A 68,689-nucleotide genomic window follows, 5' to 3' on the forward strand; every position below is an offset into this window, starting at 1 on the left:
GCTCAAAAGTAGAAGCTCAAACAAACAGACCTTAGTGTATTTTGGTAGCAACATGGAAATGGTTGTCACCATTTCTTAGGGTTTTCAAGGCTTTTGTTCTTGGTCAGAATTTTGGTATAAAGAAAGCACTTTTGCAGTTGCAGACATATTCAATTGCTCAAGTGCTTACAATAGGAATTGGTATTGTCTCTTCACTTATCTTAATGTGGTCTTAAGCTACAGTGAGCCACCGGCTATGAGATTTTTCTCTCGTGCAACGATTGCTCATAATACAATTTTTAGTTTTTCGTTGCAATACATGGACACACACGTAGTCAAATACAATACCTGCTGTGTTGTGCGCCTTGAGCTGGATGGAGGCGTTTGGGCTTTTACATGCTCTGTTCCGCCGCGACCTGCCCGATTAGGATTTGGAGACCAGACCGGCCCGGCCCAATACACGAAGAAGGAAAAAGATCCCTGTGGCTGTGGTCTTGTGGTGAAGCTGCAGCTCCGCCGGCCCCGGAGGAGAGAGAGAGAGAGACCAAGAGGAGCCGCCACCGCCACCGCCACCACCAGCCACCGATGCCGCCGCCACCGGGCCTGACGCTCTGCCGCCTTCCCGTGGCCACCATGGGCCTCCCCCTCCCGTGTTCGCTGTCTCATCCCCATCTCTCCCTCGCCGCACGTCGCGCCAGGGCCGTCGCCGCCAGGGCCTCCTCCTCCTCTTCTTCGCAGGACTCGTCCTTCGGCTCGCGGATGGAGGAGTCCGTCAAGAGGACGGTGGCCGACAACCCCGTCGTCATCTACTCCAAGTCGTGGTGCTCGTAAGACCCACCCCCAATTAACCCAACCAAACTGCAGGACCCTTGATTCATTCCCCTCCTCAATCTCGTACTCATCTGATGCCACGCTGCTGTTTGCTGCTCAACCGCAGGTATTCCATGGAGGTTAAAGCTCTCTTCAAGCGGATCGGCGTGCAGCCACACGTCATCGAGCTCGACCATCTCGGTCCGTCCCTCTCCTGTCTTTCCCACTCTCCTATTCTTCCTTCCGATAAAAATATACAATACTCCCTCGATGCAACTGATGCTGCTCTTCAAAGAAACTTAAAACACTACATGAATGTAATACGATACATGCATGTAATTGTGAGAGTATTACTGCTATTGATGGTCCGACCGTGAGATAATGCCATACTGTACCCCGTGTCTGTGGCCAATGTTACCGAATCGTTTGGGGATTTGAGATGGAGATGCATCTTCTGCTGTTCAAACCTCTCGACTTTCTTATGCTGCGCTCCTGGACAATTAGATCGGCTCAAGGCCGTAATACATGTCTGTTTAATTACGCTTATGCAGACATGAGCAGCTGCGCTTGCACACCCAAACCCTCAACAACTAAGAACCAATCAAAGCTCTTGCATTTATTGTCATACATTATATCCAGGTTAAGCCATATATAGCCTTGAGAGTACTAAGTTCCCTTCCATGTTCCTCCACCATACCATATAATCCCATTTTGTGAGCAGCATGCCACTAGGGCAATCCATTCCATCTTCCTCCTCCTAAGCAATACTAGTGGGCAAGGATATATGTTTGGTTCCCTTGCCCATCTAATAGTGAGCAAGTATTTCATTGCCCATTTGCTTCAAGGTAACGCCAAGTAACAGAACCAAAAGTGCCCTAGCATGAGAGTTCACCTAAACCCTAAGATAACTGAGTCCTCAACAGGTGCAACCTACAAGTCATGGAGTTATGTTGTGACTTCGTCTGTATTTTCTCTACATGTCCACACGTTGAACACTACAGGTCAATTGCTTTGACATGTGAAGAGATGCTGGCTGACAGAGCAGGCGAGAAGCCTCATAGCTTCTTAATATTGGCTTGCGTCAAAACATGAACGATGCAACTCGTGCAGTTGTTTACAAGCAAGCAATCATGTACATGTGTATGATGTTCAACAGCAGAACAACGGCAGAAGCATGCCTTAAGAGTTCCTTGAGTTTCTAATCATGTACATGCGTATGATGTTCAAATTTAGAGTTATGAATTACAGGTCCATAGATATGCAAATACGCCACTAATTGAGCAATCGCTTGAACAACTGCATATACTTTGCCAGACATAATGAATGCCCATAGACACAAGGGCTTTAAGTACGTCTTAGTTCTTTCACGGTTTGGGTGTGCAGTGCAGTTGGTCATGTCAACATATCACATCTAAATAAACATGTGTCCTTGCTCATGCTTGTGTTTTTGTACTTCTACGAAGTTCTCGGCTGTGATTTTCTTTTTTGTAGTAACTGTTAGGAAAAATACTGTAGATGGTAGGATGCAATGGTTCTGGAGACCAATTTGCTTGTGGTTGTTCTTATGCAACTGACAACACATCCCTTTCAGGTGCTCAAGGACCGCAATTGCAAAAGGTGTTAGAGAGGTTGACTGGACAGTCTACTGTTCCTAATGTTTTCATTGGTATGCCAAGTTTTGTGCCCCCACCTTTTGATTTCCGCCTTGCTTGTTTTTTTTCTCTTTTGTGTCATGACTTTATTAGCACAATTACTTTATCATTTTTATATTAAATAGGGATATTTGCAGTTGATGCCCCTAAGCGCAAATACACATACATATATCTATCGCTATCCTGTTGCAATTTGTCACTGTGCGGAAATGGATCCACATGCATGTATCTTTTATTTTTGTTTACATTGTATGGCTTTCAGATTTCTAAATAATTGTTTTGCTTTCTTCCAGGTGGAAAGCATGTTGGTGGCTGTACAGGTACTTCTACATGTGCTCTTTTCTCTAATGTTGATTAATTTTTTGCAGTTATACTACATATCAAGTGGCTAACGATGTCTGTTCACCTGCATCAATAGTAACGGAGGGACAATTTCGTTTCCTCCCTGTTGCTGTAATTTGGCTCAGCCCAAAATGCATATTATTATAACATATAACATTTAGAATTACAAAAATAATGAAAGCAATGCCATCTTGAATTTGTGCTCTGTAACTAGCTCTGTCAGACTTTATGATTAATTGACTATGTTATGTCTTTTGCTGTCATCTGCGTTACAAGGTGTATCACCTTGACAATTGTCTTTTCAAGTAGTTGCCATCTTCCATGCACACTTTTATCGTCAATATTATGGTGCAAGAAACTGTAAATGCCTGGACATACTTGTTTCCTTAGTTACCAATATATTGCACTTCGATTTTTGTATCATAGAAAAAAAAACACTCCTTGGTTGCTAATATCGGCGCTCTCCTTATGTTGTAGATACTGTGAAGCTGTATCGCAAAGGGGAACTAGCTACCATGCTGTCGGAACTGGATATCAATATTAAAAACTCATGACGACATTGAGCATGGTTTGCTGAATTACTGGATCTATTTGAGGTTTTAATGATTTGAGGAGTCTTGTATTGAGATTTCTTTGCAGATCTATTTTCGCATGTCAAAATTGGTGTTGCTTGAACATTCATGTAACCCCTCCCCTGGAGTAGCCACGGAATTTTGATCAGTGTATGTCCAATTGTCCGTTGCTGAGTTTGGGAAAGGACAAAAAAAAAAAAAGAATGAACCCGCAAATCTTCTGTTTCTTTGGCAATTGTTTCTATTCCCTGGCATTGCAATGTCTGTGTTATCATGTTAACTCTTGGGGAAAATTGTACAAATCTTCTGTTGTTGGCGATGCATAATCTGCAGTATTTAAATTAAGAAACCATGATGGATTGGAGTAAACAAGATATTTTTTAGCGTTGTGATTTCTGAGTGCGCCTACAACGGAACCGCCACAATTTACTCCCATAGAAGAGGAGAAGAATTCTAAGAGATGAATGCTACTGCGGTACTGCTATATAGGAGTATATGTTTGTGCAGTTACAGAGATTTGAATTGCCTGAAAATGCGGTGTAGGTTTGTTATGCAAGGACGGTACTGCAGCTTGGTGTGGAAATTATAATTGTCAGAAAGGGAGGCTAGCAGTTGTTATAAAATACCCCAGCCATGCAGTGCAGCTCTATGATCTTGTCACAGCAGAGAGCAAACCGATCGATCCAAGTGCATTGCTGCTAGAAAGAAAAAAAAATGGCGCTACCAGTACTGCAGCTGGTAGCAGCAGGATCTACTCGGTATTGGGCGCCGTTGCGTGCCTGCTCATTGTGCCCATCTGCGAGGGCGAGGCGCGCCTTCTTCCCTGGTGGACAGCGGCAACAACAACTACCCTTGTGCCCGACATCATCAGCGAGGAGCTGGGCGCAGAGCTCGACGTACGGTATGGCCACAAGTTGTTGGTCGGCGTCCGCCGGAGTTGGGATCCTCAACGACACAGGCATCCAGTTTGCCAACATCATCCGGATCCAGAAGCAGCTGCGTTACTTGGAGCAGTACCAGAGCCGCGTGCGTCGGCGACGCGGCGCGCTGGTGCTCATCACCCTAGGCGGCAACTAGTACCTACCTGGTCCCTTTCTCGGCGCGGTCCCGCGAGATGGCGCTGCCGGACTACGTGCGCTACCTGGTGTCGGAGTACGCCAAGATCCTGCCGCAGCTGCACGGCCTGAGTGCTGGTGACGGGGTCAGGGCCGCTGCGGGGGAGCTGCAGCGCGCGGCGGCGCTGTACAACCCACAGCTGGTGGAGATGATCAACGCCGAGCTCGGCAGCGACGTGTTGGTGCACATGGACTTCATCTCGGACCCGGCAGCGTACGGCTTCGTCACCGGACCTCCAAGGTGGCGTGGGGCTGTGCACTGTTGCCTCCAGCGTCTGCCCGGACCGCAGCCGCTACCACCTTCTGGTTCTGGGACAACTTCCATCCCTCGGAGAGGGCCAACCGCATCATCGTCACCCAGTTGATGGACGGCGCCGCCGAGTACATGCACCCGCTCAACCTCACCACCATCCTCGCCGTCGACATGCGCGCCGCCTCCGCCTTCACCCAACAAGAAGAGAATCGATCGATCACCGATCGCCAGCACGTCGTTGATTTTGCTGCCAGTTTTGTGTGCTTGCCTCCATGCCTTGTGCTCCACTACCTAGCTAGCTAGCTAGTACTCCAGTTCCAGTACCAGCTGAAAATCTGAAATAAAGTGAATGCTTCCACCTAGCTGTTCACAATGCATTTACAGTGCAAACATCTTATACATGACCACCAAGCTGCAGTTCATCATTCAGAGTAATATACACTTGCTACACATAGCAAGCAATCTCAAATTTTATTGCCAACTGAAAACATCTCTAAGTTGTTACACTTGCGAATACCGTACCACTCCACTCTATTAGTTGCAATGCCAGGAACCACTCCGGAAATTAGAAGAAATGGTCCCAAATGGAAAGACGTCGAGTGTAAATCAATGAAACATTGATCATACAAAGCCATTGCACAGCACAAGGTATTCATTCATACAGAAGAGAGAATTGACATGTGGCTTTCATAAAATGACCACATTGGGGATTCACGTATCATGTGCATGAACTGGTAAAGGTCTTGCATCTCAAGGAACAATGGAGAAAAGATCAGCATCAATCAGCTGAAATCATTTCCCAGAATAAAAGCATGTATCTCTGACCAGCTAGAAACCGTATAAAGAACTCCAGCCCGTGCCTTGAACACGTATGCTTCTTGCTCTGTTAATTGCCTCTGCTTGTCTACCAAACCAGGGAACAACGGGACAAAGGAAACACCAAACTGTTTGCCCACTCTCCGCAAGGTTGTGCTTGATCCAACAACAATACCAATATCTGCCTCCAATAAGCAAAGCAAATCGCCAACCGAGTCTCCAATATAAACAGTCAGTAATGGCGTTGTATTGTCTGTGTCACGTTTAATGCTCTTGAACTTTTCAACTTTGTCTAGTGGAGACTGCATTTTTCTTTCAATCTGACCAGTTGAAACAGATCCCTCAAAGGCAAACTCGTTGGAATGTATGTTCAGCCCATCTAGACAACCAACTGCAGTAAAGCATGATGATACAAAAACAAATCATTACCAGTTAGGGCCTTAAGCGTACAAGATGTGTGTTGACAACAAAACATTGTTACAGCCATGTCAGAAACACCAACTACTTCCAACAGAAAAAGGTGAAAAGAAAAAGGATCACCCAGACTCCATATAGGCTTGTAGAGCATGCTTAATTGTTAGAATTAAATAATAGGTAAATTTGTCTCTAGGACACTAAAAGAGTGTGGCTTTGTCTCCAGGACACCGTTATATTCGATTTTGGCTGTATGACACTGCAAATTTGTGGTTTTGTCAGTAAGACACTAGTGAAGGGGCAAAAGACCATTATGCCCTTAGCTTCATTCTGCAAAATTTCCGTGGTAAATCTGAAAAAAAAAATCGCACAGATGGGGAATATATCATTGCATCATTCTGCAGAATTTCAGGATGAAATATAATCTATGCATGGAGAAAATATTTTCAGGAGGTGCGAAGATAAGGACATAATGGTCTTTTGCCCATCTAGTGTCCTACAAACAGAACTACAAATTTGCAGTATCCTACAGCCAAAATCAAACATAACGGTGTCCTAGAAACAAAGCCACACTTTTTTAGTGTCCTAGAGACAAATTTGCCTAAATAATAAGATTATGTCAAGTTGGCAGGTGAAGGTAATTGTTCTACAACAACAAATGAACCCCCATGCTTTCATAAATATGTGCAGATCATCCTTCTTGTGGCAGTCGCACATAAATCACCATAAGAATGTAAAAATACACACAAAGAAAAGAATCAACTAGGACCCTGATCAAATTATCATGGTAAACAGCACTGATCAAGCTATTACCTAAGGTCCAAAAGATAGATAGTATGTGACCAATCATATAATCACCACATAACCAAAACAGCAAAAGAAACTTAAGAAGCGTCCAGCAGAAGGGAAAAAAAACTGAGATGCTGATCTAAAGCTTATAAGAGAATCAAGGATTTGCAAACATAGCTTCATTTGGTGGCCGTCGTCATCAAAAGAGTTAAACAAATACTGGCCAAGGGTTTCCGCCTTACCTGATGAAAAGGCTGACCTTATAAGTTCTGCACACCAGCAATAGGAAAGAATATGAATATCTAAATTGAGGCTCTCCCTTGTTTTTCCAATCTTCTGAAAGAAATCTCTACAGCCATCTTGAAGAATAAGCCGCTCCCCAGCTTTTCTGATGTCTTCCAAATTCATTCCCCTTAGGACACCAGAGTCGACAACCCTAGAATTTGCAAGTTTCTCAAACTCTGCTAGCACCTCCAGACCTTTGTACAATTGATCATAATCTAGTGACCTTGCTGGAATTAAACAGAAAATCACATAAATCATAAGCAGGTCAATGCAAGCACGGCTTATGATAAGCAGGTCAATGCAAGCACGGCTTATGATAAGCAGGTCAATGCAAGCACGGCTTATGTACTACTGGTAAATCACAGACCAGCAGAAACTAATGAAACAAAGAGGCCTTGATGCGTGTACCTTCTTCTGAAGGAAGTAGTCTTTCCATGCATTCCTCATACTCTTCCATGTATTGCTTAGAGAGGATGTTCCACGAATTTCTCAAGTCTGCTGACTTCGTACGGTTGAGGGTATTATCAGTCCCATTTTGACTAGGCTTTTGGTATGACAAAATTGCGATCTCCGCCAAAATGGCTGAAGAATCAACAATAGTGCATGTCAAGTCAAAATCTGAGAAGACCAAGAGTTTGTATTTTGGATCACAGTATTTTGAAAGTGGAGCTACAACAGGTTGGTCTACATGCTGAGCAGAAAAAAACTCCACTTCCAGTCTCATAGCTTGTTGGTAGAGCTTCCCAATAATCTCAAGCTCCTCACCAGTTAATGAGACACTTAGTTTGTCTAGTAACTCTTCTATTTGGAGTGCATTGTCCTGCAGAAAAATGGGGGAAAGGAGAAATGATTCAGTAAATGAAGCAGCTGCATTGAAGCATGGACCAATATTACACTGAGATGTAGGAGTATCGATGTACAACAGACAGATGACACATTCTATACCTCAAAATCACTGGAGCCATACGTGTTAATCCATTTCTTGTATGGGTGATTTTCATTTTGTTTAAGGAACTCCGTGAGTTCTTTGCCCAGATACGCATAAAGCCTCATGCATGGAGCCATGGCCCCAACAGTATATGCAGCAATTTTAGTCTTCTCAAATGGTGTGACCATTTTGTCAGAACCTTTCGTGCCATCAACTTTTCCAGCTGCAGTTGCAAGTAAGAAATCAGTGTACTTGGTTGTTGCTAGACTTGGAGGGATCTCTTCGGTAGGATTAACTCCCCACTCCTGCGAATCGAGTAGCCAAGGCAACTGATTAAGTATTGAAAACTCTTGAGGGATAAAAGAAGATCCTTAGTTGGAAGGAATTTAGTCACCAGTTAATATATCACAGAGGAAAGAGAAAATTCGGTTTTAAGGGTTATATACATATAAGTTGTATCATGCAACTTGCAGTCGTAATGTGAATCTCACAACAGTCCTAAACTTTTCTTTTTTAAAAAAAAAGGCAATTGTACCATTTTTTTAAACCGAAGCTTTTGTTTTTGTCAATGTTAGCTTGCTCTGTTAAGTAGTAAGCAGGTTAGATCAGCTAGATGGAACTAGAACAGTTTCCGAGTCCTAGAAGTAAATCCATTCTGATAACTGGAAGTTGGAAGGCACTTGAATAAATGTGCCCCCAAAAAATGAAAAGAGAAAATAAACAGATCGGGAATTTATTATTTTGTGGGAAAATGAAAGCATGAGTAGTGTCAAGTTCCCACTCCTACAAAATTAAACAGTCAAGGCAATCGACTGAGTAGAGAGAACTTTCAGTTTCAGGAATAAAAAGAGGTCCTTAGATGGAAGAAATAATCATTTAGTCGGCAGTTATAACAGGCAGGACAGAGGAAATTCAGTTGTAAGGACCATATTGTGCATATAAGCAACAAGGCACAAAATGCAGATGCAGTAGAAATGTGATTTATCGCTTGCAACAGCCCTAAACTGGAACTATCAGGGGCGGAGCCAGGATTGAACGATGGGGGGGGGCAAGTCGCAAATGTTAACAACAATCATCTGATACAAATATGACATGATGGTATATATGCACATATATTGACTCAACTGTAGTTATAATTCTTGCTTATTGATCTTGTGGTGATACATAATTATGTTGATCAGGAATTTGCATATCAACCGGTTCAATAGTTTGATCAATTATCGCATTAGGATTTTCAGCACAACCAAAACACAACGGGCTTATAAAAACTATTGATCGTCCTTAGCCTCTTCATCATAGCTAAAGAAGTTAACATGTAAAGACTATCAAAGCATACTGTAGCGAGTGGAGCACATGCACGAGTGATCTGCGGGCAGCGGCGACGCAAAGAAATAGAGAAAGTTGAACATGCAGTACGGAACGAGCGTAAATTGCGTACGATGGACAAAAGCCTTGTTTGATTGGGCTAATTTTCTTATTAGCTTAGAAGTGCAACACATGGAGACATACTTAATTAAGTATGAAAATTAATGGGCTCTCTTATTGGCCAGAGGGGGGCTCCACCCCCCCCCCCCCCCGTCTCGCCCCTGACTATATGGCAGTTGGTAAGCATTTTGGTTGTAGATTGAGGATTTTGATTTTTGAAGCGTTCTCCTGTAGAACAAGAGCATGCTTACAATTCATATAGTTGAAGTGCTCAGGTATGGCTTAATTAAATGGAGGCAAGAGCAGAGCAGCAAACTTGCATATAAGGAATGTTAAGATGCACGCTCATGTATGTTGGCGTCAAAATTACGAGAGGAAGTCTACAACGAAAGGTAATGGTACCTAGAATATGGGTGTTGTGTGTTAATTGATACTAAATTAGAACAGGTTAATTTCCTAAAACCAATGTTTATATCCATCATATGATGCGAACCTTGGCGGTGATGCCTGCAAGTAAATGAACCATTTCCGATTCTACGGGAAAAATTCCCCGAAGCAAAGAAGGGATGAAAAGGGAAGGGGAATGGAGAGTGGTAGGTGGGAGGGGAGAAGGGGACCTGGAGTACGGAAGCGTGGAGGTTGAGCTCTTGGAGGACGGCCTTCCTGAGGGCGGCGATGGTGGCCCTTTCGTCGTCGTCGTCGGCGCACTCCTCGGCCATCTCGTAGCTGATGCAGGGATGGGGCGGGAATCGGATCAGATCCAGGGCAGGAGGAGTCGCCCACGTCTCCAGTAGGGTCGGAGAGGAGGTGAATCGGAATTGGACTTACGCGCGTGCGAAGGCGTGGAGGAAGTGGGCGTCCTGCGCGATGTAGTGTCGGAAGGAGTCGAGGCGGAGGTTGCCGGCGGTGAGGGATAGGAGGAAGGGCGTGTAGGCGGCGAAGGCTGCCTCACGGGTGGAGGCGGCGATCCAGAAGCGGCGGGCGGCCGAGCCCTCCGCGACGACCGCGGCGGAGGAAGAAGAAGACGAAGCCATGGCTCCTCTCCCTCTCCTTGTACTCGACCAACAGGAGGAAGAACCGGAGGCTGAGGAGGAGATAAGAGGGCGTGACAGCGGGAGGCGGAGGCGGCGGAGTAAGAGCATATACGTATGATGTATGTATGCAGAGAGAGGAGGAGGAGGAGGAGGAGGGTCGCCGCCGACCAATACTCCGGGCAAGTAGACCAAGAAGAAGACGACGAGGAGGAAACCAAGGAAGGCAACCAGCCAACCAGCCAACCAGCTCTTTCTTGCCGGGCAGAAAGTGGCCGGCAAATGCTCCCTTCTTTCCTTTTTATTTTTCTCCCCCTCTAATAAGTCCATTTTCCTTTCTCTTTTAAAAGAAAATTTCAAGCACCCCTCTAACCATTGACTGCACGATAGTTGTCTGCGTGATTTCCTAGGGTTCTTAGTTCTCCTGTATTGTAATATAAATATAAATATTAAATTATAAATATTAGATATAGTAATATTGAGTATAAATTTAAGGTATGTAGATATATATATGATATGAAAATATCATCGAATGAATACGTCGAGAGTGATGCCGTAGTTTAATTTTAGATAAGATCTGAAAAAAAAGATGATTATTATTTGTTAATTTTTCTTCTAATTTTTTTTATTTATTTTATTAGTAAAACATGTTTTATATCTCTAGCTGTTAACGCGATGGAGAGACAAGAGAACTAGAGTGAATAATAAAAATAAATAAATTAATTAAAATTTAGATATTTTATTAGATAGAAAGAGAACAGTAGAAATATGTGACGTAAAAACTAAATTGTATATTATATGGTAGAGATTAATATATAAGAAAACAAACTACATTGATGATTGATCCAAAATCTTCGCTACGACGATTGGGGGCCCGGCTATTCTGGGCTAGGCTTGGGGTTCATTCGCAGGCCCATCTGGAAATGGCTAGCGATTGGGCTTGGGTGTGTCCAACCAGCTAGTTTCAACTTTTCCTATGTCCTAGTATTTCAGTACTACTAACTTGTGTGCTTCTGGCTCGCAAAACTACAACTTTTATATCCTCTTTCACATAACCATAGTGTACGACGAAAATTTTCCAAGTATATTTGCGCATTTTCCTGTATACATATACATAAAAAAGAAAGAAGAAAAAAGGAGAAAAGGAAAAGAAAAAAAAAGAAAGGGACGTGACCGACCTTTTTTTGCCTTTGGGCCAGCCCGGCTCCCTCTCCTCTTCTCTTCACCCGGTCGAGCCAGCCCTAGGGGGCATCGAGCCTGTGCTTCTTCTCCCCACCACCTGCCCCGTGCGCTGAAGCCGTGTCACCACCTCTGCCGCGCACCCGAGCCGCGCCCCTCTCTGCTCCCCGCTCAGCGCCGCTCTAGTCCCGAGTCGCACGCGTCGAAGCCGCGCCGCCCTCCCCTGCTCCCCACGCTGCTGTGCACCCGAGCCGCCCACACGCGCGCGCCACCGCAAGCGTGCTCCCGAGCGCGCCGCCACGCTGAGCCGCGCCCTTCTCACCCCTCCTCTCTGCGGTGTGGGCCCAAGCCGCCTCTGCACCGCCCCCGAGTCGACGTCACCTCTATCTTTTGCCTCCAATCCAATCTGATGGAGATTCTTCTTTCCAAAATCCGGGTCACCTACATCCTTATCTCTTGTGGGAACCCTAAGCCGCCCCTATAAAGGCAAGGAAGGGGTGCCGGGAGAATGATCAATCAATTGGAGAGCGGCCGGATCCCTGCTACGCTGGAGCTTTGAGTTCACGCCTCTGCTGTGTTCGACCCGTGTCATCTTCACCGCTCCTTTGCCATCATCGCCATTGATGGACCCTCGCCGGAAGCACGCCGTTAGTAAAGCCCCATGCTGAATCTTCCCTTACTCTCATATGCTCTGTGCGTGCCATCGTGCCGCCTTGGTGCTCGCTGTTGTGATGCTACGTGCCCGTTGGCCAGTGATGAAAAGCTTAGGCCTGGCCGCTATAGCTCGCATGTGTGCCCGGCCCTCGTGGTGATGCTCTGTGATAGCCTGGCCTTTGTGCCGTCGTGCTCGCCATGGCCGATGATGACAAAACTGAGGTCCGGTTGTGACTCTCCCTTATGCTCTGCCCGGCCTTTGTGCCGTCGTGCTCGGAGACAGCCAATGATGCTAAAACTGAGGCCCTCCTTCCCCTTCCCGTTCTTGAACAAGTAATGCTGGCTAGCCTTCAAGCTGTGGTGCTGCTGCGCCTTTGGCTCATGGTGGTGACCCTGCTGTTATGTATATAGCCGGTCGTTGCGATCCCTCTAGTGGTGCAATATACTTGTTACTATCCTTGATTACCGGATAAATGTGGGTTGTTCCTCTTTATCCCCATAAATTCCGATGTTCACTGATGGTTGATTGCAAAGTATAAAGTTTATGATCGGTTGATGAGGCTTGATTACTTTAGCCCTTTTGCCATTGTTATTTTATGTTGTTGCCGATGGATATGGTACTGATGATTTTGAGTTGGCTATGTTGTGATCATAGTCCCTTGTGCTTAGTTCAGTTAAGAATGGATTATGTGTGGTGGGTGTTGTTGGCTAGGTTGTGCATGTGGTTCCTTATTAATTGTTGAGCAATCTGTGGCCTGTTGATAGCCTTCTGCTATTACTAATCTTGCTGAGCTGTTACTGATTATACACTCTAACGATGGCAATGTGGCTTGATCAGGGTCTTGCCCTTCTGTCATTTCGACTTTGTGGCTTAATACATGTGCGGTTGTCTGATCATGCTGATCACAGAAAAAATATATATGCCATTGCGGCAGGAGCCTTCATGGCCCAAAAGGTGATCACCCTCGTCTTTGCGGCCTTTGCCTTTGTGGCGCGTTGGCTTCGGACGGCCGATGAGGACAAGTCCGAGGCTCGAAGAGGGAGGTAGTGAGTCAAGTACGGCAACGTAGCTCCTGGTTGTGGCCATGCTGCTACCTCCGGTAGAAACTATGCATTGTGCCGCGCTCCTAGCTTATCTCTTCTCGCATACACAGTTCTGAGACCTACGTGGCTAATGATAACCCCGAATACATAAACAGTCCAAAAAAACTCATGCTATACTGTTATCCTGTCTTTTCTACTTTTGATTTCTAACATTATCACTTTGTTTAGTCTGTATTGCTTGTAACTACAGCCTTGCAGACTCGGAGATGACCTGAATATGACGACTGTCATCGCAGTTTAATCGGAGGTAGACCGAAGACGGGCGTAATTAATCGGAGAGCTTCACGAAGCCCCGGGAACCAAGACAAAACAAATCGCTAAATAATATGAAAAAGTCAGATAGCGTGTGCGTTGTGAAGTAAAACTTTGTAATCGAAAGATGTACTTTATGAATTCGATATGAATGAATAAAGTTTACAAATTTCATTACATTGTCTCCCGTCTTTCGTATACTCTATATACTGGCACACCCATAAATATTACATTACAATCATACATATGCAATTCGAATGCAAGTTTCGAATCGCAAATATTACAATACAATCATACATATGCAATTCGAATGCAAGTTTCGAATCCGCGAAACACATCCATACAATATTTTGTGCGAAAATATAAGAAGAAAACCACAAGTTATGACCTACAAATTAATATTCAGAATTCAACATCCGTGGACGATCGATCGACAAAATTAAAGATAATTACAAGTCTTTATATTAATTACTAGTTTGAAGCAAGCTTAACAAATCAAATCAGTAGCAAGCACGCTCGCTCAGCTGCAAAATAGAATTAATGTTTGCTTCGATTCCGGCCACTGGATCATATCGATGGATGAAGAAGACAAGAAGACATCACGGGCATGCCGGGTTGTGTCCTGGGCCGCCGTAGTAGAAGTGCGTGCCCCACCCAGACCCAGACCCAGCTCCTCCGCCGGGGTAGTGGTGATCGTCGTCGTCGTCGTCGTAGGCCTTGCGTATGTCGTAGCATGCGGCGTCCTCGGCCAGCGTCTGGATGGCGTCGAAGGGCGCCTCCGCCAGGCTGTTGTCGGCGTCCACCGTCTCCAGGTTACGGAAGTAGCTGGCCCGGCCGAAGCCCTCGGCGGCGAAGCGCCCCGAGCCCATCTGCGTGGCGGTGTGCACCCCGTCGGGCCTGGTGTTGACGACCTCGCCGCCCCACTCCACCATGGTGGCGTGGTCGGAGAGGTGCGTGAAGAGCTCGGCGGGCCAGTAGCCCACGAGCTGGCCGCCGTAGCTGAGCCACCAGTTGCCCAGCTTGGGGTCCTTCCAGATGAGGAGCGTCATGTCGTACTGCGGCCCGCCGGGCGAGGACACCGGCGAGATGGAGGCGCCGATGGCGATGCGGGAGCTGGTCTGCACGAAGCCCGGGCACAGCGCGTTGTAGCAGCCAGTAGCCTCGTAAGCGTCGCTCTGCAGTACGCATCGCTCCCATCCAAGCAGAGCAGCTACCTCTTAGTTATATATATAATCATGATATGGAGTACATATATATATATATATATATATATATATATATATATATATATATATATATATATCGATCATAGCATACAAGTAATACATGAAATAATCAATATACTGTATTAGTGAATGAAATCATATCGCTTGGATTGGATTCGATTCTCACAGTCCAGTATGTGAAGAGCCTCGGCCTGCTGTCCCCGTACAGCGCAGGGCTGACCTGACTAGAGAAAATTGTGCACAGCTTCAGATTTCTTTCTTTCTATATGTACTGATGATCCATTCAAGTTCAACTTCACACGCAGATGCAGTGCAGATGCATATTACAACCTTATTCTATATGGAGAAGACTAAAACAACATCCAAAAAGAACGAATGCAGTACTACTATATGAATGAACTGAGCTGACCTCGAGCTGACGAGCATATCAGCATATGCAAATGAACATGAAAGTCGATGGAAGAAAGGACCAAATTATATATTAAAAGTCGCTTGATCTTGATCTCGACCTCGATGCATGGGCATGCATTTATGTGGCCTCAACTTGCGAGTTGGGTTTTGACTTTTGGCCACCAGCGGATCGGAGTAATATTAATAATCTCGATCGAGCAATTAAGCTACTAGTACTATAGATTTATCTATCGATGCATTGAGATATTGATGATGAATACTCTAATTGGAGTATGTAATTGAAGAAAGAGATACAGTATACTCCATTAGAAGTAGTAATCGGGTGATATGATGATGAGTGCTTGGTACTCCAGATTGATAGTGTAGATCGGACCTGCCATCCTGCCTCGATGCTGTTGAGGTCGGAGCCGTTGAAGGAGCCGGAGAGGATCCACAGCTGGGAGAGGCTGAAGCCGTTGGACTCCTGGATGGCCGGCTCCCATACGTTGATGGTTGCCTTGGCGCCGTACACCTCACCGGCCGCCGCCGTGTACGCGATCGCGTGCTGCAATTAATATTAATGCGGGGAATAATCCAAATCATGCATCAGATAATACTCCTTGTAGTAATTACGAACCGATGATGAGTACGTATGACGCTTAATAATAATTATTATATACTCGTAGAGTACTACATAATGCATGGACTGGAACTGCATCCATCGAACATCGAGAATTCGAGATGGAGCTGTGCCTGCACTCTTCATCGAGCCTGCAGCTAGAGACTCCTGTATGATCGATCCATGGTCCACAGGCACAGGCACAGGCACAGTAGTAATATATTTACTGCAGATTGGTTACCGAAAGCTGTCCAAAATCTTTTACTCCTGGATCATACTGTATCGTCCTGCAGCCACTCCACTACACTTATTGCGCGCCACCCACCTCACCATGCCGCCATGCAATTCCAATTCCCCATCGGATCCGATTCAATTCCAATTCATCATCACCATGGCATGGTATGCTGTGCTATGCATGATTACTCCTCCGATCCAATTAACTACGTACTCCTATATGCGTGCGCGTGCTTAATTTGCATTATTGGTAGCCAACCAACCAGCCAGCCAGTGGTAGCCGCTACTCAACTCACCTCGTGCCCGTTGCCGGTTATGACGTCCGGCGCGTTGGCGGCGCGGGCGCCGTCGACGTGCTTCTTCTTCTTCTTGCGGCCGAAGAGGGAGATGGACCTGGCGCGCAGCACGTCCTCGGTGCTGGTCCTCCGGAAGGCCACCGTGCCCCGGGGGCAGTGGCCCCCGTGGTGCCACGTCTGCCACGCCTTCCTGCCTCTACTGCTGCTGCTGCTCCCGTTCGTCTTCGTCGCCGTTGCAGCAGCAGCTGTCAAGTAGGAGGCTTGGCGTCCACCTCTGGGCACCTGCGGCGGCTCTGCCTGGATGGTGTGGGTCTTGAGGAGCGGGTGGTCCAGAGCGTGCTGCTTGTGCGGCGCCACGCAGTCGATGATGTCGCCATCCGCGCTCTGATAAATCCAACAAATGGATCAGAATATCACTACAATTAAGTTGATGGCCGGAGATGCATGAGAGACTTTACTTGCCTGTATGGAGCGCGCGGCGGGCCTGTTGATCCTGCCGAGATGCCTCTGGATCCTCGCCATCTTCCGGGGCGGCACCGCGGCCGCCGCGACCCCAATCCTGTCGAGGTCGTTGCAGCTGCTGGAGGCGAGGAGGAGGAGGAGCGCGAGTGCAACGAGCAAAGTGTTTAGGTGGACTGCAGGTGCCGGCCGAGAAGCAGAGGAGGCGCCGGGGCAACAATAGGACAATGACGATGTTGCCAAGAGGGGGCCGGGACCGGGACCGGGAGAGCAGCAGCATTGAGATTGAGATTGAGATTGAGATTGAGATTGAGCAGCAGCAGCAGCAGCAGCAGATCTCCACGACGACGACGACGACGAGCAGGAGGAGGAGGAACAGTGTGGCTCCTTCCTCCTCCTCCTCCTCCTCTTCTTGGTGTCCGCCGTGTGATGCAGCATCATGTAATGTATTCTCTCTGCAATGGGCGCCCCGGCCGGAGAGAGCGACACACACACAATGAATCAAAAAGACAGATTTGTAGGAGTACCAGGACTAGTCCTGCTCCTCCAGGCTCCAGCATATATATGTCTGTAGGGCAGGGAAGGAGCTCTGAGAGTGAGGAGGAGGAGGAGGTGGGAAGAAGAGAGAGATCTGACGGATCTGACCTGAGGAGTGATCGAGGAGTGAGGGCATTCCATTGATTTTGACCACCTACCAAGCAGCTAGCTGCTAGCGCAGGCAGGTCTTCAATACCATTTCATACCGGCGCTGCTCAGCTCCGTCTCTGCACTGCACTGCGCTATGATGATGAGGCTCAGAGGACCTCCAAGTTATAAATGTGCTCCACCACCTCCTCTACTTCATCGCATGCATGGTCCATTCAATTTCTGCATCTCTCCCACTCGATCACTACATCTGGGTCTGTGTCTGTTGTGTCTGGGTCTGGGTCTGTGTGTGACACAAACACAAACACAAACACAAACACAAACACACATGCAATGACACCGGCCAACCAACACACAGGAAATTAACCAAGTTACTACTAGTAGTTCCTTAGGGAAAAACGAAACACGTACCACAAGAAACCACGGAAATTACTATAAGCTGCCTGCAGCTGTCCATATGGAGTAGTATAATTGCCTAACACTGCTTTACACAACTGAGACGCTTCTACTCTACCGCACTTCCCTTGCAACATGTATGTATATGATGATGATCATGCTGCTGCTGCTGCACGCATGTGATGTGATGCCAATTCAAGGCACATCGATCGGTCAGCAACTAACTATCGAGGTCGCGGTCAACTCCATCTCAAATCTTGGACTTGTAGTATATACTGCAATAAATTGTAATTATTAACATTTTTTCTAGAAAAATTTTGTGGTTTCGAAGAAATTTAAACTATTTATTTTTTAGATCGGATGGTCTAGATTAGTTAGAATACTACCCATTATTTAGAGGTAATATGAGTAGTAAATGAGAGGAGTATATGTAGTATAAGGGTATTTTTGGAAAAAAAAAGGCATGGTAGTTATATCGTACAAATTCATAGGTTTAATGTTTAGACTGATCTAAATATCGATTATCTGGTTGAATGATTATTTAGGGATTAGATATAAAAAAAAGACTACAGTGCCCTATAATAGATAAATATTAACACTTATGTAGTAATTACAGAAATGTCCAATCACATGGACGGTCAGATTAAATTTATACTACCTCTTACCTATAGATAATATGAATCATCATAAAAGAGCTCTTTTCCTATTGCTCGGGCTGGCCTCAAAATCACGAATTCTACACTCGGTGCCAGTTCGAGGAGATTAGCTTCTCCGGGTAGTTTCACTGTTGTGGGCTTAGAGGGAGGCCCTGTGAAGCAGCCCGACCTAGCGGTGGTGTAGATAAGGGGCTGGAGCGGTAGGCACGTCGCTGATCACAGGTGGCAGAGAACCAATGGCTGGGAAAAGTGCATGCGATGGTCGACTAGGGATGGTCCCGACGATGTCAGGTCAACCTGGCGAGGGTAGCAGTCGTGGATCCGGAGACAGAAGAGGTCAGGCGGTGTGGGAGAGCTCATCACTTTAGTCTACGTCTAAGAGAGGAAGAGGATAGCTTTAGTTTGATTGAAAGTTGAAGAAAGAAGGTGTGCCCTTAGGTTCGAATCCAACTATCATGTATGTTGGCTAAAGTTTTCTTTAAAATTAGTCACCTAACATATAACACCTCCCTTATAAATTACTGTAATTAATTAAGCACACCCCCAAACAAGCAACGTAGCATAGTAGGCTAGCCCGTAGGGTGCAAGTGGGGTGGGCCACGCCGCTAACCCGTTGGGTTAGCTTGCACCGCGAGCCCATATAGTGTCATGAAACAGCCCCCCTCACTGCATAAATCCTTGTGGGCAGGCTTGCGGTTATCATCGGCATCGCAAGCCCATGAGCTCCACAAGTCATTTCACGTAGTCCGCATACAACATGTACGACATGACCGTGGGTCCGGGCACTAGGGTGCACCCCACCGCGGTTAGCGCAGACCGACACGGCGAGCCTTTTCCGCCGCGTCCTCAATGCTATGAGAAGACGTCGTGGGAGGCGAGTGGGCAAAGGTGGCGCTCCAGGATAGAGGGGTTCGGGAGGAGCTCATTGGTGGTGAATGATGGGATGGTGCCACAGGCCCAGATAGCGAAGGGGGCGCCAAGGCGGATAACGTTAGTGAGCTCGAGCCCAAGGTTAATTTCCCCACTAGCGAGCATGAGGTCTTGCAACGTGCGAGCTCGAGGTCCCTGCTGTTTAGTTTTGCCTCCTTGAATGAATCCTCCCCGTCAGAATCAATCGATATCCTCATCGCCGGTTTGGGCTGCTTCTCACTCGAATCAACATCCTCCCTACCATATTGAGCCGGTCCTTGCCCAAATCAGCCTCATCCCCATCATATTGAACCGCTCCTTGCCTATTGCTGCCTTAGGAGAAGAAAGAATGCAGGAGGGGGCAAAGAAACCAAACGCCCAGCAAAAACTTGCCTTTCTTTACTGAGCAAAGCTAGCCAATTCTTGCGTGATGAGGCGAGCACAACAAGGGTACCAAACACCCGCTTTGTTGTAGAACAAGGGAACGAATCGAGCGAGAGTGTGGTGGGCTGTTTTGCGGGTTCAGTGGAACCCGCCAGACTATCATTGGGCACATAAGTGGGTGCGACAGCCACTTTGTCCTGGCGAACTGTGCGGATATGGGGTGGATGTAACATCCCGAGTTTTAGCATACTAATTAATAGCAAGTTTCATTCTGAATTAAAACTTTTTGTGGTTAATTAAGTCAAGTAAAATAAGAAAAATACATACTCAAATATGTTAAATTGACTAGTTATTCCAAAATGCACTAGAGTTATTTTCAAAATAATCTCTACATTAAGTTGGTTCATATGCATTGGTTTATGGTCTTTATGGTTCTTTGTATGGAGATTTGAAATTCAATATCTCTCAATTTCAAATCTATTCTTAGTTTCTATTTAGCTCAAATTCAAGTTGGATTAGAATCCCTTGAATTCAAATCATCTTCAAAACCTCAAGATCCAAGTCCAAATCATACTTCATATATGTTTATTTGAATTAATCTTAATCCAAAGTCAAATCACACATTTAAATGTAAGCCCAAAATATTTCTCTTTTTTTCCCTTTTTCCCTTTTTCTTTCTCCCTGGGCCAATTCCTCTCTTCCTCCTCGATCTCTCTCTCTCTTCTCTCTCTCTCTCTCCCTTCCCATACTTGCGCAACCCATCCCACTGCATAGCACGACTTTCGCGCCCATGCCCGCGCATGGATGGCTCAGAGCGTCCATGTCGCTGGAAAAAAAGTGGGCACTGCCCCACCATCATGCCACAGCGCTGCCCTGTCGACGTCTGCCCGACGTCACACGCCCACCGCCTCACTGCACCCCTACCCCTCTATAAATAGCTCAGCTCAGGCCCTCTCCTTCTCCTCTTCCCCAATTCACCGCCGCCACCGCAGCTTGCTGTCATCGATCTGCCGTCCATGTGTTGCCCAGGAGCTCGAGGAGGACGTCGTTGTCCATGTACTACAGTCCATTCACTAGAAGCCCGATGGGAGGTCACCCATGCAGGATGTCGAGTCACTTCGCCGCTTCTACACTGTCGCTCCGCTGGCCGTCGTCCAGTTCTCGCTAGCTTCGAGCTCGGTAAGCCCCCTCAGTCCCTTTGTGCCCCTCCTAGTAGCATGTAGCCATCCCCATGTTCCCTTCTTGCATGTAGCCACGCACAGCCATGTGTTTTTGCCTTCCACCACTATGATGTGGTCGCCGCTGGTGTGCTTGTGCTATGTGATGTCGTCTGACCATCGTGTCATGAAGCCTAGGAGCGCTAGGCCCTTTTCCTTGCGGTTGACCCCCTCCTAGTGCAGGGGAGGTGTTGTCCGATTTCCTCGAGCCACTGCTCTCTATCCAGCTGCTAACTGGTATCGCTCCCGCCGCTAGCCATTGTCACGTCTCAAAATGCTAATCACGTAATTAAGCATTCATACTCATCATGACATTATATTTATGCGCATTCGTTTGATATCTTGAGTGTAAACATGTTTTAAAAGTACTTGGAGGTAGTTTAGAACCCTTTAGGAAAACCTCGAATGCCCTGAAGATGAAGAAGAATAGAAAAAGGGGAATAGAATCAAGTTTTTAGCGTGAGATCGCTCTCGCGGTCTGACCAGGATTCCTCACAGTCTGATCGCTAGGGGGCAGCCACGCAGGCTTGCCACGTGGGCTTCCCGCGATCTGACCGACCCTTCCCGCGGTCTGACCGGCACAGCATAGAGGCTCCACTTAAGAAAAATGGCCAACTCTCTCACACTCACTCTCGCTCACACTCACACTCTCACTCACTCCTTCATCGACACCAAGAGAGAGGGAGAGACCCTCTTGACGTCCATGACGATTGGAGTTTGACGGAGGGAACTTCCTCGAGCTCCCTGAAGGCTTTCTTGAGCTCACCCCCTACATCCTCTTTGTCGGGGGAGTTCCTATGTGTGTTTCTTCCACCTCAAACCCAAACTACCCCGAAGCCTGATCTCCAAATCGAAGCTTCCCTGGAGTAATCCTCCTCCAATATAAGGATTCCCTACACTAAGGTGAGACGTCCCCTACCATTTTTGTATCGTTCCCAAGCTCTAATTGATCCTCATTCCATTTAGACACAATCTTAACTCTAACATAGGGCTTATTCATGGGGTTCCCTGGAGTGATCCTCGAAGCTCAGTGAATATTGTCCAAATCACTATAGAAGCATTTCACTAGTCCCACTGAGCATTTTGGTACCCTTCGTGGTTGAAGGTTTCACTGAAGCCTTCGCCGGTGGTCTCGCAAAGTGGCACTGGCAAGGTCTCGCGTACTCTGGATGAGAATGCTCCTGGGAACTTGAGTCACCTATGTGGTGTTCTGTAACACCCTGAATTTTAGCACATAAAAATATAGCAAAATTCGCTCCAAATTAAAACTTTTTCTAATTATTAAACTAGTATAAAATCAAGGATATATATATTTGATGTATATACTTGTAGTACATACTCAAATATATTATTTTGGCTAAGTATTCCAAAGATCACTAAGTTAATTTCTAAATTAATCGTTGCATTGAATTGAGCATATGCATTTTGGTTTATTGTTCTTATGGTTCTTTGTGTGGCAATTCGAGTGTTGTATGCTTCTCAGTTCGAATCTATTCTAGTTCTTCTCGATAATTTCCTAATCCAAATCAATTCGTAAAGATCGATCTTCCAATTCAACTCAAATCTATAATTCAATTCTTCAATTGAATTATCCCCGAGCAGCTTTGGTCAACTCGAATTTGAATGTCTCTAAAGTTCGAATCCCAATCTTGATTCAATTCTTTCGAAATCCATTGAATTCAATTGCAACCAAATTGAATCACTCAATCTTAATTTGAATATTTCCAAATCCTATTACCAATTCAAACTATTCAATTTGATTCCTTGCAAATACAAATACAATTCAAATACATCTATTTGAATTATCACACATTTCATTTACAAATTCAAATACATCTTTTGCAATTCAATATATTTATTTGAATCAATATTCATACACAAATATCTCTCTTTCTCTCATCTCACTGTTGTCTCTCTCTCATCTCTCCTTCTCTCTCAGCCCATCCCTCTGTCCTCTCTGTGTGATCACCGACCAAATCAGCAGCCCATGCTCTGCGCCGGCCACCAGCAGCCCATGCTCTGCACCGGCCATCTCTCCCTGATCTCCACCGAGCAAGCCAAAACCGAATTCCCCTCCTCCTCTCCTTGCTTCACCTGCAAGCCATCCGGCCATATACACCACACAAGCATACACACATAGGCATACACATCACAGCATACACACGAGCACGCGCAAGCCAAGTAGCAGCACACCGGCGCCGTTCTGTTCCTCCTGCGCCGCTCGGTTGCGCCGCTGCTCTACCGCGCCGTCCGTGCGCCGTGTTCCGCCGTGCCGCGTGCTCGCGCCGTCCACCACGGTGAGCTCACTCCCCTCCTCTGCTCACTTCACCGCCCCGGCCGACCTCCTCCCTTCCGGGCGTGCCACCCTCTCCAGCTCCCTCTTCCCCTTGCTCGGCCGCCGCCCAGCACAGCCACCGTGCGCGCCGCACTCCTGGTCGCGCCGCCTCCGACCCGCGCCTCCCGCGTCGCGCCTCCATCGTTCCTCCACCGCAGCGCTACGCCGCCCTCTGCGCCGTGCCCCTCGGCTGCGTCGCCCGCACTGTCCAGCCGCACCGCCGGCCGCTCGTCGCCGCTCGGCCCGCACTGCGTCGAGCCGTCCTGGCCGCTGCCGCACGCGCTCCCGCCGTGCGCACCCGCGCGTGCCGGCTGCCGACTCACGCTGCGCCGCCGGTCTTCTCTCCACCGAGCTCTTCTACAGCCTCCTTCTCTCTCTCCAGCCCCCATCTCCGGCGCTGCCTTCACCACCCCGGCTGGCGCCCCTCTTCCTCTCAGCGCCGCCGCTTCTTCTCCGCCGGCCACCTCCCTCCGGTGAGCTCCGGCTCCCCGCCCTTTTCCGGCGCCGCCGCTCGTTCCCTCTCCTCCGGCGTCACCTCCCTCTCTCCCCTCTGGCTGCCGGTCCCCCTCTCCCTTTCTCTCTCTGCCCCGCACGCACGGGAGATGAGGCCGGCTGGCCTTATCCCTTCAGCACCCCCCCTGCCGACTGGGCTCACGGGCCAGTCCACCCGAGCCGGTCCATGATGGACCGGCCACATGAGCCACCTCCGGTCCACCAAAAGCCACAGACCAAGTCCACAAATCCGGTCTACGGTGAACCACCCTCAAGGCCGACCACGGTTCACAAATCCCATAGACCGAGTCCGTGAAACAGTAGTATTTTCCAATTTCCAGGATTTATCCTTCCGACAAATCTTCCGATAGCCATATCTACTCCAATTCAACTCCGATTTCGGCGATTATTTCACCAATATTTCTCAAAAATCATAATCTATCTCCATGACAAATCTTGTAAATTTTGGAGTTCGTTTGTTTTCTCGTTCATCAATTATTTCTTGTCACGACGTTTAATCTAGATTTAGATCTCATCTTTTAATAAATAAAGTCGAGGTAGATAATTTGATAATGATGTTTAGGTTGTAATCGTAATATTGTCGCATGTGATAACCTAGCTTAAGTAGGTTAATTACTTTTCTTAATAAGAATAATTAAATGTTGTTTCAATTAAGTGCTTAAGAATAAATTGATATTTCATGTGGTATTTCATGTGATAGTTTACAGATTAAATCTTAGTTGTAATTAAATGTGATAGATTAACCCGTGTAGCGGTTAAATAAATAAATATCAATTATTAGAATATGATAGAATATTTTATCGTTGATAATTAATTAATTGAATACTCTTTTAGTAATTAATTAATTAGATTCAAAGAATAGATTAATCTAATTAATTAATTGCATGTATGTTTTTATGATAGCAATAATATATACCTTATTTAGTGTGGCAATTAAACAATACTAGGTAATTAAGGTTAGTTGCTAAATAACCATGTTTAGTGCTATAGATTAGAATGTTTAATCTTCACACTTAAGCACTTATAATTGTCTAGAGTTATACTTATGTATATATGTATACATACTCGTATACATATAAACGTAAGTATTACACATACGTTATGTCGATACACGCGCACTCACCTACACGTAGAATCTCTAGCTGTCATCCTTCGACAGTTAATCTAATAAGAGTTCACCTAGTTAATCATGATTTGTTCAGGTTTTCTCTTAAATTGATAAAACAACTAGGTTAATAGCTTAGCCTAGCTTCGCTAGATTATTCCGTTATTCTCTGTGTACTAGCTTCGTGTTGCTTAGAGTTATCGATCGTCTTCCGCTAGGTTTAGCTTTCGTCGTTTTCTTCGTCGTTCTTCTTCCGCTTTGATATTTTATTTGGTTTTATTCTGGTGTTCAATTGCTTAGTCGTTGTGCACTTTTTGTCGTTAATCTACGTAGGCTCGAAGTCATGGTTCTAAGCAAGAGCGCAAGGAAGGAACTGAAGGCAAGATCTAGCGATGAAGAAGAACCCCAGGAAACTCAAAAGACAAAACCAATCTTGAATTGACCCTTCAAGAAGGCAAGTCCTATTTCCTTGATCATATTGAACCTATGTTTTCGAATAATATATATGATCAACTAAAATTGGACTTATTATCGCATGTGCTATATATTGTATTTTCTTTCAAACTATTTGTAGTAGTTAACCCTATCAACACTGCCATGCCATACATGTCATCATCCATAATACATATCACCCTAGGAATACCTGTTGTTAAATATATTAACGATGGACGACGTCTTGATATCTAGCATGCTTAGGATTGAATACATCTCCTCGGAGATGTCGCTTTTAAAATACGTCTCCTCGGAGATATTGCTTTTAAAACACTTCTCTTCGGAGACAAGATTTACTATTATAAAAAATAACTCATATACCATGATTCCTTGATGGTTGTGAATTCTGTGATGGTCGAGAAATCCTTGATGTCATGTGGGACATGGAAGGTAATGTGTAAAAATGGGTGAAAACTGTTTTGGCGCGGGCAGGTAGAGTGGTCCTCCGGGGAGGATGCTCTTGGGGGCTTGAGTTACATGGTGGTATTCATTGCCCAGGAAGATGCCTAGCCCGGCCGCTTAAGGACCGAGTCTTGCGCCGTCATGCTTAGCCACCCCGTGCAACCATGCGTCCTGTATGGGCAGGACTTGACTTCTCCCTTCACCAGACTGGGTTGGGCATAATACCAGGAGGCTGAGAGCAACGAGCAGTCAAGTGACTATCCTGTCGGCTGTTTGGAGGTTTCAGGTACCGGCTTAGGCTTAAAAAGGGATGCTGGCCTTCGGAACATACAGCTCTGGTCCTTGACGTGCGTCGTGGAAAAGCCCGGCAGGGACGGTGTTGGAAAGGTCTCGGTATGATTCGCTCCTCCCCTTGCAACGGATGGAGGCTGAGCATATCGCATGGGTAAAGCTGTACAACCTCTGCAGAGTGTAAACCTATTCGAATAGCCGTGTCCGCGGTCATGGACATGCGAATGCATGGTCACGCTTGACTAGACTCAGAGTGCGTGTGTCTTGATGCGTGAGTGTGTGGACTAGATGTCCGTGTGATGTGGTTCCTGGCGCACTCCGCCAGAAGCTGTGTGGTACTAGAGGTACACCAGATGTGATAAAAGGGACTGCGGAGTGAGGTATAGCCCCTCCCAGGACTGAAAACCCCCAGATACAACTTGTTACCTTGGTTTTGGTTTTAAAAACTATTTCGACATCTTTGCTATCAGGTCACCTTCTAATGCGTTGGGGACTTGAGGTGATACTCAGTACCAACAGAAGTTGCCTGATCCATTTTACTTCTAAACCGTTTTGAAAGCTTTGTTATCAGGTTACCTTCTAATGCGCTGGGGACTTGAGGTGATACTCAGTACCAACAGAAGATGCCTGCCTTTGTTTTCAAAAGCTTTGTTACATTTATTTCATGTAACAAAGCTTTTTGAAAACAAAGACTAAGCATATCATGTGAGTATAGTGTATAATCTCTACAGAGTGTAAACATATTCGAATAGTTATGTCTGTGGTCATGGATATGCGAAGCATCGACCTCACTTGATTAGATTATGGGTGCGTGTGTCTTGATGAGTGAGTGTGTGGATTAGATGTTCGCGTGATGAGGTTACTAGCTCAATCCGTCAGGAGCTGTGTGGTACTAGAGGTACAACATATGTGATGATAGGGACTGTGGAGTGAGGTGTAGCCCCTCTCAGGACCGAAAACCCTCAGATATAGCTTGTTACCTGTTTTTAAACTATTCAAACTGTTTTAAAGGCTATAGTAGATGATACAACTAAATACTTGCATAAATTATTTTACGCTTAAAACTAAACCGTAAAGTTTTATCCTTGATTTACCCCTTTATGTATCTATCAACACCTCGAAGTAGTATAGACTTGCTGAGTACCTTCCGTACTTACTTTTGTTGTCATTCAGATAAGCAAGCCGATACCAACTTTGTCGGAGGTGAAGATAAGGATGAAGAGTAATCTTAAAAGTCACATTCGTACTCTAACTGTTTGTGGCTTTAGGTCTTGGTTTTCGCTATGTTTTGTTGGCCACTAGGCAAAGTTTGTAATATACAGTATAGTTTGTAGTCTTTTGTACTCTAATTTTTAATATGTATTTATGAAGTTTGACTATAATATTGTAACTATTATACATATGTATCAGCTACTTAATTTAAATATTGATATAGGAGTTATATAGGATCCCAAAATTAGAGTCTTACATCAGACTAGCCTGCTGTACATGCACCCCTACTAGCCAGCCAACCACGATTACACATGCAAGCGGTGCAAAGTGCAATGCGATCGTCCCGATGGATGCATGAGGTGACAAACCGATCGAATGCCATCGCTAGCTAGCTCCATAAGACTAAGGCCAACGGTTTCCCTTCGGAGACCAAAATCCCGTCGTGAAGGGATTTTTGTTCCATTTAGCGTTCCAACAGTTTCCCTTCACAGTACCCGTCATGAAAGGATTCCTAAGGTTATTCCCTTCAGGACGGGATTCTCTCTCCTTTCCCTTCGCGATTACCCTTGAAGGAAAGCTATTGTAGATGAGAGAAAATAAAGGGAATGGAACAAAATGAAGGGAATATGGTTGGAGATGGTCTAAGGATCAGACCGTACTATCCAGAGCAGCTTGCAAGTAGGGTGAATCATTTTTCTTTCCTTTCTACAAAGGAGGAGAGCAATAAATGATTGGCTGTCAATGCCGATTTGGCTGGAACAAGTACTAATAAGGTATGACGGTCAGTTCACAACCTATAACTAACAAATTAATCATATAGTCGATTAGAACTGGTAGTGATACCTATTATTATTACGATTCATATTACGAATCATTTGTGATGTTTCATAGTCGGTTCATGTCAGGAACCAACAGTGATAAAAAGCATATCATTGTCGATTTATAGTATGAACCGAAAATACAACATCACTACCAAATTGTGTTATGAAGCATCAATTATATGCTCTTTATCATAGCTAGTTTTGTTTCCCTAACCAATATTGATATGTGTAGTATATATTTGATATGACCGTCACTGGCTCAAGCTCGAGTAGAATAGAGAGGCGCTCTGTTTTTGCTTGGTACTAGCCATTTGTGACAATTTTGTTCCTTAAATGCTTCAAAGTTTAGAGGAATCCACTTGCTCTAGGTTTTTCAAGGTTAATAACTTGATGCACATTTCATTTGTACTTAGTTTACTTACTAGATTGCTCTAAGTTATTAACTTAATGTATATTTTATTTGTAGATGAATAGAAGATGAATGTATAATACGGACTATCTTTCCCTAGAGTTTATTAATGGTATGCCTATTTTTTTTAAATGTCCGTGGAGTACAAGTAAAACTATAAATATTGTCTATGTATTGATTGCAAAAGAGGAACAATTTTCTAGCATAGGACAAATCCATTCACAATTGATTCATAGGGGTTTTAAGTCTTGCTATATCTATTGGATAGAGCATGATAAAGATACGATTATACAACAATGACAAAATATTGTTGAAGAACAATGATATGCCAATTGACTCTGGATATGCTTCTAGTATAGACAGGTTGGTCGTCGTCGGTGACAGTGACGAAGATGATCTGGATCAGATATTACGTGGATATGTTTGTGGTGTCAAAGTTGGATGGCATCTGACGTGGATGTGATCGTTACATCGTCGACTGTTGTAAGGCTGCTGGCACCACTTGTCACCCGTTGAAAGTGTGACGAGTATAGATTTACAATTTTTCAAAACGATCGCTTATATTTGTAATTTTTTGATTTAAAAAAATATAAAAATTCTCTACAGTGCTGTTTTGCAAAAAGAGAAGGAAATAAATGGGCGAGGAGAAATAGGGTAAGCCAGGCGAGAGATAGAAAGCGAGAGTCGTCCGCCGGCCTTTGAGAGAGAGAGAGAGAGAGAGAGAGAGAGGGTTGAGTATAGTAGGAGCGGACGAGGTGCTGATCCGTCGATCCATCTTTCCTCTTCGTTTTCTCGTGGCGGCTGCGGCTGCGGGGGTTTTGAGTCCTGGGATCTCCTCGCCCTCGCCGCGGGGCTAGCAACAGATCTAGGGTTTCTGCTCTGCTCTACCAGTCTCTCATCCATGGCTTCGGCGGCGGCGACCCAAGTAAGTGCCCGCTGCTTTAAACCTCTCGCTTCCCCTTCCCCTTCCCCTTTGGTGTGGTGGTTCTGGACTGTGGTACGGGTCAGGGTCGTCTCCTATTCATTTCTATGCAAAGCAAAACCCTAGCCCAAATCCCACCACCCGTGCACGACGGCTCATCTTCATCATCATCTATCTGGTTCGGTTGGGGGTTGGGCTTCGGTTGGATTCGGCTCTCATGCCTCTGCCGAGATTCTCTTAACTGATTTTGGTGGGCAATCAATCCATGGCAGGTGGGGACTTACTTCCTGCGCAACTACTACAATCTGCTGCAGCAGAACCCCGATGTGGTGCACCAGTTCTACAGCGACGCCAGCACCATGGTCCGCGTCGACGACCTCGCCGGCACCAACACCACCGTCAACAACATGATGGTTTCTTTCTCTCCGCCACCTCTTCTATTACTTTACTTGCTATCCATCTATCTTATATTGCATCTGTGCACAATTTGGTATCCTCTCTTATTATCATTATATACATTTGTTTGGGGTGATGCACGACCACTCAATTTGCACTACTCTCTTCATAGTGTAACATTATCGCATTGCACTTTGTTTGTCTGCTCTGTTCGTGCTCACTGTATCTACTGCCTTAAGTATACCTAACAAGTGATGATTACTTTCACCTTATTAGCGGCTTTGCATTCAGCTTTGAGCACCCTGTCCAAGCCCAAACTTCCATGTTGGCTGTATACTTCTTATTGTAGTGTAGTGTACCATCATGCACGCCATGCCACACCACACCACTTTTGTTGTCCGCTCTGCCCAGTTGATTTGGCTCCTAAAGTCGCATATATGCATGCATCGTCATGCCTAATTCAATATCCATCACTGTGGTTCACGAGCCTTGTATGTTTTTTCTATAATTAACTCTAGATACCCACTACTTCTGCAGGATATACACTCCCTCATCATGTCCTTGAATTTCACCCAAATCGAGATCAAGACTGCCAACTTTATCAACTCGTGGGGCGATGGGGTGCTAGTTATGGTCTCTGGTCTCGTGCAGACCAAGGAGTACAGTCACCAAAGGAAATTTATCCAGATGTTCTTCCTTGCTCCACAGGAGAAGGGTTACTTTGTCCTCAATGATTATTTTCACTTTGTTGACCAAGAACAGGTGCAGCCTGCACCAGTGATTGCTCAGGAAAACTTCGAGAGCAATTTGGCATCCAACACGGTTGTCGAAACTGGTATGGAACTTTGGATCTTTGGCTGATGAAGCCTCCTCAACTAGAATTTTAGAATCCCGCCTTTAGGTCTTTTGAAATTCTTTTGTTTCCCATGTGATTTACATGATCCTATTCCTTTCTTTATTTAAATTGTCTTATCTTGTATTATGCTAATGTTCAAAATTTGAAAATTATGATGTCATGATGTGTCTGCTTACCAGTGCATACTTAAGTTCAATAACGCTGATGGTTACAATTTTGTAAAAATTTCAATAATGCTGCCGTAGCCAAAAAACAATAATGGTTTCTACGTGCAGTTCCTGAGTACATTCATGAGGAAGAAAGTCAAGCAGTGCAATGTGCTGTTCCAATAACATCTGAAGAAAATGACGCGGTTGACAACTATACTTATTCGGAGCCACCACAACAAGTAGTTTATCAACCTGACAACTGGGGAGAGGAACCTCTTCCTGAAGAACCGCTTTCTTCCTTCTCGAATGGAATGGCGACAGCACCAGAAGAGCCAGTGCAACCTCCCTCTGTGCCACCTCCGTACATGGAGGAACCTGTTGGTGAACCCGTAAAGAAGACATATGCTTCCATTGTATGTCACACCTTCTCTTGCTTGATTATGCAATTTATTTTACATCATCTGATGCATCTTATAACTACAATGGTATGACTCATGCAGCTAAAAACCGCAAAAGCCCCACCTGCATTTCCTGTAGCCCAGCAAGCCCCTGTGAGTAAGCTTTCTCACCCAACAACAGAGTCCAACCAGGCCCAGCATTCAGCATCAACAGCAGCCGAGAAGCCCAGATCTGATGCCTTTGGTGATGTTGCTGCCCATGATGATGAAGGTTGTCCTTTACTTTGTACAAAGCATCAGGATTCTTTGTCGATTTGACTTTTGCATTGCTTACTGACTCTAACCTTTCTACTCATAAAAGCAGAGAGCAAATCTGTTTATGTTGGGAACGTGCCATCATCTGTATCCGAGGCTGATCTCGAGAATGAGTTCAAGAAGTTTGGTCGGCTCATCCCTGATGGTGTTGCTATCAGAAGCCGCAAGGTTTGCTATTAATGTTGACTTTTGATTCTCCACTTTCAGTAACATGGGTGGATTTTATTTGATTGGTGTTGCTATGGAATTGGCAGGAGACTGGTGGCTATTATGCCTTTGTGGAATTTGAGGAACTTAGTGGTGTCCACAATGCATTAAAGGTAACTGTTCACATCAATGTATTTCAAATTATATTGTGCATTAGTTTCTTCAATTTCTTATGTGTGTTGTCCTTTGATGTAGAAAAGCTATGTTTTCTTTCATCTTTCGAGCATGTTTCCTACATCATTGGTGGGGTTCTTATCATGGTTCAGCTGGTCATATATACTAATACTCTGTTGTCCCATTTCAGGCTTCACCAATTGAAATAAACGGACGTCAGATATATGTTGAGGAGCGGAAGCCTAACAGCGGAATAAGAGGTGGAAGTAAGTTGATTTATTTTTATAATACTTGTGCAATCGTTACATTTTACTGGCATTCGCCAACTCTTTTGTCATGGACTGGTAATGGTAACTTCACGGTTACACTTCATTCTTACCTGACCCCATGAAAGTTAGCTGTGACGGTGTCATGCTTGAGAATGGATAAATAAAGGAAAGCACTGCATTCTAGTCAGAAACTATGCACCAGAATCTGATATGTTTTGAAAATCATCCAAAAAACACTATCTTCAAACTTCAAACTGGTGTATTAGTGCGTTGATTTTTGCAGCAGCATGGTGTTGATTACTTATGATAGTGTATTGTGCACGTGATGTGAATTAGATGATGCAACTAAGCTAGTAGGGATGATGAAGGCACACCACTGAACATCGTTTCTGCATATTGATATTGGCAGGGAGGGGAGGTAGGGGCCGCTTCAGCGGTGGAGGTCGAGGAAATGTGCGAGGCGGAGGCGATGAGTACAATGGCAACCGTGGGAGGTCGAATGGTTACCAGCGTGCTCCTCATCAGGAGAGGGGCATACTGGGGAGCCACGCTCCAAGGAACTGATGCGATGCTGCAGCAAGCATAAGGTTTTGATCTGTCGTCAAAGGGAGAGAGATCGAGAACTAAGCAGTAGTAGTCTATCTGCTGGGTTGCGTTCTGATTTTGGGGTTTGGCCTGTTTTGTCGATGAATGTGTGCGCGTCGGCCTATGTGGACCTTCAACTTTTGCTAGACTCTTGTTTATGCTGATGCTGTCTGTTTACTTGAAGAGCAGCTGTTGCGTTTGTCTGTCACCCTCGTACCATTGCTTGTGCTTGTTGTCGTGGTGTTCACTGTAGTTTAGTCGATACTACATTTTGGTTTTACGTTTAGCCGTCCATGTTCGATGACAGGCCCCAGCTAGTACAGGATCAGGAAGTCACGAATGTCAATGGAACGGCATCCATTCTTGCACGTCTTCAAACATCCAGCAGAACCTCAGTTTTTTCTCGATTGCGTAGGACTGACAAGAGAAGAAGATGGGCAAAAATAACGGGAAAATCACAAGAAATCGGCGTGCTGCTGGCGGCCGTCTAGCGGAGATATTGCGTCTCAAGAAGAAGAAGAAGAATACACAGGACAGCTCGAGTGCGCCGCAACGAATCAATTTTGGTCGAACTGCTTTGCAATCCCATCCCCTCCTCCGCGTCGGTCGGTCGCCGGGCAGGTGGGGAATTCCGGGCATGTTGCATCATCTAATCCACGACATTCCACCATGGAAGTGGAACACACAACAACAATTCTCTATTTCTATACAAGAGCAGCATCGGATCGAAACGAAAAAACAGAAATTCTCTTTCGAGATGAACACACCACAAGCATCCATAACAGCAAAGATAGAAAGATTCAAGAGCTGGTATCACAACAAGTCTGACCGACGATACTAGTAACAAACACAAACCGAGCAGAGCAGAGGATCAAAATCTACTGTAGCATCATGGAACAGCTATTGGAATTCGAATCAAACGAGGTCCTCAACTTTGCTATGACGAACGAAGATAATACATTAGTAAGATGGAAGGGAATCCTCCCTCCCTCCCTAGAAATAATAGAAATAAAGAAAGGAGCAGAGGAGCAAGGAGAGACGGCGCGATTTCATTTTGCGGGCATGCCGAGGAGGGTTTGCTGCTCGAGCTCGAGATTGTTGAGCTACTGCTCCCGATCAATCTCGATGATGAGCGGCACCACCAGCACCAGGAATGTGGTCCCCATGCTCCGCAGCAACTTCTTCGCCACATGCGACGATTGGGAGATGGCCGCCAGGATGTCGTCCCCGTTGCCTAGAGCCGACGACGACCGGGAGACGGCATCTCCTTCTGCTTTAGATCTAGTCTAGGGTTTAGGGGAGGACGGTGTTGCCCTGATCTGGGCCTTCTGCCTTCCCTCTTTGAGTTTTTTTATTTTATTTTTTTATATTTTTTATATTTAATATTTAAATAAATAGACTATTGATGGTAAGATTTGCAGAAATAGACATCAATCACCTCTTATAGGACGGTAAGGATGCCACAGTAGCACCATCACCTCTTATCGCCCTCTCAGAGGGGGTAGACCCCTCCCCCGCTCCCGCCCCCTTACCGCCCTCTCAGAGGGCGGGTAGGGCTCTCCCCCCTACGCTCACTCCCCTTACCACCCTCTGAGAGGGCGGTTAGCCTCCTTGCCGCCCTCTCAGGGGGCGGTTCCTCCTTGCCATCCTCTCAGGGGGCGGTTAGCCTCCGCCCCACCCCCTCCACAAGTATAAAAGGCTAAAAATCAGCTAAAATAGCCATTTAAATCTGGAAAAAAAGAAAAGGAGGGGGAGGAGAGGAGAGGAGACGAGGGAGAGGAGACTAGAGGGAGGCAGCACGGCGAAGCTCTACTGTTTTTGATCTGCGAATTTTGTATCTCAGTTTCCGGTAATTTTTTTAGATTTATGTTTTTATTAGTAATTAAAGTACCACTAGATCTAGGGTTTAGCAGTATAACAATAGTTATATTATATGCGACCTAGGGTTTAGAAAGGTAGGATATGCTGTCTTTTTTAGTATATTGTAAAGATCAATTTCGATAATGGTAGGATAGCCATCAGATGCATAGTAGTACTGTGTGTATATTTTCATGTAACAGATTGTTTATATTTGGTTTTAATGCAGATATGACGCACCCATCAACCCTCGAGCTTTTTGACCCTGCAGTGGACAAGAAGCACCGCAGCTTCTTATCTACCGTTCACTAGACAGAGTTAGGGGTTTTCCGACCACGTGGCCTTGGAGAGCTACTTACGATCGACGATCGTTAGAAGCACCGGTATGTCACTAATTAGCTACGTATGTGTTAGTTTATTTATTTATTACATGTCCTATATTCACTTTTATATTCCAAATGGTTCCGGTTGGCAGTATCTGGACTCCTACCGCTGTGTCGTTTGGTGGAGGCCGAGTGACAAAGAACCCTGAGGCAGCGGTGATGCGATTCTATTTCGACCGCTCGCTGATCGCTGCACTGGTCGACCAGTGGAGGCTTGAGACCCACACTTTCCACCTCCCCTGAGGCGAGATGGCTCCGACGTTGCAGGGCGTAGCCCACCTGTTAGGCTTACCTTGCGCCGGAGCTGCTGTTGGAGTCACCGATGTGGATGCAAAATGGATGAATGTCATGCACCAGTTGTTCGCCCCTGTTCAGCAAACGAACAATGCACTCGCCTACGTGTCCAAGTTCCTATCGGATCTGTGAGTGCCCACGAAGAAATGGATCCTCTAGTTTCAAGTACCTTGCAATTTACCTTCCTATTTAATTTACGATTTCAAAGAGATTTTAATCATCATCATTTGCATTACTTCTAGCCTGCATACATCCACCTAGACGCCGGCTGGTACTCGATCTCGAGGCACTTTGAGGCCTACCTGCTTTGGTTGTTCGGCTAGGTTATGTTCACCAGCGGCCAAAGCCACCTGGTGTCGAGGACCTTAGTTTCGTACGCGAGGTGGATCGCAGATGCGGAGCCCGATGATGTCTCCTAGTTGAGCTGGGCCTCCACTGTCCTTGCGGCGACGTATCGAACCTTGTGCGATGCATGCACGAAGAAGGAGCCACTACCCATATTTGCCGGGTGCTCACTACTGCTGCAATTGTGGTCGTACGAGCGGTTCACGATTGGCCAGTCTGTTGTGGACCAGTCACCGTATCCTGAGGAATGGTACAACGAACCCGAGGAGGATGGGCCTGCCATGGGCTCGTTGTTGTGTCAACGTCTGGTACGTATGAAATATAGCTATGCTTCACTTGCCATATATTTTAATTCCGGTTTCTTACCAATTTTCTCCACAATCGCACTGGGCGCACAAGCAGGCCTATAGCGTGTACGAACTTTTTAGGTCGCAGTTCGACCATATGCGTCCAGACGACGTGGTCTAGACCCCCTACAACCACTTGTTCATACAAGCCCGTGTGCATATCGGTCTGTCTCCATTGTGTAGCCGCGATGAGGAGTACTGGCTTACGAAGAAGCCGCTCATTTTTGACATCTACGTCGAGGAGTACTCACCTCACCATGTGATGAGGCAGTCCGTACACTTCCAGGCTTTCCCCCTGTCAACGTTCGCACGGTTTCGGGTCATGTTCATAGCTAACTAAAATTAAATATATAATCCATAGCATCCGTCTCATTTACAGTCTATCTAACGTGGTTGACTTGCAGGTATACACGAAAGGGCCAGCCGGGTGGCAACCTCTGGGCACATCGCTTGGCGTCATACATCTTGGTAAGGGCCCATGCACTTGAGGATGTCGTCGAGGAGCCTCATCCTTTCTCTGAGCTGAGCTTTAAGGAGTAGCTGCGGTGGTATGTTCTGCGTACACGTACACGGGTCACCTACACCCTAGATACTGTCCGGCAGCACGTCGTGTCGACTACGGAGGCCTACCTGGGCCATTAGGATGAGGACGCTGTATTAGCGATATGTGTAATTAACGTCTCATTTATTTATCATATAATCCAATGAGAACAACTATAAACTGGAATTCTCATTTCATGTTTGTTTCAACAGGCCGATATCATTTATGATATTCATAGGGACGCGGCTGGAACCATGGACCGCCTCAGGCAAGGGATGCAGCTTAGTGCAGCGGATGTGGCGGGATTTATCAAGCGAGTTTTCGACAAGACCGCACAGGCCTTGAAGCTTAACTCTTGCCAATCCACTGCAGACATCACCGGTGCTCCTTCCAAGTCGAGTGAGGTCTACGCAGAGTCGTCCAGGAGGTTTGATATGCAACGACCTTCACCGGGACTGACATCCACACCACCACCTTGACCACACCTCCAGGCTCGGACACAATAGGTACGCATTTTTAATACGCATGGTAGTTAGCAATATTCTTTTTTTTTCTGATGCATTAATTTCAAAAATAATATTAGGTGCACCTACATACTTCTCGACGCTGCTGCCTAGACCATGCCCAATGCCGACACCTTCACCGCTCGGAGGCCTCTCAGGTAATGGGCGCCAATACATTGCCGCATTCAATATATTCAATAGTATATCTAATATATTGCGCAGGTTACTACGGTGATGAAGCCGGGATGTCTTCATATGTACCTCGACCGTTCGCACGTTCACCATTCGGACCTCCACCATTCGCATCCTACTTCGGCACTCACGCCTAGCTATCTATTATTGCACCTGCATACCATACATGTACAACATTGCATTTTATACTAATACATTCATTTGCAAATTTACAGTATCTAATAAATTCATCTGTTCGTAGACCCATTGAGTGATTATACATGGACGATGGCGGAACCATCACAATCATCATACCCGAGTCAGGAGGATGAGCCTGGACCAGACCCCCCGTTCGACCTTGTGATGGACTTCTTCGGGGCCACACTGGACTATGACATTGTCACGTAGTCCCAGTTGCCTAGTGCTCCATTTTGGACGCAGCAGACCCAAGAGGAGGCCTCGACACCTGTGATCACTACTAGGTCTACCACGCAGGTTGGTCCACCGGACGCCCTGACCTACTCTAGGGGTCACGTGAGGGCGAACCAGCGGAAGCAGCTTCGGGATCATGATGGTGGGACGGTCGACATCAGCGGGGGAGACAACAGTAAGATTTTACCTTTGCTGTTGTAACTTACATGTTTGTTTCATGATGCATCTTCGATTTGTGAACTAGTCTTACATATTCGGACATGTCTACTTTCTATAGTCTACTTACCATGCTAATACTGCATTTCTTAATCCCACGTGACCGCACGCTAGTTGTATTTCTTCAATAGGTTGTCTCATTCCTCGTCATCGGCTTTGTATGAACCGTTCACGACAGAGCCGGAAAAGCATTTCTTACTAAGCTACTTATACACGAAGTGACCATACGACACCACTGTCGTGAGTCTGGCTTTAGACACGAAATGACCACACGACTCATCTTTAACTATGAAATGATAATATCTCTGTCCTGACGTAGGCTGTAGACATGAAGTGACCACACGGCAGAGCTTTAATCACAAATTAAGTGACAACACCTCTACCTTGACACAGGGAATCTCTACCTAACATCAATGCCACAACTTTTTATTTTTTCACAGGGAATTCTATGCTCCAGCCCCCAGCCAAGCACATACACTCAGTCCATGTACTAGCCCTTAGGCACCATAAATAACCTCACCCTCATTCATAGATAGTCCATTCCTTTCTCATATCTCTCAACTGCAATGTCTTCTCAGCTCCACCAAGCCTACTAAAGAAATATTGGGGGATTTTCATTCCCCAGGGGTCGAACCACTGATGTGCTTCTATGACGACCTTTGTAGGCTTTGAGAGTCCTAGGACATCTCCTACACAGCCTATGCTTTTTCGTGTGTGCAAATTACCAATACGACAAGCTTCAATATAGACCATATGAGTACTCACCGGTATAGCGATATTGATCAATCATGTGACACTTTTCACATCTTGTTTCATACGATTTCACGCACTATTTTACTAATCTCACATCTTATTTTATTTGTCTAGTCTACTCGACCTATCTGTGACTTTATTGAATGACTCGACATGGAGCAAAATAAAGAACATAAGTGGTGGATTGATATGAGCATGCGATGGAGGAGGGAAGCGTACGCATGCCAGGAGTATGAGCAACAGCAGGAGGAACTACGGCTGAAACGGTAGGGGGAGGAGCGCATGAGAAAGATAGCACAAGGCCATACCGCAGCTCCAGCACGCGAAGCAGAGAGGACCCGTCGCACTAAGACGGGTGGCCCCGATCCATGAGAACAAAGCAAATATCTTAGGTGCACTCAGTAGAGAGCATCTACTGTAAATATTTTCACTCCCTAAGACATATTAGGATTAGCAGCGGCACGCTATTAGATTGGTCTTTAGGCGTACCGTACATGCCACCATTTGTCGTTGTCGTGTCTTTATAGTTAGGGTCCTATGTAATTTTTGTTACCTTATGTTCCATGTAATGTTTGTCACCGTATGTAAGCTCCGTACATAGTATTTTGCTAATAGTACTTCATAACTACAATTGTTCAAAAAATTAGATTTTGTATCCTCCCAATATTACGTTACTATAAAATTACTCATACAATTTTACATCAAATAAATAAACAAATAGCGACAAATTTACATCGTTCCAAAATTTCCAAAAAGTAACTACCCCGTGATGCCGTTTTGATCACTTTTTGACCGTTTCGATCCAAAATTTTCAAAATATCGACAACTAACATTTTTCACTGAATGAATATGCACTATTTTTCAAGTTGACGTGTACAAAAGTTAAATTAAAAAAACAAATTTCTAAGCGGTGGGGCTCACCGCCCCGTAAGAAGGCGGCAAGGGGACTAATTGTCCTTTCAGAGGGCGGTAAGAGGGGGGCGGGTGTGGCGGAGAGACCTACCTGCCCTTAAAAAAGTGGTAAAGGGTGACAGTACCACCATAACATCTTAACATCAGAAATCTATTTATTTAAATATTAAATATAAAAAATATAAAAATAAAAAACTCTCTCTCTTATTTCTCTTCTCCTTTTCTCTTCCTGGGAGGAGGAGTTGGGCCGGATGCTATTATATTATTAGCTGTTGGGCCTTGTGCCTTTTGGTCCGCCGTCTCCCCTCCCCCGTCGTCGTCGTCGTCGTCAGTTCCCAACCTCGCAGGGGAGGGGAGGGCAGGGTTGCATTGGGAAGCGGCACCCAAAAAACCCCATCGCACTCCTCGTCTCCTCCTCTTCTTCAAGGTTGCGCCGATCGACATCACCAAATCAATACATACATACAGCTGTGGAATCGAATGCCTTCTCCTCCCATGGTGGTGACCCTACCCTTTGTTTCGCTAGCATTTACTATTCCCCGCCCTAATTACAGTTAACTGCCTTCCTTCCTTCCCACTCGTCCTCTTCCTCCCAAAGCCCAGGCCCCTCTTCTCTTGTTTGTCTTCTCTTCATGTGGAATCTGGATTCTTTCTTTCTTTTCTTTTCTTGTCTTCTCCTTCTCCTCTCTAATCTAAACTAGTAGTACTAGTACTAGTATTGGGGTTTAGGCCATCATTGATCTCGGCTACATCTCCCTCCCTGCATCAAAGATCTTGTGATTTTAATGATGTTTCTTGGCACTATCTGCTTGGTTTTCGGAAAACCTAGTAGCTAGCTAGCATTCACTTCAGACATTGGGGCTTGTTATATTCCTTGAGGCATTCGCTTCTCAGTTGATGCAAAAATCGCGCCTTTCTTTTTCTTGGGTTTTACATTCACATATTACCTTTACCACCAGACTTGTAAACTTACCCCAAGCAAGTGGATGAGGCCTTTTCTCTCATCATTTTCTTGTCCATGATGCCAGGCACCATGAGCAGTGGGACTGGGAGTAGCCGGTGAATCATCATCCCTTTCATCTCTGCCGCTGCAAGTCCAACATGGGTTCCAGCACGGACCGGGCGAGGAAGGCCTTGGACGCCATGAAGTTGCTCGGCTTCTCCAGGAAGCAGGCCGCCCCCGTGCTCAAGCAACTCTTCAAGCTCTTCAACAACAACTGGGAGCCCATCGAGGACGAGTGCTACCGCGCCCTCGCCGACGCCATCCTCGATGCGCAGGACTCCAAACCAACCCCCGCTTCCCAACCGGTAGCCAGCCACTCAATCTGCACATGCATGCTCCTTTCTTCTCCATTGGAGAAATTAATCTTAGCTTGGTTATCAACAGATGCTCCTTCCTTTCTACTCCATTTAGTGATCCTAACTGTTGGTCCATTCTTGGTTAGTCGCATCAGGGGACTCAAGCAACCCATGAGGAGTCGGAGCCTTGTGGTGCATCAACGGACGATCAACACTATTCTGCTTCTGCTAGTCAGTATGACATGGATGATGATGATGAGACCCCCCTGGTTAAGAGGCCCAGGATGAGTGTGGCTGATTCTGGACAAGAACTGCAGACATTTGATATTGGCCGCAAATCTTTGGAGCCTGGACCACGGCAATCCACTGTTTCAACCCAAGGTGTTGTGCCTGCTTCACCGCAAACCACCCGTCCGCAAACTAGGTCCTTGACTCTTGTGCAGCAAGCTGCTGACCATGGAGGTCCTTCAGCTATCATCGACGCTCTCCTCTTGAACAACCCCAAGCCTGAACCCGAAATCGATGCAGCACAAGGCAGTCTTAGTGACGGATTCACCTGCCAAGATGTTCTAGATGGCCCTGATGCCAGACAGCTCAACATTGGCTCTTCAGGTACTCATGTTTGTCTTGCAATCCTCACCATCCCGTTCAATGTTCTGCAAAGACTGGATGTTCCAGTGTTTATGTTTATCATTCTTCTTTTGATTTCAGCTGAAGATGCATTTTACACAGATGTTTACATGCTCTATAAATCAAACTGAAAGTTTCAATAGGACCTCTCCAATTTCACAATTTAAATGTTATTTGTTAGCCGCTTCAGTTTCACCTTTTTCCCTGCTAGCTTATAACACCCAAAAGGTTTCCAGTGGACATGCATTACTCATTGCTGCTGTGACAATCACTTTGACCAATCACAATTTGCACCGAGTTTCCATTAGTAATATCCTTGTTCAGGTTTGAGTTCCATATTTTCTAAAATTTTATTAGGTGGCAAGAACATGTCAATCGAACATTGTAAATCAAGGAAGATGATGACTTCAGGCGCTGGTGGAACTCAGGAGGCATCTTTTGTGGAACTTGATGTAGCTTCATCCACCATGGGTGAGGTGAAGATGTCACTGAAATGCAACTTGAACCCTTCAAAGTTCTCCATTAGTATGGAGGAGGTTTTCAAAATGGTAGAGGAGAAGTGCCTTCATTCATACAAGATGCTACCTCCAGACTTTTCTATTGGCAAGCTAATGAATGAGGTATGCCAATCTGTTGCACAGTTGGGTACTATGCGTTCTGAAGTAAATAGCAACGGTGGCATCTTGCAAAAAGAGGCCAATGCTCCTTTTGTGAAGCCAATCTCTTGTAAGACTGCCGTGGATGGAAATAATTATGCGGCTGGAGGATCATCAGTGCTTGAATCCTCTGAACCTTGTTTGCAAAATTCAATTGTTTCTTGGGAGCCTGAGTTGGCACTTTGTACACGAAGGCCAACCCATGATGTTACTGACATATCCAAAGGGGAAGAACGGTTAAGAATATCTATAGTAAATGAATTTGGCAGCGAGACCTGTCCTCCATCATTCTATTACATACCAAGAAACATTGTCTTCCAAAATGCTTATGTCAACATCTCGATTGCACGGATTGGCGATGAAGACTGTTGTGCTGATTGTTCTGGGAACTGCTTGTCAGCATCACTTCCATGTGCCTGTGCAAGAGCAACTGGGGGTGAATTTGCATATACACCTGAGGGCCTGGTTAAGACAGCATTCCTTGATGAATGCGTCTCCGTTAATCACTTCCCAGAAAAGCATCATAGGTTCTATTGTAAAGTCTGCCCTCTTGAGAGATCTGAGAATCAAGCCTCACCAAATCCATGTAAAGGTCATCTTGTCAGAAGATTCATTAAAGAATGCTGGAGTAAGTGTGGTTGTGGCATGCAGTGTGGAAACCGTGTGATTCAGCATGGTATAACATGCAAATTGCAGGTACTGTTTTAAGACATTTGCAGACTAACACTGCTTTAACTTTTTTACGACATCCTTTTTGGATGATAGTCATCTAAAGCTTCTTAACTTCCAATCTTTGCCAGTTCCCATCTTCTTTGAAGGACAGCCACTGCATTAATATACCTTCTTTTCTGTGCTATATACTTACCATGTATATTGCTTAGTTCTTCCTAAACACTATCAAAACTTACCATGCATTCTTGCATAGTTCTTCCTAAACACTATCAAAACTTACCATTTATCTTGCTTAGTTCTTCCTAAACAATATCAAGTTGAAGCTTCATTTATTTGTTCCTGCAACCTAGGCTTCAGTTTTGTTGCACGAAGATGAGCTTATTGTATGCCACTTTATTCCATGATTTAGGTGTTTTTCACACGTGAGGGTAAGGGCTGGGGACTACGCACACTGGAGGATCTTCCTAAAGGTGCCTTTGTCTGTGAATACGCTGGAGAGGTACTAACAAGTGCTGAACTATACGAACGAATGATTCAAAATGCAAGAAATGGTAAGCATATGCATCAAGTGCTCCTGGATGCTGATTGGGGCTCAGAAGGGATATTGAGGGATGAAGAAGCCCTTAGCCTTGATGCGTCATTTTATGGAAATGTCGGTCGATTTGTTAACCATAGGTATGTACGGTACTTCTCCATATTTTTTTATTCCAAATACCTTGGCAGTCTTGTGTATTCACTCTTTGGTGTCCACTAATACCCTTTTGATAATAATACTCTTCCTAGATGCTATGATGTAAATTTAGTTCAGATCCCTGTGGAAGTTGAGACGCCTGATCATCATTATTACCATGTAAGTGATTTGCAGCTGTTGATATTGATGTCTGTGTCAAAAAAGGATGAACGCTACTACATGCTAATGTTTTAATTGATGTCCCCTTTAATGCAGCTGGCATTTTTCACAACCAAGAAAGTGGAAGCTTTTGAGGAGTTAACATGGGTAAGTTTGTTGACCTGGTTCGCAACAACGACAGCTGCATTCCAAAATTTGAAAATATTGCAACGAGAATTCCTGCACATTTTTTTGCATGCATTGTGCCACGACTGAGCTGAAGTTTTGACCCCTTTTGTTGATATATGCATACAAAGTATGTTGATTTCCTTATTGGAATTCTTATTTCAGGATTATGGCATTGATTTTGAGGACGTGGATTGCCCCAATAAAGCATTTCGATGCATGTGCGGAAGCAGATACTGCCGTGATGCAAAGAATGCAAGTATGTTGCCTCCTTTTTAGTGGTTAAAGTATTTCCTTTAGAACTTATGTTTGCAATGGGAATTCTCTCGGATCCTAACCGTGGTTCCTGTTAATTTTGCCATGGTCTTTGCTTCCCACGAATTGGGAATCATATATGGTTTCTTTTGGCAGGGAGGATGGGTAAAGCAGCTGCTAGGCGAAACTAGGAGGGACTAGTTGGTACGAGATGAGCGCAACTTCTGCTTGGAGTAGAGGAGGAGGAGAGCGCTTCGTCCAATGCAATGCAGCCTACTAGTATTAGTGTACATAGATGAGGATCAGTGACAGCCTCATCATATTTTGGACAGAGCAGATGCTGCTGCTAGTCAGGAACCTCGTTAGATTAGGTTTATAAGTAACTTGTGCGATGCCATCATCATCAATTCATTATCAGGTATGTTATGTTAGCCTGGGATTCAGTAACTTGTGCGAACCAGCCCTGCCTACTTTTATTTATTTATATATATATAAATAAATAAAAGTAACTTTTGAACTGGGGTCCAGCAACCAGTAACTTTTGAACTTATGTCAGCCTGGGGTCCAGCAACCAGTAACTTCTGAACTGCCTCTGCATCTGCTTGAGTTTAGTTGAACACAAGCTAAATAAAGTAGAATCAGGGCCGGCCCAGCCCTCATATTTCAGTGGTGTGGAGCGAAACTAAAAACGGGTCTCTATTGAACATAAATATTGAAATATTTATATATTAATTGCAAAGATAATATTTTGTGTAGAGTTTATGAGTATTTACGATAAGTTTGTAGATTGTTTCAGTTTATTGTAAATATTTTAAATCTAGTTCTATCTGTTGTTATATGATTTACTAAGATATATACACTATCCATATGTTAGCGCATATGTACATTGGAGGGGGCGGCCGCCCCGCTTGCCCTCCCCCCTCAGGGCCGGCCTGAGTAGAATTGAGGAGAGACTTGTAGCAAGTGCCAGGGAGACTCTGAGGGGTTGGAGATGATGACGTGGCACAAGGGCATAGGCCCTGTGTTCCTGCCCAGAAACTCCTCATCTGTTGAGTTGATGACAAGGCAGTGCAGTGTCTGCTCTTTCTCTTTCTCCTCTTGTCAGTCCGTTTCAATCCAAGTGTGGGTGAATTAAGCAAGTCAAACAGAAGCAGAACATGGCCGGCCTCCCAGATCGATTTCTTGGCGGAGAGAGCAGCAGTCCCCTGCTCGTGATCCATTTCCATTCACTCGCTCGGCCGCTGTGGTGTGGTGTGGCTCCCTCCCAACCACTTGTCTTCTCCCTCACTCCTCCCCGCCTTCCATCTTACATTCTTACTCCACCACCACCACCACTTGTTTTCTCCTCCTCTCAATCAGTCAATCTCCACCTCCCCTCTCTCTCCTCTCCTACGTTGTTGTTCGGTTTGTGCAAGCCAAGCTAGCCTAGAGCAAGCAAGCAAGGACATGGCTGCCGCTGTGTCCTTCTCGGCGGCTTCTCGGCTGCGAGCTCTTCCCACGTGGTCTAGCTCCGTATCCGGCGACGACCACTCCGCCCTGGCCATGTCGGTGCCGGCGCGCCCCCGTTCTGCACGGCCACTGCGGTCGCCGGCGCGGATGATGGGCAACGTCAACGCGGGGAAGGGGCTGTTCGCGCCGCTCGTCGTGGTGGCGCGCAACATCATCGGCCGCAAGCGCTTCAACCAGCTCAGGGGGAAGGCCATCGCGCTACACTCCCAGGTGGGCAAGCGCGACATCATCTTCTTCTTCTTCTTCTTCTTCTTGTCATCCATCAGTCAGTCCCTGACCGAACCGAAATCCATGCACGCATTCAGGTGATCACCGAGTTCTGCAAGACCATCGGCGCCGACTCGAAGCAGAGGCAGGGCCTGATCCGCATCGCCAAGAAGAACGGAGAGAAGCTCGGATTCCTTGCCTGACGTGTGATGGCCGACTCCCTTCCCGCCGCTCTTTCATTCTAAGCTTTACTATTTTATTGAATAGACGACGACGATATGATGATTATTATGCTACGATTAAGTCTAAGTGATGATGATGCTACCTTGGTCCGTCTTGGTCGATATCCTTAACTACCGTGCATCGATCATGTTCCGTCTAAGTGGACGACTACTCCTACATACTAGCTATAGTACATACATGTCAATGATGTCATGTGAGCTTCAGTTTCTCCTTCCTTCCTTCCTATTGGTTCGCATTTCACAGTTGTGCAGTGCATGCGGAGCAAATTTAATCAAATTAATAAGCAACATTTCATTCAGACCAGATGCATCCTGCAAATCCGCGCATCTGAAAATTTGGGTGATTAATTATGTTGCATGTTCACTGCCATCTGGGCCTGCTGTTTCTGCTCACGGCCTCCCTCTTTTTTCTGCTCTGCCTCTGAGTAGTCGTGCTAGCTGCTGCTGCTGCTGGTGGTGGTACAGGACGAGAGGTAGTACTTGCCCTTGCCTGCCGCCGCCTCCTGCTCTGGCCTCCTCCACCAAGCAGATCCTCGCGACTGCTGTGGTCATGAGCATCATCACATGGAGATGGCCCGGATGGAGTTGCTTCTTGTACCTTGTCAATGGCGTCATGGCACATCCCTGCTGAACTCTCATGCATGGTCATCACCTCCGCCCTGATGATCCTCAGCCTCAGGGTGGCCTGAAATCATCTTCTCTTCTCCATCGGTTTCTGAATATCCATGGTACGTTCAGGGCCGGTCCGGAAGGGGGTCGAGCGGTGCGATCGTCCTGGGCCCCTAAAATTCAAAGGCCTCATATGTATATGTAATTATGTATACTGTGTAGATCGGTCCAAAAGCAAACTGAAAAAATTAGATCCGGACGATTTATATTTAATAATAGGGCCCTATTTTTAATCTCGCCCCGGGCCACCGAAATGTCAGAGCCGGGCCTGGGTACGTTGTTGCTCAACCCCAGCTTCAGCTTCTCCGATGACGTGCCATCTTCGTCATCCTCCTCAATGCTTATGAATTCGTCGCTGGACTTGCCGCCGCTTTCATCCTCGGGCGCTCCACAACTGTAATACAAGTATCCAGCATGTCCTTGTGGTCTGAAGAACTCGTGACACTATCTTGATCAAACTGATGGTGATTTTTCGATAACTATAAATATTATTATATTATATATAGCTAATTTTTTTTGATAACTATAAATATTAAATAATGACAAGATAATCAATTAAAAACGGCATGAAATTTGGCATATCAAGCTGGAGTAAAGTTCACAATATCAAATGTAATCATATTGCAGTTTTAAACTAGTGCACAAAACGTTGATATTGGGATTGTTTCTTGCTGACTTTTTATATGCAGAGCAATTCAACATGGAGCCACGAAGATGTCAATTAGCATGGATGCCTTATTAACAAAAGGTTAGATTTGAGCACTTGACTAATGGGCAGGAACAACACTGCACCAAGAACACAGTAAGTGCACAACGAGAAGCACAAATGGCCAAGACGACGCCGAACGGCCACATGTACTGCACGAAGAAGCCGAGGGCCTCCCACTGGGGTCCCTCCCAGAAATCGGGCGTCTCAGGGTTCGGCAGCTCCGGCATGAGCTCCGTTGACACCTCGAACCTCCCAGCGGCTCCCCTTCCCACTCCGCGTCCTTGGCCACGCTGGGTGCCGCCGCCGCGCACCGCTTGCGCCCGACGCACCGCCGCTGCTCACGTAACCGCTGCGGTGCTCCATTTGGACGCAGTCGCCCGCGCCCGCGCTAGTGCCACCACTACTGCCTGGGCTTGACCCGCGCATCAGCTCGTTCCCGCCGTCGTGCTCCCGCGCATGAGCTCCATCTTCCGCTTCTGCAGTCGCCGTCACCTCCGGGACATTCCCGCAGGGCCGGCCCTATGGTTTCGAGGAACTCAACACCAAGGGCCTTTAAGGCTATATGTACTTTTTACTTGCAAAGTGTACTTTTTAAACAATCCATCCACTAATGGTGGTAAAAATGAACATTGATAACACAAATTGAGTAATAAAAATCAACTTACAACGACATGTTCTTAGTTCTCGATCATTGATGAACCATGTCAATAATACAATAGAAATATTAAAAGAGTAGCAAAATGAAACTAATATGATTACTTTGAATAAGAACCAAACTCGAACACTATTGGCACCACTTCGCAAAAGAGGAGACCACAAACATCCATCATCTCTCGTAAAAAACAACTCCTTCGAGTATTTCTTGATGCAAAATCATTAAGGATAGTATCTGTCGGTGACACAGGAACCAGAGGTCCCCGAGTCCCGAGGCCAGATCAGCAGTTTGCCACGTGGCGCCCTCCCGCGGGGATCATCTCTGCGAGGTATGAGAAGACTAAGTCCCGGGAGAGGGTGCTTGGGGCCATGAACAGTGGTCCTCGAGTACTCGAGTTCCCTGATGACCCGAGAAAACCAAGTGCCGGGAAGAGAGTGCTCGGGGCTGTGAACAGTGACCCTCGGGCACTAAAGTCCCCCGATGACCAGAAAAGCCAAGTGCCGGGAAGGGGTGCTCGGGGCCGTGAATAGTGGCCCCCAAGCACTCAAGTCCCCCGACGACAAGAGAAGTTAGTTCCAGGAGAGAGTGCTCGGGGTCATTAATAGTGGCCTCTGAGCACTCGGTTCCCCGAGGACCCGAACAGCCAGTTTCGGGAGAGAGTGCTTGGGGCCGTGAATAGTGGCCCCCCAGCACTCGGTTCCCCGAGGACAAGAAAGGGCATATCCGTGAGAGAGTGCTCTGGACTGTGAATGGTGACCCCTGAGCATTCGGTTCCCTGACGGCCTCAGAAGTCCCTCGCTGGTGGCCCTCACAGAGGTCCAGCGGTGAGGTGTCAACCAGTGAAAGGCCTGATGCCGTATTTAAGAGGGCGCATGGCCTGTCACTTCCAACTGCTCCTCCATGCTTGCTGTCAGTCCCTGCCACGGCCTGGCAGAGAGGCGTGGGGACATTTAATGCACGGGTCCCATCCCGCGTCATCCGGCGCGCCTTGGGATAACATCGCGAGGCTCAATGCGCCCCGCTTGCCGCCCTGCTGTGTCAGACACGCTCTGACCGAACGGACACGCCGGGCTGCTCGGTGGCTGCCCTGTGGGCCCTCCCCGCGGCGCCCGTTGCAGAACGACATGATGACGAACAGACCGGACGGGGGCGCATTTTCAACCCTCCCCGTCATTTTGCGCAGCAACCCATGATGGTTGCTTTCCATTTATGGCGCCTCGGAACTCGCACCCTCCCTTTCTGGGCACGCTACCGCCCCAGCGGGTATTTAAGGTGGGGCGGGCTCCCTGGAGAAAAAAAAAACCTAGTTGACACGGAGCAACCGCCAGGACAAGTTGAAGCATAGAAGCTCAGATCACCGAAGAACAAGGAGCCCGAAGCTCTAGGCTAGACAAATATTCTTGTAACCAGCAACATCTCTGAGAGATATTCTCAGAGCATTTATAGCATACACACAGGAGTAGGGTGCTACGCTCAGTGCGGCCCGAACCTGTCTAAAAACCTCCTGTGCATTTACTACTTTCTACATCCGATCCTTCCATTCCACCTACATCGCATTTACGCCCATTTATTTCACCCGCAAAACAGATTCAGAATCATCCCCCCGGCCGAATCTCAAAGGGGTCCCTCCGGATCCCTGCTTGAGGAGTTCACCCTCCGACAGCTGGCGCGCTAGGTAGGGAGGTTGCATCCCTAAATTTGTTTTGTTTTCCTGCAGAAAAAATGGCAGGTGGCCATCATCTCCGACGCGCCAGCTCCAGCTCCAGCTCCAGTGAAGAAATGGAGCCCCTCGCACAGGAGGCCCTAGTCGCTGCTACTCCTCAGCAGCAGCCCTGGTCTGCCCGCACGGCGCTCCCCTCTCACTGGGACCATGGCGATGGGCCCAGTAGGGCCGCCGCCGCCGTTGTGAGCGCACCGCCTAACCCTCAGCGAGTGGCAGAAACTCCTGCCGCGAGGTCCACGTCTGGACCACACCGGGTGCCGTTACGACGCAGGCTCACCTTCAGCGATGCCAGTCCTGGGAGCGCGTTGCTTGCGGCGCAAGCTCTCCTCAGGCAACCGCCAGTTCAGGTGGCGGGGGAAACCCCAGAAGGCCGCTGGCTCCAAGAGGTGGCCACCCTGGTGGGCATGGCTCACCGTCAGGTGTTGGCCAAAAGCTCCCGGGCTACCTCCCACCGTGGCGCAACCAAGGCCGGTCCATCCTCAGGTGGCGGTCGAACCGGCCGGGGGGCCTCCAAGTGGAGTGCTGCCCCCCTGGCCACTACTGGAGCTCAGGACCTCCGCTTGCATCTCAACGAGCGGAGGGCCGTCAAAGATGCGCGCGTCACCCTTGAGCGCCAACGGGAGTCCCGGCATGAGGCCGAAGCTGAGGACCAAGCCTCCTCCGTGTCGGCCCATGACCGCCGGGGCTCCCCGGGTCGCCGGTGTTCAACGCCCAAGGGCACTGCCCGCGGAGCTGTCCACGCTGGCCGATAAGGGCGCAAAGGCAGCAGAGGCTCGGGCGTGGCATGTTCCGCGCCCTGAGCAACCCGCTGCCGATCAACCAGGTCCTTCCCGCTCTGACAGGTGGGAAAAGAAAAAGAGAAGAAGGCGCGAGGCTGTCCCTGTCGTGCCAGCTCAGGGCCCTGCTCGTAGGCCAGCCGAGGAGCCTGACCGCCGACCGGCATGCCGGGCAGCCGCCGACAGAAGGCCCACGCCCGCAAGACCTCCGGCTCCCGCCAGGGCTCCGGCTCGCGCGAGGGCTCCTACTCCCGCAAGGGCCCCCGCTCCTGCGAGACCCGAGCCGGGGAAGTGGTGCCAGATCCACCAGACCGAGTGGCATGACCTCACGGAGTGCCGCACGGTCAAAGACCTCATCGAACGGCGCCAGAAGGACCGCGAGGAGCGCCGAAGGGACGACGGCGACAGAGCCACCCCTGACAACCAAGAGCTCGGGTTCCAGGAGCGTGAGCACACCATCGCCTTCATCGACGGAGGCGTGTACATGCCCTCCTCCCTCCGATGTGTCAAGATCATGCGGTGCGAGGTGTGCTCGGCAACTCCGAGCGCGGAGGCCGCAAGGCCCATGAAGTGGTCGGACTCCCCGATCACATTCAGCCTGGCTGACCACCCTGCAAGTACTGCAGGCGTGGGGCGACTACCCCTAGTAGTGTCCCCCATCATTTGCAACGTAAAGGTCAGCAGAGTGCTGATCGACGGGGGTGCAGGCCTAAACCTCTTTTCCCGGGAGGCCTTCGAGAAGCTGCAGGTGCCTTCCAGGCGCCTAAAGCCATCGCTCCCCTTCTATGGGGTGACGCCCGGGCACACACTGCCCCTCGGGCAGGTCGAGCTGCCCGTAACATTCGGGAGCTGGGACAGCTTCTGGATGGAGAACGTCATCTTCGATGTCGTGGAAGTCCCCCTCCCCTACAACGCCATCCTCGGGCGCCTGGCGCTCGCTCGGTTCATGGTGGTCACACACTATGATTACCTCACGGTTAAGATGCCAGGCCCAGCAGGCCCCATCTCTGTGCCCGCTGAGACCGGCAGCACCGCCTCCTGTGCCGAGCAACTATACTCGGCCTTGGTCTCTGCTCGGGCCGAGGTTGAAGGGCACCCAGAGGGCCCTGGACCCTCTTCATCCAAAACCCGACTCGCTGCAGACGCCTCTGTTCCTACGAAGGAGGTCGTGGTGGACGAAGACGCTTCCCAGGTCGTCTGAATCGGCGGTGACCTGGGTGGCAAATAGAAAAGCGCGCTCATCGCCTTCCTCCGGGCTAACGTCGACGTGTTTGCATGGCAACAGTCCGATATGCCCGGGATCCCTAGGGAGGTGATCGAGCACCACCTTGCTGTGCGCCCGGACTCACGGCCGGTGAGACAGAAAGTCCGGTGGCAAGCGCCCGAGCGCCAGGAGTTCATCCGGGGGCAAGTAAGTAAGCTCCTTGATGCCAGCTTCATCCGAGAAGTCCTTCACCCTGAGTGGCTGGCAAACCCAGTCATCGTCGCGAAGGCCAACGGCAATCTCCGCATGTGCGTCGACTACACCGACTTAAACAAGGCTTGCCCCAAAGATCATTTTTCGTTACCCCGCATAGATCAGATTGTAGATGCAACCGCGGGGTGCGATCTTTTATGTTTTCTAGATGCAAACTCTGGTTATCACCAAATTCGCATGGCCGTAGAGGATGAAGAAAAAACTTCTTTTACCACTCCGGTGGGGACTTATTGTTATGTGTCAATACCATTTGGTTTGCACAACGCTGGGTCATCGTTCCAGCGCACCGTGCGCATTACCCTTGATTCGCAGGTCGGCCGCAATGTTGAGGCTTACATCGATGATCTCGTGGTCAAGTCCCGAGACCGCGCCACCTTGCTGGAAGATCTGGCCGAGACTTTCGACAGTCTTCGCACTACCCGCTTGAAGCTCAACCCCGAGAAGTGTGTCTTATGGGTCCCCGCGGGTAAGCTCCTCGGTTTCTTGGTCTCTAGCTGATGAATCAAGGCCAACCCAGAGAAAATTTGGGCCATCGAGTAGATGTGACCCCCGGCTCGACTCAAGGAAGTTTAGCGCCTCGCCGGCTGCATGGTGGCTCTCGGACACTTCATCTCCAAGCTCGGGGAGCGAGGAATCTCCCTCTTCAAACTCCTCAAGAAGACCGGTCGCTTCGACTGGACGCCGGAGGCCAAGCAGGCCTTCCACGACTTGAAGAAATATCTCACCTCGTTGCCCATACTGGTGGCCCCCTCCGAGGGTGAGCCTCTACTGCTCTACGTCTCGGCCACACCTCAGGTTGTGAGCATGGTACTGGTGGTGGAGCGTGATGAGCGCTCGGGGCAAGATGCTGGGTCCCAGCTCCCGGCTGCCCCCGAGCAGTCTCCAGTTCTCGCGGCTCCTCAAGAGAAGGGAGTCGAGCCCGAGCACTCGGTCAGCCCTGACCACGCCTTTGAGATCGGGGACTGTGATAGGCCCTCGGGTGAAGCCACAGTCCGGGCCCGTCGTGTACAGCGACCGGTGTACTTCGTCAGTGAAGTCCTCCGAGACGCTAAGACAAGATATCCCCAAGCCCGGGTACTGGGTTATGCACTTCGACGGTTCCCTCACGCTGAAAGGCGCGGGGCCGGAGTGGTTCTCACCTCCCCAACGGGTGAAGAACTCTGGTACGTTGTGCAACTATATTTCCGAGCAACCAACAACATGGCGGAGTATGAGGGCCTCATCGCCGGCCTCCGAGCCACGGTGGGCCTCGAGATTCGTCGTCTACTGGTCATGGGAGACTCCCAGCTGGTGGTCAACCAAGTGTCAAAGGAGTACCAGTGCACGGATCCTCAAATGGTGGCGTACGTGGCGGTAGTCAGGAGGCTGGAGATGCACTTCGATGGCCTGGAGCTGCGGTACATATCTCACCGCGACAACGCTCTGGCCGATGACCTTTCTCGCCTAGCCTCTTCCCGTGGGCGCGTCCCTGCCGGAGCATTTGAAGAAAGGCTCACACGGCCTTTCGTCCTTCCTGCCGAGCAGGACGAAGGGGAACCCTCGAGCCTAGTTGAGGGAACCCAGGCGGCGCCGTCAGTGGGGAACCCCGTCAGGGTGCCACCGCCCGGGGAGTGCGCTGCGCTTGTCGGCGGTTCTCAAGATTCCTTGTGGATCGACGATATTTGAGGGTACTTGAAAGAAAATATCCTCCCCGGGGATGATGCCTCTGCCGAGAGGATTGCACGGCAGTCCAAACGCTATGCCATAGTAGACGGGGGTCTCTACCGGCGTGGCACGGATGGTGTCCTCCTGAAATGCATCACCCGGGCAGAAGGCGATGAGCTTCTCACTGAGATCCATGAGGGCGAGTGAGGTGGCCATGCATCGTTCCGCACGCTGGTCGGGAAGGCCTTCCGGCAAGGTTTCTACTGGCCTACAGCTCTCCAGGACGCTTCCGAGTTGGTTCGGCGCTGCAGGGCATGCCAGTTCCACGGAAAGCAGATTCACTAGCCAGCTCAGGCTCTTCACACCATCCCCCTGTCATGGCCCTTCGCGGTCTGGGGGCTGGATATCCTGGGTCCATTCCCCCGAGCAATCGGGGGCTATAAGTACCTCTACGTCGCCATCGATAAATTCACCAAGTGGCCAGAGGCGGTTCCAGTCATCAAGGTTACGAAGAATATGGCGCTTCAGTTCATCCGCGGTATCACAAGTCGCTTCGGCGTCCCGAACAGGATTATCACCAATAATGGCACTCAGTTCACAAGTGCCTTGTTCGGGGACTACTGCGAGGACCTCGGCATCAAGCTCTGCTTCGCCTCTGTCGCTCATCCTCAGAGCAACAGGCAGGTCGAGCGTGCCAATGCTGAGATACTGAAGGGGCTCAAAACTCGGACCTACGACGTGCTCGCAAAGCACGGGAAATGGTGGATTGACGAGCTACCTGCTGTGCTATGGGCCAATTGGACCACGCCGAGTCGCGCCACCGGGGAGACTCCTTTCTTCCTCATATACGGTGCTGAGGCGGTCCTCCCCTCCGAGCTCACTCTTGGCTCCCCTCGGGTGCATGCCTACTTCGAAGGCGAACAGGAACAACGAAGGTGCGACGACGTCGACTACTTGGAAGAGCATCGGCGACGTGCCGCCGTCCGAGCAGCCAGATACCACCAAGGCCTGCGGCGCTATCATTAGCATCACATCCGGACCCGGTCACTCGAGGTTGGGGATATAGTTCTCCGACGCGTTCAATCGCGTGAAGGAAGGAATAAACTGTCCCCTATGTGGGAAGGCCCCTTTACCGTGATCGGTGTCCCTCGACAAGGCTCGTTTCGGCTGGCTACGGAGGATGGACAGCCGCTCCCAAACACGTGGAACATCGAGCATCTGCGAAAGTTCTATACTTAGGTGGACATGTTTGTGCTCGAGCCAACCAGGCCTGGGGTCCCCCCCCGCCAAAGTTGGCCGGGGGCTACCACCAACCATGTAAGTCACCCAACCTTGTACAAAATTGTCAATATATACTCTCATTTTTCAGTTCTTATTTCAATTTTTCTTTCTGGAATCCATATGTTTAATCTGTCTAATGAGATGCTCAATTGTGCGAGAAAAATATGCTCTCTCATTTTTCCCGTTGATAAAAGAATCCCGATTGATATGCGCGCAGGCAGTTGCCACTGACCTAAGTCTGTTGTGGTAGGCTGTGGTGTCCGGTGCCATGGCAGGACCCCGAGCATCACCGAGCCTCTGGGGTTCTTGGGTAATTCTACCGCTTGAGCAAAGAGTGGTCAGGACCGCCTAGACCCTAGGGGCGGGCTGTCGGTGCTGGTCAGTTCTTCTTGGGCGCCACCCAACCATAGGACCTCTGGGTTATGCCTCTGTCTGTATACTTCGCCGGTCCGAGTATTCGAGAGGTCTCGGGTCAAAAATGAGAGCAGTCTATAATGAGTACCGCACTGACAGAGCGCACCAAACAAAGAATCTTTTCCTATTTTCTAAAACTTATAGATCAACAACCAAGAATGAAAGCAGCTCGACCGCAAGGGCCTCCGTGCCCAGGGCGCTGCTTGAGCCTATGGGGTCCTCGGGCAGTCCTACCGCTCGGGCACGAGTGGTCGGGACCGCCTGGCCCCTGGCTCTCTCTCATGCTCTCTAGTGCTCGGGCGCTATGTCCAGGGGAACCAAGTTCCCGGGCACCCCAAGCTCGGAGCGCACACCCCTCCTGGATTGGTCCGCCGAAAGGCTAACAGCTGTCCGGTGAGTGGCTAAAGTCATACGAGTTTACATTCTTATTTACTCAGCAACCTATAGTTCCCGAGTTATCCTCGGGACCCTCGCATTCTAATTTGTTCAGCGAGATGGTCTCCTCGTGCACAAAACCCTGCCCAAGTGCTCGCTTTTTCTGGAATGACAGAACAGACAGTAGTCGGGTGTACTGTATGAACGGCGATGTCTGACCGAAGTCCTTCATAGTGGTCGTGGTGTTCGGCCAGCTTGGCAGTACCCCGGGCACTACCGAGCCTGTAGGGTTCTCGGGTAATCCTACCGTCCTAGCCCGGACACCACCAAACCGTGGGGACTCTTGGTCGCATTTCTGCCCGCACGTGTCTCTGGTCTGCTTGTTTGAGTGGTCGCAAAGTGGAAAAGTGTTCACTGGTCATGGTGTGCTCCGTGCTGGATAGACCTATCTCCCGAGCGAGGAAGTTCGTGCCTTTGTCTGTTGACTTAGCCGCTGCGGACTCGCGAGGGCTCGGGGGCTGAACGCGCAGATTGGTCTCACTACTCGGACGATGAGTGGTCGGGGCGACTTCGTTCTCGGGGAGGAAGGTTGGGCTCGGTCCGGCTAAGTACTCCTCGGGACATCAAGTGAAAAGCGAAAAGACTTCAGCATCAAGATAAACATTGGAGTTGCGATCCCAAAGAAAGGCTTCTATTATATTAAAAAAGAAGAAGAACCATTCGGAGGGATCACTCCCATATTTACAACAAGTCAAGAAACAAAAGGCAAGAGCCTAATCTAGGTCGGCGGGCTCTGAAGGTGGCGAGGAGTCTTCGCTACTGCTGCCACTGCTCGGTACCGGCGATGGCTCCCGCATGAAGCACGTCGTCACCTCGGCGGCGACGCCCTGGACAGCCTCCCGGGCGGCCCCTTCCTCGGCCTCGACCACCCCTTGCCGGACTGGCTCCAGCAAGAAGTTGGGGTCTTGGCTCCGGTAGCAGGCCAGGACGTGCTCGATCACCGCTTGGGCCAGAGCGCGCCCCTCCTAGGATGCCAGCTCCTGCACAACCCGGGGAAGAGCCTTTAGGCGCCGGCTGATCTCCTCGAAGCCGAGGGCGATGTGGTCGATGGTCTCTTGGTCCATCCCCTTCTCGCCCACGTTGACTCGCCCGAGCCCGGCCACCCTCACGAACCTCCGTGCTTGCCGAAGGATGTCTCACATCATTAGCTTCATGTTGGCCCGCTCGGCGACGACGGTCTCGAGCTCATCCTTCGTGATTTGCAGCCACTCCTCAAGGCTTAACCCCTCAGCTGCGCTGGTAGGGACGCCGCTGGTCGTCAGGGCTTCGGCTTGTCCCAGTTTCACCTGCTCAGCGAGGGGAGCAAGGGCCTGCTCCCAAGCAGCCAGCTCGGCCTCCCATTTGGCGGCTTGCTCCTCCCGAGCAGTTAGGGTTGCCGACGCCGAGGCGGCCTCCGCTTTGCGACGAGTAAGTTGCTCCTCCCAGGCGTCCTGAGCTGTTGCCATAATTTTGACGTCAGTCTCATGGATTGTAACCTCCTCCTCTCAACGGTGGACTTCGGTGCGTCTCCGCTCGAGTTCGTCGCTCCGACGGGCTAAGTCTGCCCGGGTGGTCTCCATAGTCTTCTCGCGCTGCGCGACGGCCTCCTCCCGAGCACGTCTCCCCCAAGCGGTTGGCCTCCTCCTGCGCGGCGATGGCTTCCTCGCGCACCTCCTCCAGGGCCTCCCTCTCCTCGACCACCACACGCATCGCCCTCTCATGGGTTGCGCGGCCGAGGCAATGCGAGCCTCCAAGAGCCGGCCGACCTCCTCTAAGCGCCCCTCTCCTTGACGAGGGCGGCGCGGTCCCACTCGAGCTGTGCTCACTCCCTCGCCACGGCCGCCTCCAGCCGCTCGATCACTTCCCGGACGCTTCCTAGCACGTCGGGTTTTGCGGCCTGACTGGACGACGGCTGGGCGCTGGGTCCCCTACGAGCCCTCTCAGCAGAGGCGCTCGGGATCCCCGATTGTTGCCACGTCGGCGCCGCCCTCATCGCAGCCACTTGCCCCGCCCTCGACGTGCTTGGGACGGGCTCGGCCGGCGCCGGTTGCTCGGGCGCAGCCGCTGCCCTCGGCTCAGGGCAGGGCGGCGCCTGCGGCTCCGGTTCGGCCGGCGCGCTCGGCTCAAACGTGGGCGCGCTCGGCTCATACGCGGGCACGCTCGGCTCAAGGGCAGGAGCCGGCCTTGGTGCCTCCGGTCGCCTTTGGTCTCCGGCGGTGTCCTTGGGCAACCTGAAAACAGAAAAGGTTAGTCCCCTAACTTACATCCGGGCAAAACGCGCTCGGGAAAAGAGGAAGACTCATGTAGTCTTTGGTCCGTGGTACTGCCACCGGGACTCCGGGATCTTGAACTCCGTCCCCTGCGGCTTCGGCCCGGGATCCGCCTTCCTCCTTTTCGGCGGGGGGCTTTGTCCCTCGGGCCGTTGAGGGGCCACCGTGGAGCCTGCCTCCGGCGGCGGGTCAGCCCGGGCGCCTTCTGTAGCGCCACCGCGCCGGCCTTGGTCTTCATTCTCCCGCGCCCTAGACCTTGCCTCCATCGCGGATTCCGCGCCGGATGATTGGCCGCCCCGGCCTCCCTCCTTCATGCCACCCGCCAACGACCACTACCGTGGAGGCGACGGCGACGACGAGGATGACGGCTGAGGCATGAACGCCCGGGGGCTCTTTCCTTTGTCCCCCGGGGCCGCCGCTCCGCTGCTGGCGGCGCCTCTCCCGCCGGCCTAATGGCTGCTGCCTGCGGCAGCCCCACGGTCGGCCTGCGGCCTGCTGCCCGCGGTGCCCCTGTCGCCAGCCTGCGTCCGGTCGCCAGCGGCCTCCCTACCGCCTGCCTGCGGCCGGCCACCTGCGGCGTCCCCACCACCGGTCCTCTGCGCACCGCCCGTCTCCTCGTCTACCCCAGGAATCTGTATGGCCACGGGGTTCCGATGTCCCGACCGGTCGACCAAACCCTAGGCGTCGAACTCGGGCAGCGTCGCTTGCAGCGCCACTCGGCCTGGATCCGAGCAGAACGCCAACTGCTCCCGGGGAAGGACCCCCCGGGTGAGGTCTTCCACGCCGGTCATCACCCGCAGCAGAGCCGCCAGCGCCCCCTCGTCCAGGTTTCTTCCTCGCCGACCTGGGTCCTAGTGATGTCATGAGGGCCCGTGTACATCCAGCTGGGGCGGGCTCGCTCCCGCAGGGGCGCCAGGCGACGGCGCAGATAATCCACGACCACCATCACCGACGTCAACCCCGCCCGTTGCAGGTCGTTGATACGGTTCAGTACATGCCGCATCCTTGCGTCCTCCGCCGGGGCCACCTCCCAGATCGACCTCTGGGGCTCCGCCACCGCCTCCGGCAGCGCGAGGCGGTCATGGGGACTGACGTCGATGTAGACCCAGTCACGCCGCCAATCGTCCCATTTGCTCCGCAGCACTTGGGGGATGTACAGCTCCGCCAAGCTGTCCCGCAGCCGGAATTTACAGCAGCCGACGATGTCCGCGGTGGAGGAGCCTCTCTTCTTCCCGACCGGCCGCAGCACAAAAAAGTGGCGGAACAGCGCCACCGACGGCGGCACTCCCACGAACATTTCACAGAAGTGCGCAAATATCACCAGGATGACCACTGAGTTTGGACTCAGGTGGACCAACTGGATGCCGAATGTGTCGAGGATTTGAAGGAAGAACGTCGAGAATGGCAGCACCAGCCCGGCGGCCACGAAGGAGACAAAGATGACGATGCGCTCCGGCAGGTCCGTGATGGGCGGGAAGCTCATCAGCGTCACCACCGAGGCCTCCCGCTGGCCTTCGGGCACCATCAGCTTCTGAACCTTCTCTACCCCCTCCTCATTGACGATCCGTGACTCCGGCAGCACGCTGTCGGGCCCCTTGTCACGGCGGCTGCTCCCTGCCTTCGACATTCTGTCGGTGGTGGGGAGTGTGCTGGAATGGGTGGAGAAGAAGAGCGCTGTGGGCTGGAGAAAGAGTAAGAGCTCTCGAGCGCAAGGAAGAGGAAGAAGGCAAGAGGCTTGATCACAAAGATATCGTAAAGGGGCAACGGTTCGCTCCCCTCTTCCTTTTATATCCTAGGGATTTGAAACGACGCCTGCCGCGGCGCATTCGGTGAGACGAATTTCCTCGATCGGCGCGGGCGCCAGGTGAATCTCCCTCGATCTGCGCGATTGCCAGGCGCACTATCCTCGATCTGCGCAGTTGCCACGCGCGCCGCCCGCCTCGTTATCACGCGCCTCGGGAGTCGGTTGGACACGCGTCCGTTCGGCTCCCCGCTGGGCCGTACCAGAGGCCTGGGCCAAGGAGACCAGTGCCTAAAAGCAGGCCATGTGACGCCGGTGCTGGGATCGGTCTCAATGAAGACGAGGGCCCCATCCGCAGTCTCTGAGCCATCGCCTGCCAATGGGCTCGGGGGCTGCTGTCGGTGACGCAGGAACCAGGGGTCCCCGAGTCCCGAGGCCAGATCAGCAGTTTGCCATGTGGTGCCTTCCCGCAGGGATCATCTCCGCGAGGTACGAGAAGACTAAGTCCCGGGAAAGGGTGCTCGGGGCCACAAACAGTGGTCCCCGAGTACCCGAGTTCCCCGATGACCCGAGAAGACCAAGTGTCGGGAAGAGAGTGCTCGGGGCTGTGAACAGTGTCCCTTGGGCACTAAAGTCCTCCGACGAACAGAAAAGCCAAGTGCCGGGAAGGGGGTGCTCGGGGCCGTGAACAGTAGCCCCCGAGCACTCATGTCCCCCGACGACAAGGGAAGTTAGTTCCGGGAGAGAGGCGTGGGGATATTTAATGCACGGGTCCCATCCCGGGTCATCTGGCGCGCCTCGGGATAACATCGCGAGGCCCAAGGCGCCCTGCTTGCCGCCCTGCTGTGTCAGACACGCTCTGACCGAACGGGCACGCTGGGCTGCTCGGTGGCTGCCCGGTGGGCCCTCCCCGCGACGCCCGTTGCAGAACGGCATGATGACGAACAGACCGGACGGGGGCTCGTTTTCAACCCTCCCCGTCACTTCGCGCAGCAGCCCATGATGGTTGCTTTCCATTTATGGCCCCTCGGAACTCGCGCCCTCCCTTTCTGGGCACGCTACCGCCCCGGCGGGTATTTAAGGCGGGGCGGGCTCCCCGGAGGAAAAAAAAACCTGGTTGACACGGAGCAACCGCCAGGACAAGTTGAAGCACAGAAGCTCAGATCACTGAAGAACAAGGAGCCCGAAGCTCTAGGCTAGATAAATATTCTTGTAACCAGCAACATCTCCGAGAGACATTCTCAGAGCATTTATAGCATACACACAGGAGTAGGGTGTTACGCTCAGTGCGGCCCGAACCTGTCTAAAAACCTCCTGTGCATTTACTACTTTCTGCATCCGATCATTCCATTCCACCTGCATCGCATTTACGCCCATTTATTTCACCCGCAAAACAGATTCAGAATCATCCCCCCGGCTGAATCTCAAAGGGGGTCCCTCCGGATCCCTGCTTGAGGAGTTCACCCTCCGACAGTATCGAGATCAATATAGTTCAAGACATTCTTCTCAATGCAGCATATAGTTAAGCTATTCAATCTTTCCTGTGACATAGTTGACCTTAAATAATTTTTTAGTAACTTTAATTTTGAGAAACTTACTTCAGATGAGAATGGATGTTCGTATATGGAAAATTGGAACTATGCTGGCGGTTTGTGGTGTTGCTATGCCCTGTATTCATAGTAGTTCTTTCTCTTACAGGCAGAGGTAACTGAAAGACTTGGCATTGCAAAGGAAGCTGCCAACAGATCTGCCACCGTGCAAAGCCATGCAGATCTTGCAAGAAAACTTACGGTAATATAGTAGATGACACTTCCTGGATGCCATACATTCATTTAAGTGTCTTGTAGACTTGTACACTTGAATCTATTGGGCACGCCTGTTTGAACCCAATGGTTGCCTAAACTTGGTTGTATTGACCGGATTTGGCATGTATTTGGTTACTGCCAAAAATTGGGCAATATTCCTTTTCCGCATTGACGTCCTAGATCATATTCTTGCCGAAACATGGCTGAATTGTGGGTGGCCATTTTCACAACCAAATTTCATTTGTCCATATTTTTTTGCACATTGATATGATAGGACATAAGCAGGCACGAACCAAAGTACCAAACATGTTTCAGTGGTGTTATAAGTTACATGGGGGAAATTGTATTCGCGTGGGTTTTTATGAGCATATTTTTAGATGATCTATGAGCATATTTTTGTAGTATCATTGTGTCCTACAATCATTCTGTATTTGGATTCATTTATATGTTTTTGGAACACTAGAATCATTTATACAGCAGTAAGCAATTTAACAAAGGGGCTCACAAGCTCGATAGTGGATTAACAATTAGGAAGGCATTGTACTAGTTTCTCTTTATTTCAGCCGAAAACACAGCTAGAGTGGGAGCACATATGGTTGCATGATGCCTTTTGCTTCCCATTTCTTGAACATCCCAAAACTCTAACTGAAAAATCAGTTGGAGTACTCTAATTTAGAAGAGTTTATAGTAGTTTGCTGTTACTATAATATAGCAGTTCAAGTTTATTTGTGCTGGTTTATTTAAGAATGTGCATAAAGTCGATATTGAATGCTATACAAATTATGATTTGTGCAGAGCACATATTTTTTTAGCTATGTATAATATAGTATGTACACCCAAGTTCAAAAATACTAGGCCCGCCACTACCACCAATCCACTCCACCAGATTATATTTTGTACACTCGATAGGAATTTCAAAGATAATAAGGCTTACATTATATTGACGGGCAAGATTAATATATAATTATTGGAAAAATGAACTAAGCAGACGCCTGATGTGTAGCCAGCTTCTATAGTTGTTTCTTTAGCTTCCCTTTAGATTTTGTGTTCCCCCATCCCCTTTCTGGGGATCTCAGGTTGCCAATGTTGTTTTATACTCTTTTCTCCTTTTTGACGCAAACCAGAGCTCTTGCCATTGCATTAAAAAAAAAAATAAATCTGATGAGCATATGAGAGATTTATCGTACTGGCGTGCATGTACATGTTTTAATTTGTATTGCCTTATTGGGTGCATTGTATGTGCATGGACACGCACGCACACATCCACATAAATATGAGGGGTAATAATGAAAAAGTGGCTAAAGATAGATTGATTTGCCTTGACCTCAAACTAGGGCCGGCCTCTCTCTTTATACACAACAATCGGTACAGTTGGAGTACATCACAAGTCACGGAACCAATCCCTACAATCATGAGATAGACTGGACCAAGTATTTTCTAATATATAAGATCCCGCCGATATACAAATATCTGAACAATAACTACACGTTACATTTACAGGCCCCCTCAATCACAACTCCTTGAGACTAAGTTGAGATTGGAAAGTAACCGTGTGAACACATCCGCAGGTAGAGGTTTAGTGAAAATATTGGCCAGCTGATCCCTTGAGTGAATGAACCGGATCTCCAAGGCCTTCTGTGCAACACATTCACGGACAAAGTGAAAATCAATCTCGATGTGCTTAGTGCGGGCACGAAACACTGAATTTGCTGAGAGATACGTTGCTCCAAGATTGTCACGCCACAATGAAGGAGCTTTGGGTTGAGGAACACCCAATTCTCAAAGGACAGATTGTACCCAGACCAACTCAGCCGTCGCATTGGCCAGTGCTTTGTACTCAGACTCTGTGTTGGACCTTAAGACTGTTGGTTGTTTGCGAGCACTCCATGAAACAAGGTTGGCACCAAGGAAGACTGCAAAGCCATTAGTCAATCGTTGATCATTTGCACAACCGGTCCAATCAGCGTCAGAAAATGCACTCAATGACAAGGACCCTGACCGGTGTATTCGAAGACCATCCATGGCACTATGCTTCAGAAACCAAAGAATCCTCTTTACTGCCCTCCAATGAAAATCTGTGTGAGCTTGCATATATTGGCACACTCTGTTAACCGAGTACGCAATGTCTGGCCTTGTGATGCAAAGATATTATAAGGCGCCCACAGTACTCCGATACTTGGTCACCTCATCCGGCAAGAGAGGCGTGCCGGTGTGCTTGGTCAACTTCTCCATACTGGACATAGGGGTATTGATAGGCTTGCAATTGTCCATGTTTGTTCACTGAAGCAGTTCTTGCACATACTTGTGCTGAGACAGTATAAGCCCCCTGGATCGGAAGTCAGCTCGATGCCCAAAAAGAAGCTGATGGGACTGAGGTCCTTAATGGTGAAGGCACGATGAAGTTGCTGAAGAAGATGATCAATGGCCGGAGTGGAGGAACCAGTTATGATGAGATCATCGACATAGACCAGCACATATAGGACAACCTTGGTAGTCTGGAGAATAAACAATGAGCTGTCGGTCGAGGAGGTGTAGAAACCAAAATCTTGCAACTTCAAACTTAGGCGGGCAAACCAGGCCCTCAGGGCTTGCTTCAGACCATATATGGCTTTCTCAAGTTTACAAACGGAGTCACGGTGATGTAGATCCTCAAACCCCGATGGCTGTGTCATGTATACTATTTCCTGAAGGAGACCATGCAAGAATGCATTCTTGACATCAGGTGCCAACCATGGGAAACAATGACAGACATCACTAGATTAACAGTCGCTGGCTTGACCACAGGAAAAAAAGTGTCATCGTAGTCGATCCCATGGCACTGACAAAAACCTTAGGCTACAAGGTGGGTCTTGTGTCGCTCCACAATACCATCAGCGCGACGCTTCAATTTGAACACCCAGCGATAGTCAACGACATTGGTGTCGGGATGATGAGGCACAAGCCGCCAAGTCTGGTTTTATTGCAGAGCGTCATATTCATCATCCATGGCCCCCTTCCAAGATGGATGCTCCAAGGATTCTTCATACGAGGCTGGCTCCTCATCGGTGACAGAACGCATGCCAGCTGCGAATCAACGTTTCCATAGATCGTACACCACGGTCCCATCAGTGCGTTCGTGAGGCACATGAATGTTGTGCTGGAGCCGCGTAACAGAACGCCTGGGAGCCAGTGCCACTGCAGGCTATGAGACCTGCGCATCATCAACGAACTCAGGAGCATCATTAGCCTCAACAGGTGACAAGTTAGCTAGATCCTCAGGTTGATAATGCTCAGCCAGAGGGACAGAAACAGAGGACGGAACAAGAGGCTGTAATGTGGACGAGGACAGTGCTGCATGATCAACGTTGGGGGTTGCATGCATAATAGGTGGCAGAGCCGGGACTGCTACAGGAGCATGCAAAACGGGTGCGGGTGCAGCGGCACCGAGCTGAACGTAGAGTGGAAGGAGCGCAGCTTCGGTGATTGAGGAAACTGAGCGCAGCGAGGAAGCAGTGGCAAACAGAAAGAAGTTTTCATCAAAATTTACGTCCCGGGAAATATAAACATGGCCTGTAGGAACATGTAGACACTTATAGCCCTTGTGCATGTTGCTATAGCCTATAAGAACGCATTATTGAGAATGGAAAGAGAGTTTGTGAGTGTTATACAGATGCAAATTAGGCCAAAAACTCTGAGAAACTTATAATCATGTTTGGTGCCAAACAAGACTTCAAGAGGAGTAGAGTTTTTGATGGTGGGAGATGGCAGGTGATTGATAAGATGACATGAGGTGAGGAAGGCTTCATCCCATAGTTTTAAAGGAAGGGAAGAATGTGCTAGCAAGGAAAGGCCCATATCAACTATATGACGATGTTTACGCTCTGTCGTGCCATTTTGTTGGTGCATGTGTGGGCAAGAAACACGATGATGGATACCACACTCCCAGAGATAGGTGTTGAGACCTTCAAACTCACCGCCCCAATCACTCTAAAAATTAAGAATTTTGCGACTAAGTGCACACTCATCTTTAGCCTAAAACCGAACGAATGTTTTGGTCACATCAAACTTTCGTTTAAGCAAGAAAAGCCATGTAAATTTGCTAAATGAATCAACAAAGCACACATAGTATTTCTAACCTCCGGTAGAGACAATTGCTGGACCCCACACATCGGAATGAATTAACTCAAGCAGTGTTGAAGCAACAAAGTTTGACTCCTGGAAGGGAAATTGATGGGTCTTTCCCATCTGACACGCATCACAAACACTCAAAGTCTATCGAGAACAAAAGGAAGACTATTATTTTGAAGGACTTGATTGACTACGACAGAGGATGGATGTCCTAGCCGGTGATACCATTGTGTGGAAGTGAGGCCCCTAGCTTGCAAAGCCTCTAACAAGAGAGCACACCGGGAAGGAGCAAGAGGGTAGAGACAACCTCTACATGTGACACGAGCTAGGACCGTCTTCATTGCACGATCCTTTATGAGAAAGAAATCAGGATGGAATTCAAAGAAGACATCATTATCACGAGTAAAACGATGGACAGAAAGAAGATGTTTAGATGCATGTGGTGCATGAAGAATGTTGTTTAACTAGAGATTTTTATGAGGAGTAACCAGCTGAGTACTACTAATATGAAGGATCGACATACCCGTACCATTTGCAGTTTGGATCTGGTCTTCACGGGTGTAGCACTCACGAACAATCAGGCGCTCCAGATCGTTGGTGATGTGATATGTGGCTCCTGTATCACTATACCAATTGTTGTCGATGTTGTAGTCGACGTTGTTGGCAGTGTAGTTGGTGATGTGGGGATCATCAACTTGGAAGGAGTGATCGAACCGATCATAGAACTTCAGCGCTGTGTGTCACGTCCTGAAATCCGTAATTGTGTGTTTTAATTCTAAAACATGCAATTTCAGCATCATGTTCCAGTTTGGGTCACTGGAGCACTTCACTTTGAATCAATGAGGTGGGAGAAGGAAAACTAAGAGAAATAAAGGAGCTAGAAGTAAGTTTGGACTTTCCTCTAGGTAAATGGGGCCCACTTGGGTGGAAAATATCTCTCTATAGGTGGGCAACAACACTCTCTCTCCCCCTAAAAAGAAGAAACTTGCCCATACGTACTACTCACCCACTCCACCAGATAAGGCTTTTTGAGGAAGCAAGTTGGAGTTGGCTGTCTCTCACTCTCTCTCTTAGGCTCCTTTTTTTCCCCTTTTGGATCCCTACCTCTGGGAGCAAGATCAAGGTACGTATGTGGTACTCACGTGACCACCAGCTCAAGGACTACTCGTCCATCCAATTCATTTTCAGTTTCCCCGAAGGAATTCGAGCTGGTTCTGAACTTGTTTGGTGTTCTTTGGGTGAAGCAAGGAAGCAGCAGTTTTTCCACTCTTCTCCAAGCCATTTTCCGTCGTTTCCTCCTTCAACTGGCGGTCACCAATCTCAGCAAAGGACCTTGGGTGAGTCTGCTAGGCTCCCATGGCAAGTATGCTCATTTTTGGTTGGATAGATCTTGAATCTGGAACTAGGGTTGCAAAGTTCTTCAGTCTGGGAACAAATGAGGATTGATGTGGATTTGAGTTAGGAATCATGTTGCTAGACGGTTGAGCAAAGTCTAGACCCTGTACATCCTTCTAGGCATTTTTACCTTTGATTTAGAGAGACTCCCAGGTTAGTTTATCCTAGTTTTTCCCTTCGTAATAGCTGCTATTCTGGAGCTGCACGAGGCTAATTTTACTGTAGCGCCCAAGTACTGTTCACCCGAGCACCCCGGATACTGTTCACCCGAGCACTGTTTACCGAGCACCCACAGTTCACCCGAGCACCCGGGTGTTCTGTTCACCCCGAGCACCCGAGCACTGTTCACCCCGAGCACCCGAGCACTGTTCACCCCGAGCACCCGAGCACTGTCCACCCGAGCACCCGAGCACTCCTCACCCCGAGCACCCGAGCACTGTTCACCCCGAGCACCCGAGCACTGTCCACCCGAGCACCCGAGCACTCCTCACCCTGAGCACCCGAGCACTGTTCACCCCGAGCACCCGAGCACTGTCCACCTGAGCACCCGAGCACTCCTCACCCCGAGCACCCGAGCACGGTTCACCCCCGAGCACCCCCGGGTACTGTTCACCGAGCACCCGGGTACTGTTCATCCCCGAGCACGGTTTATCAGGCTTTCCTGATAGCTGATAGCTTGTAAAATTCGTAGTTAATTCGTACGAACTCCAAACTTTATGAGACCACTTGGAAAATTCTGGTTTGGATAGTGTGATCTGGGAAAAATATTGTCATGTATTGTGGAGCATATTTTTCTTATATGGTCGCATTTCATACATGCTCATTACATTGCACGCGTTGCTCTCTATAGTGAACGCCGATCCGTCGATCCCGGAGGCCGTGGGCGATCGTGAGGCGTCCCACCTTTCTGATCCAGGGCAGCAAGGCAAGCATCGTTCATATTGCACCGTGTCTACTTGAAAATTTAATATGTTATCTACGCTTATGTATACATTGCATGTGTCGGGTACTGAGTTGGGTAGAACCTATGCCGATGCATTATCCCGTTTTGGTCACGTGTCATGTGTTGTTCCTAGGAGCCTAGTGGTATCATCGAGGTCTAATTTTAGTTCGCTATGCTTAGTGGTACTTAGGCTTTCCGGTAGAAGTCGACGACGGCGTCCACCGTTGTCGCGAGCCTAAGACTTATTACTTGTTCACACTTATGGTTGTGTTGATGATGAGTCGGTTTGGTGAGTGGTGAGTTGAGACGAGGTGTGGGCGGTGTTAGGGGTGTCATCTGCTCACGAGGAGTCCTCAGGCAGTTCGGGGAGGGAACCCGGACACCGTAGACCGCTTGCACCGGTTAAGCACCGATCATCGGTGTAGTCGGCTTTAGCACATACCTTACTCACCACATGCTGATATAATGGTAGGCGAGCTGATTACCTTCGCAGACTTGGTCATGTGGGCCTCGTCATAGACGGTGTGAGTCCGGTTTGAGTCCGGGCTTTTAGCGGTATTAGTTTGCTCGGGGAGTAGTTCTAATACCGCCGTGCCGAGCTATGG

At 48.5% G+C, this 68,689-nt stretch overlaps 6 protein-coding genes and 1 pseudogene across 9 annotated transcripts; 5 read left to right on the plus strand and 2 right to left on the minus strand.

Annotated features, from left to right (window-relative positions):
* The first annotated feature begins 469 nt into the window (after nt 1–469).
* On the plus strand, nt 470–3,590 carry LOC133896376 (monothiol glutaredoxin-S10-like). Its single transcript, XM_062336968.1, has 5 exons — nt 470–806; nt 917–990; nt 2,381–2,455; nt 2,735–2,761; nt 3,261–3,590. Exons 1-5 carry the CDS (start codon nt 565–567, stop codon nt 3,335–3,337), a joined length of 495 nt encoding a protein of 164 aa, XP_062192952.1. The 5' UTR covers nt 470–564; the 3' UTR covers nt 3,338–3,590.
* A 455-nt stretch (nt 3,591–4,045) lies between these two features.
* Nucleotides 4,046–5,045, plus strand: LOC133896375 (GDSL esterase/lipase At5g33370-like; annotated as a pseudogene).
* Nucleotides 5,046–5,160: 115 nt separating this feature from the next.
* Nucleotides 5,161–10,660, minus strand: LOC133896372 (bifunctional TH2 protein, mitochondrial-like). The gene is made up of 6 exons (XM_062336966.1): nt 10,209–10,660; nt 9,998–10,106; nt 7,973–8,260; nt 7,436–7,847; nt 6,985–7,254; nt 5,161–5,930 (listed from the first exon to the last, which is right to left on the minus strand). Exons 1-6 carry the CDS (start codon nt 10,520–10,522, stop codon nt 5,506–5,508), a joined length of 1,818 nt encoding a protein of 605 aa, XP_062192950.1. The 5' UTR covers nt 10,523–10,660; the 3' UTR covers nt 5,161–5,505.
* A 3,238-nt stretch (nt 10,661–13,898) lies between these two features.
* Nucleotides 13,899–17,679, minus strand: LOC133896409 (protein neprosin-like). The gene is made up of 6 exons (XM_062337006.1): nt 17,470–17,679; nt 16,828–17,279; nt 16,366–16,749; nt 15,611–15,781; nt 14,993–15,046; nt 13,899–14,775 (listed from the first exon to the last, which is right to left on the minus strand). The coding sequence occupies exons 1-6, from the start codon at nt 17,495–17,497 to the stop codon at nt 14,200–14,202; spliced, it is 1,665 nt and encodes a 554-aa protein (XP_062192990.1). The 5' UTR covers nt 17,498–17,679; the 3' UTR covers nt 13,899–14,199.
* Nucleotides 17,680–29,274: 11,595 nt separating this feature from the next.
* Nucleotides 29,275–33,030, plus strand: LOC133895622 (nuclear transport factor 2-like). 2 transcript variants are annotated; one of them, XM_062336075.1, is made up of 9 exons: nt 29,275–29,536; nt 29,806–29,946; nt 30,467–30,764; nt 31,061–31,347; nt 31,435–31,603; nt 31,697–31,815; nt 31,902–31,967; nt 32,159–32,234; nt 32,647–33,030. In XM_062336075.1, exons 1-9 carry the CDS (start codon nt 29,513–29,515, stop codon nt 32,799–32,801), a joined length of 1,335 nt encoding a protein of 444 aa, XP_062192059.1. In that variant the 5' UTR covers nt 29,275–29,512; the 3' UTR covers nt 32,802–33,030. The 2 variants fall into 2 exon arrangements, with proteins under 2 accessions (XP_062192059.1, XP_062192058.1); XM_062336074.1 differs by having other exon boundaries at nt 29,363–29,536; nt 32,159–32,228.
* Nucleotides 33,031–39,880: 6,850 nt separating this feature from the next.
* Nucleotides 39,881–44,620, plus strand: LOC133895272 (histone-lysine N-methyltransferase SUVR4-like). Of its 3 annotated transcripts, none has more exons than XM_062335446.1 (9): nt 39,881–40,074; nt 40,605–40,884; nt 41,022–41,487; nt 41,863–42,857; nt 43,243–43,508; nt 43,617–43,683; nt 43,780–43,830; nt 44,014–44,107; nt 44,260–44,620. In XM_062335446.1, the coding sequence occupies exons 2-9, from the start codon at nt 40,678–40,680 to the stop codon at nt 44,292–44,294; spliced, it is 2,181 nt and encodes a 726-aa protein (XP_062191430.1). In that variant the 5' UTR covers nt 39,881–40,074; nt 40,605–40,677; the 3' UTR covers nt 44,295–44,620. The 3 variants fall into 3 exon arrangements, with proteins under 3 accessions (XP_062191430.1, XP_062191432.1, XP_062191431.1); XM_062335448.1 differs by having other exon boundaries at nt 39,881–40,003; XM_062335447.1 differs by having other exon boundaries at nt 39,881–40,884.
* Nucleotides 44,621–45,427: 807 nt separating this feature from the next.
* On the plus strand, nt 45,428–46,163 carry LOC133895274 (protein PROTON GRADIENT REGULATION 5, chloroplastic-like). Its single transcript, XM_062335449.1, has 2 exons — nt 45,428–45,822; nt 45,918–46,163. Exons 1-2 carry the CDS (start codon nt 45,550–45,552, stop codon nt 46,020–46,022), a joined length of 378 nt encoding a protein of 125 aa, XP_062191433.1. The 5' UTR covers nt 45,428–45,549; the 3' UTR covers nt 46,023–46,163.
* The last annotated feature ends 22,526 nt before the right edge of the window (nt 46,164–68,689 follow it).

This window comes from Phragmites australis, chromosome 16 (genome assembly GCF_958298935.1).
Source record: "Phragmites australis chromosome 16, lpPhrAust1.1, whole genome shotgun sequence".
NCBI lineage: Eukaryota > Viridiplantae > Streptophyta > Magnoliopsida > Poales > Poaceae > Phragmites > Phragmites australis.

Excerpts from the sequence above, each read along its gene's own strand:
- LOC133896376 (XM_062336968.1), top strand. The coding sequence starts at position 565 with ATGCCGCCGCCACCGGGCCTGACGCTCTGCCGCCTTCCCGTGGCCACC. Across the intron at positions 991-2,380 it reads CATCGAGCTCGACCATCTCG|GTGCTCAAGGACCGCAATTG; the intron begins GTCCGTCCCTCT and ends CATCCCTTTCAG. Across the intron at positions 2,762-3,260 it reads GCATGTTGGTGGCTGTACAG|ATACTGTGAAGCTGTATCGC; the intron begins GTACTTCTACAT and ends CTTATGTTGTAG.
- LOC133896372 (XM_062336966.1), bottom strand. The coding sequence starts at position 10,522 with ATGCTCTTACTCCGCCGCCTCCGCCTCCCGCTGTCACGCCCTCTTATC. Across the intron at positions 10,107-10,208 it reads CTCCACGCCTTCGCACGCGC|CTACGAGATGGCCGAGGAGT; the intron begins GTAAGTCCAATT and ends TCCCTGCATCAG. Across the intron at positions 8,261-9,997 it reads TCCACGCTTCCGTACTCCAG|GAGTGGGGAGTTAATCCTAC; the intron begins GTCCCCTTCTCC and ends CTCGATTCGCAG.
- LOC133896409 (XM_062337006.1), bottom strand. The coding sequence starts at position 17,497 with ATGCCCTCACTCCTCGATCACTCCTCAG. Across the intron at positions 15,782-16,365 it reads TAACCGGCAACGGGCACGAG|CACGCGATCGCGTACACGGC; the intron begins GTGAGTTGAGTA and ends TATTAATTGCAG. Across the intron at positions 15,047-15,610 it reads GCATCGAGGCAGGATGGCAG|GTCAGCCCTGCGCTGTACGG; the intron begins GTCCGATCTACA and ends TTCTCTAGTCAG.
- LOC133895622 (XM_062336075.1), top strand. The coding sequence starts at position 29,513 with ATGGCTTCGGCGGCGGCGACCCAA. Across the intron at positions 30,765-31,060 it reads CAACACGGTTGTCGAAACTG|TTCCTGAGTACATTCATGAG; the intron begins GTATGGAACTTT and ends TTCTACGTGCAG. Across the intron at positions 31,968-32,158 it reads GTGTCCACAATGCATTAAAG|GCTTCACCAATTGAAATAAA; the intron begins GTAACTGTTCAC and ends GTCCCATTTCAG.
- LOC133895272 (XM_062335447.1), top strand. The coding sequence starts at position 40,678 with ATGGGTTCCAGCACGGACCGGGCGAGGAAGGCCTTGGACGCCATGAAG. Across the intron at positions 42,858-43,242 it reads GTATAACATGCAAATTGCAG|GTGTTTTTCACACGTGAGGG; the intron begins GTACTGTTTTAA and ends TCCATGATTTAG. Across the intron at positions 43,509-43,616 it reads GGTCGATTTGTTAACCATAG|ATGCTATGATGTAAATTTAG; the intron begins GTATGTACGGTA and ends TACTCTTCCTAG.
- LOC133895274 (XM_062335449.1), top strand. The coding sequence starts at position 45,550 with ATGGCTGCCGCTGTGTCCTTCTCGGCGGCTTCTCGGCTGCGAGCTCTT. Across the intron at positions 45,823-45,917 it reads CCATCGCGCTACACTCCCAG|GTGATCACCGAGTTCTGCAA; the intron begins GTGGGCAAGCGC and ends GCACGCATTCAG.